The 71,592-nt window shown below is 46.5% G+C and overlaps 1 protein-coding gene across 1 annotated transcript; it reads left to right on the plus strand.

Moving 5' to 3' along the window:
- Window positions 1–7,288: 7,288 nt before the first annotated feature.
- LOC135872960 (ovostatin-like) lies at window positions 7,289–60,066 on the plus strand. Its single transcript, XM_065397418.1, has 35 exons — window positions 7,289–7,353; window positions 7,998–8,181; window positions 8,555–8,711; window positions 9,726–9,778; window positions 11,007–11,027; window positions 13,302–13,470; window positions 15,081–15,165; window positions 17,343–17,454; window positions 18,661–18,775; window positions 19,158–19,267; window positions 23,338–23,496; window positions 24,173–24,400; window positions 24,791–24,848; window positions 25,447–25,595; window positions 27,459–27,608; window positions 30,974–31,144; window positions 33,507–33,648; window positions 36,231–36,327; window positions 36,786–37,014; window positions 38,868–38,994; window positions 40,057–40,178; window positions 41,264–41,315; window positions 42,623–42,706; window positions 44,572–44,748; window positions 45,246–45,327; window positions 45,739–45,895; window positions 46,514–46,588; window positions 47,748–47,913; window positions 51,592–51,812; window positions 52,523–52,738; window positions 57,363–57,487; window positions 57,875–57,965; window positions 58,531–58,599; window positions 59,566–59,668; window positions 60,026–60,066. The coding sequence occupies exons 1-35, from the start codon at window positions 7,289–7,291 to the stop codon at window positions 60,064–60,066; spliced, it is 4,362 nt and encodes a 1,453-aa protein (XP_065253490.1).
- Window positions 60,067–71,592: the final 11,526 nt, after the last annotated feature.

A 71,592-nucleotide genomic window follows, 5' to 3' on the forward strand; every position in this document is an offset into this window, starting at 1 on the left:
GTAGTAGCGTAGGTTTCCATGGTCCACTTTACAGCAAGGCATTCCTTCTCTACCATGACATACCTTTGTTCTCTGGGCAGGAGTTTCCTATGGAGGAACAGGACTGGATGTTCTTCCTCTCCTAGCATTTGAGAAAGTATGGCTCCCAGTCTGACCTTGGAGGCCTCTGTTTGTAGTACAAACTCCTTCTCAAAGTCTGGCATTACTAGTACTGGATTATTACAGAGGGTGATCCTCAGATCTGTAAACACTTCTTCAGCCGCGCTTTAACCATTTAACTATGTCTGGGCCTCAGGCTTTTATCAGGTCTGTCAACGGGTATGCTCTGATAGTAAAGTGGGGACTGAATCACCTGAGTACCCTACTATTCCCAGAAATGCTCTGACCTGTTTCTTCTGGATTGGTCGGGCTAACTTTGTATTGCTTCTAACTTATTCAGTTGGGCTTCACTACACCCCTTCCGACAATGTAACCGAGGAATTTGGCTTTGGCTAGCCCTATTGCACATTTGGAGGGATTTGCAGTGAGACCCACATCCCTCAGGGTATCCAATACACCTTTTCTAGGTGCGTCCCCCAGTCTGGGCTATGTATGACCACATCATCGAGGTAAGCAACCGCATACTTGGCATGTGGACATAACAGCTTATCCATGAGCTGCTGGAAGGTTGCTGGAGCCCCATTTAATCGAAAAGGGAGGACAGTATATTGGTACAATCCTTCTGGTGTAGAAAATACAGGCTTCTCCTTGGCTTCCTTGGCCAGATGGATTTGCCAATAACCTCTGGTCAAGTCGAGGGTGAACAGGAATCGTGCTTTGCCCAACTGGTTGATTACCTCGTGTATCCGAGGTATGGGATAGGCATCGAACTGGGACACCTCATTTAATTTCCAGAAGTCATTGCAGAATCTCATGGTGCCATCTGGATTAGGTACCAGAATGATCGGACTGGACCACTGACTATGGGATTCCTCAATGACTCCTAACTCCAGCATCCTTTTAACTTTGGTCCTAATCTCCTCTTTTCGCCTCTGGGATCCGGTGTGGCTTAATACTCATCTTTACTCCACGGGGTCCGTGATGATATGATGATGGGCTTCAGTGGTTCTGCCTGGATTCTCCGAGAACACATCGTGGTTTCGCTCAATCATATTGGTGACTTCTGCCTGTTGTTCAGGGGCCAATTCAGGGGATATTCTCACTGCCCCTGTGGTTTATTTTCTTGGGGTGGCATCTCTAGGGTGACCACATAAGCTCCTATGTCCTGCCAGGGTTTCAACAGGTTGACATGGTACATCTGCTCCGGCTTCCAGTGATCAGGCTGTCGAATCTTATAGTCGACCTGCCCAACGGCCTCTATTACTTCATATGGCCCCTACCATCTGGCCAGGAGCTTGCTTTCAGCTGTGGGCACCAGCACCATTACCCGAACACCTGTCTGGAACTTCCGAACCTTCGCTCTGCGATTGTAATAGGTCTGTTGGGCCTCTTGTGCTTTCTCCATGTGTTCCTGCACTATGGAGGTGACACGGCTATCCTGTCCCACATCTGCATCACATGTTCAATGATGTTTCTCCCCTGGTTAGGCTGTTCTTCCCAGTCATCCTTGGCAATGTCCAGTATGCCGCGGGGATGGTGCCCGTATAGCAGCTCAAAGGGGGAGAACCCCATGGACGTTTGGGGAACTTTCCTTATGGCAAACATCAGATAAGGTAGCAAAGTATCCCAATTTTTCCCATCCGGCTCACCACTTTCCTTATCATGTTCTTCAGTGTCCTATTAAAGCGTTCGACGAGGCCGGCCGTCTGTGGACGGCAGAATGACATTTGTAGGGCCCATATGTGGAGCATCGCACACAAGTCCTTCATCAGTTTTGACATGAAGGGGAATCCTTGATCCGTTAAGATCTCTTTGGGTATCCCTACCCTAGAGAAAATTTTAATTAATTCCTTTGCTGTTGTCTTGGACATTGTGTTATGTAGGGGTATGGCTTCTGGGTATCGGGTGGTGTATTCAAGAACAATGAGCACACACTGATGGCCTCGGGCTGACTTCTCCAGTGGGCCTATCAGGTCCATGGCTAGCCTCTCAAATGGGACTTCAATAATTGGCAGAGGTTCTAGCGGGGCCCTTAAGGGTGGTCATGGGCCATATAATTGGCATTCTGGGCAGGGGCGCAATATCGTCGGACCTCCATATAAACTCCTGACCAAAAGAACCTTCATAGGATTCAGTTGAGGGTTTAATCTATCCCTAGATGTCCTCCAAACAAATGGCTATGAGTTAGGTCCAACACTGCTCTCTGGTGTCTTTGAGGCACCAGGAGCTGCTCCACTTCTTCCTCTTGCATTTGGAGTACTCTATATAACAGGTCCCTTCTTATCACAAAGTATGGCCCTGGGCCTTTGTGTTTCCCCTCCACTGGAACCCCATTCACCTCAACTACCTCCCTTCTAATATTGTCATACAGCGGATCATTGGCTTGGTCTTGCCCAAAATTTCTAAATGAGGGCCCAATATGCTCAAAATCAAGGGGACCTGTTTCTGTTTCCCCTCCAGGATTGGCCTCAGCAGAACTGGGTCCAGCTTCTGGCTCGTCAACAACCTGAGTTGCCCCCCTGCCAGCTGGACAAGATCGCCTCTCTACAAGCGCAATCCTGTTCCCAACTTTTTGTCTGCCCTCCTTTATCGCCTAGTTTTCTGGGGCTTCCCAGTTGCAGAGAACAAGTCCTGGGCAAATTCAGAGAAAAATGGGAGAGGGCTACCTACTGGGGCCACAGTATCACTCCTGGGGTCACTACCCTCCTCGGACTCACCCACCGGAAGTAGATTCCTGAACCCTGGGAAGTCTCGTCCTATGAGGACCGGATATGGGAGTTAAGGGACCACCCCTTCCGTCACCCTTGTGGTACTCCCCTGAACTTCAATTTGGACAGGGATGGTTGGATAGTAGTTGACAGTGCCATGTACACAGGTTATCCCTGTGTGTTTGGCCTAAGACAGCTGGTCCTGTCCCACTAGTTTCCCTGAGACCAGCGTGACGGCACTCCCGGAATCCACCAATGGAACGGTCTCTATGCCATTCATCTTAACTGGCCACGTGTACCTATGTGGGGTCATCACAACCCCCACAAGGTTGATTAAGCCACATGGGCCCGCATGATCACCCAGATTGATTGCATGGGCTCCTCAGTGTAAGGACATAGGGCTGTGATATGCCCTTGTTCTCCGCAAGCATAACACTTATATCCCGCTTGGGATATCCCCCTATTCTTTGGGCTATCGGGTCTTACCCCACGACCCTCTCTCCCCAGTCCCCTAAATCCCTTTGCAGACTCTGGCCGCTCTTCAGCATCCTTTCTCCCTAACAAAGTTCTGCCTGACCCTTCGGGAGTCTGGTCTTTCAGGGCGGGGACTGATCTCTTGATTCGGCACATTTCTTCCCCAGTAGTCTGAGAAAGTTCCTTGGCCATTAGCTGTCTCTCTACGAGGGCAACTAAATCGTCATAAGAGGAAGGGTCATTTTGGCTAACCCATCCTCATAGGTCTGGTGGTAATCCTCTCATGAACCTGTGCAGCACTATGATTTCTATAATCTTCTCCATGCTGTGGATCTCGGGGCGCAGCCACTTCCGCGTTAGATGGATCAGATCGAACAGTTGTGACCTCGGCACTTTTCTGTCCTGGTACCTCCACTCATGGAACTTCTGGGCCCTTATAGCTGTCGTCACCCCGGATCTCGCCAGGATCTCTGCCTTCAACTGGGGTAATCTGTGGCTGCTTCTACTGCCATGTCATAGTAGGCCTTCTGGCCTTCCCCACACAGGAAAGGGGCAAGGATGCTGGCCCACTGGTCTCAGGGCCAGGCCTCATGTAGGGCCGTTCTCTCAAAGGTGAGAAGGTACGCCTCCACATCATCTTCCACCGTCATCTTTTGCAGGCAACTGCTGGCCCTTAGGGGTCATGTCCCATTAAGACCATGTGTCAGAGCGGTCAGGGCCTTCAGCTGGCTCATGACCTCCTGCAGGGTGGCTCGATCCTGGGCTGCCTGGCTTATCAGCAGCTGATTTGTCATACCGACTCCTGTTGGATGGTCATCTGGACCCTGGTAGCCTCTTGTTGTTATGCTGTGGCCTGCATCAGTGCCCTCACTATGTCATCCATTTTGGGGCGGGGGGTGATTTACCTTGCCCTGGGATGGTTCTCAGCGCCAATGCAATCCCACTCCTGACACCACATGTGGCAAGGCACCCCTTCTGCCTTGCCGGACTTAGCACTCCCTCCTCTGGCAGGGACAGGGCCTGGGGTAAATCAACCCCACTCTGGAGCGTGTCGGTCTTCCCTCTTCAGGATTTGTTTCTCAGAGCCTTCCCGGTAGGTCTTGGGGCAGGCTTGAAGAGTGCTCCTCTGCCAAACAAAGGGAAACAAGTCGACAACGCACCGAAGCAAAAGGGGAATACCTTTCCTTGGCCCCCTCACTGGGGGTGTCCTGTCGCTGGCCCCAGGGTGTCAAGAATTATGTGGACAAGTTGGAGAAAGTCCAGAGAAGAGCAACAAAAATGATTAAAGGTCTAGAAAACACGACCTATGAGCGAAGATTGAAAAAAATTGGTTTGTTTAGTCTAGAAAAGAGAACACTGAGGGGGGACATGATAACAGTTCTCAAGTACAGAAAAGGTTGTTACAAGGAGGGGGAAGAAAAATTATTTTCCTTAACCTCTGAGGACAGGACAAGAAGCAATGGGCTTAAATTGCAGCAAGGGAGGTTTAAGTTGAACATTAGGAAAAACTTCCTAACTGTCAGGGTGGTTAAATGCTGGAATAAATTGTCCAGACAGGTTGTACAATCTCCATCATTGGTGATTTTTAAGAGCAGGTTAGACAAACACCTGTCAGGGATGGTCTAGATAATACTTAGTCCTGCCATGGGTGGACTGGACTAGATAACCTCTCAAGGTCCCTTCCAGTCCTATGATTCTGTGATTATGGGAATGTCTTCACTGCAGAGTTAGCCCGAGCTCTGAGTTTGGTGTTGCACCCCCTACGCCATCCGCACACAAAACCCTCTCACCCAAGTCTACTGTTGCTTTAAACCCAGGCTATCTGACCTATCTGGGGCTATAGGCTAATATTACTCAGGCTAGTAACCTACCTATGCTGTAGTGAGGACACAGGTTAAACCAATCCAGTGCTGATAGTCCTCCAATGCCTTCCTACAATTCCCTCTGTGTGCCCAGAAAGGACAGACAAGTTCTTCCACAATTCACTGGGAAACAGTCATAGAGTGGTTCAGCTCACTGCAGTGCAAAGAACCCTGGGATGTGCCCCTGGCAGTCCTAGTGATGCAGGTGGGTGGGTGAAGAACCACTGAGCACACAGTAATGCTGTAGGGCTTTGCAGTATGACCACCCACACCTGGGTTAATGCTGCACTGAAAACACACCCTAAGAGGGTTACATGAAGGTTAACAAAGAGTAAACACTCAAACATCAATAACCAACACCAAACTGTCAAGAAAACAGAGGAATCAGAAACAATACAGCATTGTATGATGGAACAGGAAGATATAAGGAGCTCAGGCTGTGGACTGAATCTTCCTGTTACTCTGCTGCCAGGAATGTTGAAATTCTGTGTCTGCTGCAAACTGACTCCACAAAGTAATTCTGAGCCTCTGGGTCAGTAAAAACTCCACGCTTCCTGCCATCCCCTTTCCAAAGTTTGACAGGGAAAAGAACTGAACGTCAGCTGCTGCCTCTTGGCCTTGCACTACGTAACAGCAAAAACTCCCAACAGGGGTAATTTCCACAAATATTTCCATAAATATTTTCAGGGAAATGGGGTGTGCTTTTATGCAACATTGGGGCCATTCAACTTCAAAAAAGACTTTGCACTAAAAACACAAACGTGTGTATTTTTGTAATTTTTTAAATGTGAAAATAACCCTTTTGCCAAGAAATTTGTGTAAAGTGAAATTTTGAGGATGAGCTGCTTGATCTGTTTCTGAAACAGAACAATCCTGCATTGGCTGAAGGGAGGCAGACAGGTCTTCTGCAGCTTTATTTATTGGCACTAGAGCTGGTCAGGAATAAAACCAATCCAATGTGGCTCCAAGTGGATGATGTTTAATCCCATTGTTGTGATAACTCTGGAGCACAGGAATCACAAACATCAAACAACTATTTTCCAGTGTTGCCTCTTGTTTTTGTGTGGTGAGGTGGGGAGAGCTGGGCTTTGTGTCCTCTTTCAAAACAAAAGGAGGGGATTCCAGTTAAAGAGCAGGGACCCTATTTTCCTCTTGCAGGATCTGAGTAACTTCCATTGAAATTACTTGTATCCTGACTGGGGAAAAACTGAGATCCAGGAGTGCTAGCAAATACCTAGGGACTTGGTGGAAGCACATTGTTTGAGTAATGGATAAAGCCTTGAAGAATAGACTGCAGCAGACATTCAGCATTGGCTACAACAGGGAGAGCAGTGATGAGCTGCCAAAATCTTAACAACCGGTTCCCTCCTCACCCCACGAGAGGGTCGTGGCCCGCCCCCACCCCCCGGGACTCCTGCCCCATCCAACCCCCCGCATTCCTTGACGCCCCCTTCCCTGCCACCCCCCGGGACCCCTGGGCTAGGTGTGAGTGAGCTAGATCTTTTTCTAGCTCTGGTTTCCCTATTCTTCAGTCTCATCATCATCATATTCAAAAGTCAAGATGGTGGTGAAGCGAGGGAGACGTGCTCTACTCTGTTCACTTTCTATTCCAGGAATGTGCACACAGATTTCAGCAAGGATCAAGCATCAAAATATGTATGTAAAGTTAATCCACTGCAAACAGCTTGTCAACCTGGTAGGTGAATTCCTCCAGAATCAAGGGGGGAAAAAACTCAAGCCTTAAACTAGTTTAACACGCTCGTTCTGCTCTGGGTCATTTCCTGCTTCCCTGTGCCAAGCATCAGTGTTAGAAGCAAGCCAAGTCACTGAAGACATTTTGCATGGATGATTAGAAAATTGCAACAAGTGCTGCAATTTGGAGGACAGGGAGCTGGAGTGGATTGTGATAGGTTCTGGGGATGGTCTTGGAAAAAGTGGGATGGACTAGGATCCCCACCCCTTGCTGGGCTTATAAAGCCATCAGTAACTCAGGTGAGAGAAACGGAGTCGGGGAGGAGTTGAGGAACAGGCTCTTTCATTGTGCAACTCTGAGCAAGGAATGTCCAAGGGCTATTAAAATCTCAGACAACGTGCTGTCCCTTGGGTGATTATATCTCTGCATTTCCCATGTCTCCGTGGACAAAGATGCTGCTGAAATTTTTTCTGAGTGCCCTTGTCAGTCACCTAACAGCTGCATATGCTCCTGAACTGTAAGAAATACCACGTTCTTTACTAATGATATGTGTTTGCTGTGAATCATTCATTTATTGAAGGGTTTGGTGACACAGAAAATACTGCTGCTGCTGCTGCCACCTTTTATATCTGGAGGCCTAGGCTGAATTCTAACTTAGATGGGATGATTTAGCTTGGGTTGGTCCTGCTTTGTGTAGGGGGTTGGACTAGATGACCTCCTGAAGTCTCTTCCAACCCTAATCTTCTATGATTCTATGAAATGGGTTGATTGCTTCTCATCTGAGCACAAAACAGACTTTTTACACCTTGCTAAACTACCACAAAATGTAACATGTCTGAGCGTATATGCGTAGGAAAGGGAACAGTAATAGCAAGGTGTGGTGTGATAGGTATGGGCTTCCAGGATTCATAACATGGGGGGCTGCAGAGCATGATTGAGGGGCATCGGCAGAGCTGTGTGGGAAGCCCAGGAATAGCAAAGCGGATGCGAGGGATTGTTGGCAATTAGCAGAGCTGTCTGGGGTCCTATGTTAGATCTGAACCTATAATGAAAAAGTCCTTTACTTCTCCATAACCATTGTCTGACCTCGCCCAAACAGGTTGTTCCTTCCTATCTGCCCCCTTGTCTCTTGAATGAATTTGTGTTATTTGATTTCCATAGACAGTACATCCTGATGGTGCCATCAGTGCTGCAGAGCAGCTCTCCGGATCAGGCCTGCCTGCAGCTCCACAACCTCAATGAATCGGTGTCTGTGAGTGTCGTCCTGGAGTACAGCGGTTCCAACACCACTATTTTTGAGCAGCCTGTGAGAGGAAATTACTTCTTCCAGTGCATCAGATTCATGGTACAGACTTTAATTTACATTTCAATAAAGAAAAAAAAAGTAATAATGGAAAATGTGTATGATCAAACAAGTGATCTTACAGAATTAGCGATGGGAGAGGAAAGGGTAAAGTAGAGGAGGGAGACTAAGGGAGAAATAAGAGCTGGAAGGAATGAGAAATGGAGGGGAGGAGGAGGCAGGGGAGAGCTGCACTGTGAGAGAAGAGAGGGATATGGGAAGACAGAATCAGTATAGATCTGAGAAAGAGACAGAGCTGGCAGTGGAACTGAGGTGTGGGGTGCATCTATAGTACACTTCATGCTGCAGGTAAACTGCTCCTGGAGAGAATGGTCTAAGCTGAACATTCTCCCCTTATATTTTGCATTCCTCCCAGGCTCCTCGTGCCACCTTTTCCCCCTTGGCTTTCATCACTTTCTCTGCCAAAGGGGCCACAGTCAGGCTGACAGAGCGGAGGTCGGTGGCGATTCAGAATGTGGACAGCGTTGTCTTTGTCCAGACAGACAAACCCATCTACAAGCCGGGACAGACAGGTGAATGTGGATACTGCTTTACTTAATGTCATTTCCTCTGGGAACCAATATCCTGAGCTAGAGTGAGAGAGAGAACTGCTCTGCAAAATGCAAGTCACAGCAGACAATGTTGTAGATTTGGGCTGACTACTCAGCACCTTAAAGTAAAATCAGTGCTAATGTCTGCAGTGGAGCTGAGGAAGCCACCCTCAGACACAGGAGAGCACCTGGTGCGTGACTGTCAAAATCCCAGCTCACTCCCCAGTCTTTATTCACTCTCTTTCCAGTCACTCCCTTTGTCCCTTGCTCTCACTGCTGCTGCCTTGTTATGGCTCCCAGGCACTCGTAGCCACGAATAGATGCTTAGAGCACTGCCCAATGGCTTTCTAGCTATAGTTCCACATCTGTGGCCATGACTGGGCTTTCCAGCTTCAAGTACATGGTGAGCACCCAGTAGGAGAGGCCGTGAGGGAAGGTCCTCACACAGAATTACCTGCTGTGCAGACACTGGGGAATCACTTCTGAATCGGGCAAACTTCTCTAATCAGAGATGACTGCTTCTTAATAACACTTGCACTTTTATGTGCTCAAAGCCCTGTGCAGAGATTAACTAGATTAATGCTGACATACCTCTACGGGGGGAGGTGGGCACATTTTACAGTGGAGAAATGGAGATAAAAAAGGGGATTTGCCTAAAGCCACACAGGGAGTCAGTAACAGAACTCAGGCTATCTGACTACCAACCCACTCCCTTTCCTTTAGTGGGCTAGACAAACCTCTGAAGAAAAGCATTCCCTGCTGTTAGGCCAGTTCAGGGAATTCAGTCCCATGGAAAGTTATACCATGGAAAGTCTCTCAAATGAAAGGATGGAGCCGGAACCCTCTTCACTGTGGGCACAGATCCTAGCTGTGATTTACCTGTTCCTTTTTCAAGAGGGGAGTGCTGGAAAACCAGCTGAAGTGGGGGTATGGACCAAACTGGAGCTCAGAAGATCGAGGAGAGCTAATGTTGATCTCTTGCCCATGTCTTTTCAGTGCTGTTTCGAGTTGTCGCTCTCGATACCCATTTTAGGCCTGTTCAGGAGACGGTGAGTGTGGCCAGAGACCGGAATTATCCAGGCGCCCCACCTGGATGGTAAATTGGTGGGTGTTACCCCATCAGCCCCAGTCCAACCTTTAAATATGCACTTGTTGGACAGAATTGGAGCTGAATTTCTGCAGAAACTGAAGGAGAAATATTAATTTGGCTGCTGCATGTAAGGGCAGGACTTTGTATGTGCAGTGTTAAGGTTCCAGTTCACACAGAGCAGCACTAGCATGTAGACCGCTGTGCACCTGGCACAAGAGCCCTCCTGCTACTGCTGGGCAAGGAGCTTCAAGGAGAGTCTGTGCCAGGTGATCTTTACTGCTCCAACAAGCAATTTCACTTGGCCCACTCCTACTGTTCCCATTTAGCATGTGCCGCCCATGGCGACAGGCTCACTAGCCATCTGCAAGGAGAGAGAATCTAGACACTGCCACCAACAGACTATCTGTCTTGGGGATATTATACTTATTGCAACACGTGGAGGGGTCCTGGCTGGCTTCTTGACTGTGGAGAATAGGCTTCCTGCACCTTATTCTCATCCCTTACCTGTGCAGGAGAGAGCAGGATTTTGCCCTGTTGAAAGGTGCTAGATAATCTGAGAGTGTGGATGGATGAGACAGAGGAGGCCTGATTCTGATCTTAGGTACAGCATTGTAACAGTAACTGTACTCCTGGTTTGCACCAGTACAAGTGAGATCAGAATCTGTTCCAGGCAGGGGCGGCTCCAGGCACCAGCCCACCAAGCACATGCCTGGGGCGGCAAGCCACGGGGGACAGCCTGCCAGTCGCTGTGGGGGCAGCAGTCAGGGAGCCTTCGGCGGCCTGCCTGCGGGAGGTCTGCCAGTCCCACGGCTTTGGCAGCAATTCGGTGGCGGGTACGCCAAAGCCACGGGACTGGCAGACCTCTCACAGGCGCGCCGCCGAAAGCCGCCTGACTGCCGTGCTTGGGGCAGCAAAATACATAGAGCCGCCCCTGGTTCCATGGTGTCTTATGCCCTCATCTCCTCTTCCTTTTTATATGTTATCTTCAGCATTTAGGGCCAAACCTTGTGGTTCTTACTCAGATAAAATTCCTACTGAACTCAGTGAAAATCTTGCTTGAATATTCACTGTAGATTTGGGCCCTTAATATCTAAAATTGTTTTTAAAATTGTTATTCATTCAGTGCTGAAACAACTATTATTGTTTCCTCAAACACTTACAGTCTCTTTCCCTGGTCTCTTTTTCAGTATCCCTTGATCACCATTCAGGTAAGAGACTTGCTTTTTAAAATGTGTCACCTATAAACGTGAAATCCTGAGTGTGTGTGTGAGCTATACTTAACTAGTCACCTTCTGCTCTCAGATCCACTGGTAGAAATGCACCGTATTTCTATGGAATCCAGTGGAGCAAGTCCAGCTTTACAAGCAGAGTTTAGCCCAATAGTAGTTAAAATTGTCCTGTTCATATGGTATTTCTATTTCCTCTCCTTCCTATCAAGAGTTCCAATTGCTTTGGTTTATAATTTGCATAACTTGCCCCTGCTAAAGCAAGGAACAATTGTAGATAATGGATGCAATTACTAGCTGCTTTGGACCATGAAGTGTTTTAGAAATTATATGGCATGTTGTGCTTTTGTTAATAAGTGAGAAAGTTTCAGTTCCCTTCCAAGCATGCATGCCTGCAAGATTTCACTTGTACTGTGAAGTCCAGCCAATACCACTGTATTGGTGCATACAGTGAAATTTTAAACATTACACAGTTTGACATTTTTCACTAACAAGCACAAGGCAATTGCTAGAAAGTCTTTTTTTTTAACCAATGTAGAATGAGAGAGAACAAAAGGCTATGGGAGCCCAAATAACTGTGTGGGGGGTGGGGTTGTAGAGTGTCTCTTCCCTCCTTCCAGTTGGGGAAAACTGGGACAATGGAGGGGCAGGATGTGGGGAAGGGTTTGTGTGTGGGATGAGATAGGGAAGAAAGATCCCCCTTTCTTCACCCTTTCCCACCCCTTCTTCATAACAGCATGGAAAGCTGGAACCTTCTGCAGTATAGGGCACGGTGGGAGAATGTAGGGTTTATCTATTGGTGAAACGGGATAGCAATTCTTCCCTAATTCACAGGGATGTGTTGGTTAACAGGGTGCAAGCAAACAATATGCAGTTTAATACAACCTAATGAAAGTGTATACATCTAGGAACAAAGACTGTAGGACATATATACACAGTGGGGGATTCTATCCTGGTAAGCAGTGATTCTGAAAAAGATTTAGGACTTGTGGTATATAATCAACTGAACATGACCTCCCTGTGCAATGCTGTGGCCAGAAGAGCTAATAAGATCCTTGGATGTATAAACAGGGGAATCTTGAGTAGGAGTAGAGAGGTTATTTTACCTCTGTATTTGGCATTGGTGAGACCATTGCTGGAATACTGTGTCCAGTTCTGGTGCTCACAATTCAAGGAGGATGTTGATAAATTGGGGAGGGTTCAGAGAAGAGCCACAAGAATGACTAAATGAGCTCTCTGAGGCTATCCATCTATTTAGCTTCACAAAGAGAAGGTTAAGGGGTGACTTCATTACAGTCTATAAGTATCTACATGGGAAATAGATATTTAATAATGAGCCCTTCAATCTAGCAGAGAAAAGTATCCAGCGGGTGGAAGTTGAAGCTAGACAAATTCAGACTAGAAATAAGGTGTAAATTTATAATGGTGAGAGTGAGTAATTATTGGAACAATTTACAAAGTCTCGTGGTGGATTGTCCATCACTGACAATTGTTAAATCAAGATTGGATCTTTGTCTAAAAAATATGCTCTAGGAATAATTTTGGGGAAAATGTATGGCCTGTGTTACACAGAAGTCAGGCTAGATGATCACAGTGGTCCCTTCTGGCCTTGAAATCTATAAATCTATGAAATGGGGGGAAGTGTGGGGAAAGTCAGGCTAAATTCAACATGCACCAAATTTGTAAGGTGGAAAGAGCTAGAAGACTTAGGGCTGGTCTACACTACCGCTTAAGTCGATGTAACTTATGTCACTCAGTGGGGTGAAAAAAGACAGCCCCCCACCCCCCCCCAGCGACATAGGTTATATTGACCTAAGTGCTGTCCACACTGGTGCTGTCTCAGCAGGAGATGTTCTCCCACTGACATAGCTTCTGCCTCTCGCAGAAGTGGAGTAATGATGCTGCCAGGAGAGCGCGTTCCTGTTGACATAGAGTATCTTCACCAGGCATGCTACAGCAGTGCATCTGCAGCACTGCAGCTGTGCTGATGTAGCATTGTAGTGTAGACTTGCCCTCTGATATTTACTATAGACAGCATTGATTAGTGTCATATAGGTATGACAACAACTTACTTCATGTCTTTGATTCCTGTTGCAAGTGCTAATAGCAAAACATTAAGTTCTGTGTCAGCAGGAGACAGGCTACCCATTCTGGGAAATGTCAGCTAGATGGAGGCTCAATAACGCACCAGGCTTCCTTTAAGAAAAAGAAACTAGCTGTGTCTGTGCCTATCTTCCTGCTCCCTCTGTCCCCTAGGATCCTCAGGGCAATCGGATCTTCCAGTGGCTGAATGTGACATCTCAGGTGGCCATCGTCCAGCTCACGTTCCAGTTAATCAAAGAGCCAATGCTGGGCAACTACCAAATCAATGTGGAAAAGAAATCGGGATCTAGCACTCGTCACTCATTCTCTGTGGAGGAATATGGTTAACACCTGCTGTTGCTATTATTTGCACTAGGAAAAAATAGTTGGAGTAGGGCCCAATCTGTCATAGTTAGACCCAAATTGCAACACCCCACCCCCAAAAGTGTGCATTGCTATCTATGTGTCTCCTGACCCCATTGTGAATGGACCAAGTCTCTACCCTGTCCTCAGTGGAGTCTAGAGACCTGAGCTGGTGTCCAGACTCACCTCATCTTTGGAGTTTGGGTCTGCAGGTAACTCAAGAACAAGACAAATTTGTTCATGTGTTACCTGCAGACCCAAACTTCAGACTAAACTTCATCCCGAAGCATGGCCCTTCCTAGGGTTTGTCTCTAGGACCGCCTCTGTCTTAGTTCATTCTGGCCCAGAGGGACGTTCTCAACCAAATTAGAGCCACCAGAAATTATCCTGGATTTTCATACAAGGTTTGAGTGCCTGAGCCTGGGATGACTCAACAGAACAGGCCCGCACTCCTTTCTGCACAAGATCTTAGTCTGTGATCCAGTTACACTGCAAATTCCAGGGTGTTCTGTTCTGGCTTCTGGTTCAGCCCACTCCAAAGACAGTCTGTTTGCAGAATTCAGAATCCAGAAATCCATCTAGATCCAGGGTTTGCATTTTGAACAACCCCAAGTCTGGGTTATTAGGAGCTAAGGTTTTTGCATTGGGGATGTCTCTCACAAGAGATACATTTTAACAGCAATGCACCATACTCAACCTGCCAAAGGTACTGACCCCAGTTTGCCAGCTCTTTGGACCAAGACTGCAGCCCTGCACGAATCCCTCTTTTGGACTGTTCATACTGCAATCAGGAAGTGTGACTGCAGCCTGTGTAGACATACCTGAGCTAGCTTTGAGCTAGCTAGCAGTAGGGGCTGCAGCTGCTAGAGTATGGACCCAGGGTCTTGGGTGGGTGTGGCTAACCCAGGCAACTCCCCCACTACCTCTGCACTGCTGAGGCTTCACTGCTATTGCTACTCTGGCTAGCTTTGATCTACATGCGCTGCAATCACATCATGTGACTGCAGCATATGCTTTATGTCTCTAGGTATCTTTCAGTCATTGAACTCCACTTGTCTTCTGTTTCTCCCCTTTTTACCCCTTTTTGTTCCCAGAGACATTCTGACACTAGTTGCCTTTAATAAATGTGCCATTTGAGAACTAGAGAGAAGAAACAAATAGTAAAAAGCCAAAGAACAGAAGTTAAACATCTCCTCTAGGTGCAGGCTGTGAAAAACTCCTCCTAGGCAGGTTATGAAACTTGAGTTACAAACATTAAAGGTTGGCACTAGGAACTAACCTTTATCCTAGCAGCATTCACTAGCTTTCTCAGCACATAGTGAGGAGTCTAAACACTGCTTGTTTTATGGCTTATCCTTCCTTAAGTAGCACCTCAGAGCAAATCCATTACTTGTCTATGTTGGGTTTACTGATAGCTAGTGGAGCATTTTCACCATGATCCCCAAGTGTTAGATCATTTTCTTGGTCCCTTTCACCAACCCAATTCAGAGCACTCTAGTTCCCGCCTGCTGTGTGTTAGTAGTAACTAAACAACTGGGAGGGTCCATTTCTTGCATAGGAACTAATGTGCCTTTTTCCCCCCCACACTAGTGCTACCAAAGTTTGAAGTTATGGTCCATGCACCAAAAAGTGTCTCAGTCCTGAATCCTGATTTGACAGTGAAAGTTTGTGGTGTGTAAGTATCTAATACAGTGCTGCAGAGAGACTGGGGGCAGGGTGAGACCTTCCCAGAGAGACAGACAAGAGGGCAGACTCATCAGCAGACGGGGAGGAGGACAAAGCAATCAGGCCATCAGAAGAGGCTGATCAATATTGATTTTGGGGATAGCGGCCTACATTTATTTGTGTTCCTCTGGCTTGTGGGTGGATGGGAATCTTATTGTTTGCACAGGTGTATGGTGGGTTGTACACAACATTATCCACTTCCTTACGGACCCCCTGGGATGGGCTCACCCCTCCCCAGTGGTTATTTTAGGAGTAGGCTCTGCTAAGCCAGCCAGTAGCATGGAGTTAAAGCCCAGCAAGGGATTCAGCATCCAAGCGGGCTATGGGACCCTGAGCTGACCCTATCCAGTGTAGCTGAGAACAGTTGGGCTCAGTCCTTTAAAGGGGCTGAGTAACTCTTACACAAGGAGATTATTACATCAAATCTAAAGGTGAAATCCTGGCCCAATTGTCATCAAGGGGAGTTGATTTGCTTTCCTCTGCCTCAGAGGGTCAGCTTCATCCCAGGACATCAGTGGACTCACCCCAGAGAGAAATTGGGCCCCAAACGTTGGTAGCAGTGATTTTTAAAATACGAAGTTTAAAAAGTAGGGGTAGGCTTAAGATTGCATTTAAACTTCCCCAAAGCTCAGGGAGTTGCTCAAATCCTGGGTTTGGCTCAGACCTGTCTCTATTGCAAAACTGATGCAACTGTCATCAAAGTATTTCAGAGTGGATAGCCCAAAGGCCTGGACAACAGTATACCCACTTTCTGTACCTTTAGGGAAATAGATTAGAGCACAGGGAGCTTTAGAGTTCGTCTGTGGGAAATTGTACTGCACTGCAGAAGAGAATCAAGTGTCTGTGAAACAACGTTTACTAATGTGGGGGATGCTAAACTAGCTTAGGGGGGACCCACAGGGCACAGATCAACATGGCCAAAGAAAGATCCTGGACCCCCAGTCCATGTCCCCCACACTCTGCAACATGCTGCTGAGTCTGCAAGTCAAATGGCAAGTAGTTCTTTGACAGCCAACCAACTTCCTTTCCTGCTCCTGTTGTGGTCCTGGCTATGTAGAGCCTGGCAAAATATCTCAGTCTGAACCTTTTCCCAGTAAAACATGCCAATTCAAAGACACCAAAACATTGTGTGTATTCATGTCAGTTTAAATTCACTCAAAGATATGAAAAAATTAAAACATTTTGTTTTGACATTTTGGAAATGAAACATTTCTATTTTTGATTAAAAACAATGTTTTGTTTAGAAATTTCCTTTTTTAAATTTTTTTTAAATCTTAGCAAATTCTTGAAATTGAAACAATTTTTGTTGACTTTTTAATTGCCAAAAAAATGTGAAAATTTTCATTGTCCATTCTACCTAATACAGATCCCCCCCGATTTTTTGGAATGGCTAGCAAACCGAAAAATCCCTTATTCACTCAGCTCTACTCACATGAATGTGGCCACAGGCTAATGCAGCAGCTCCAGTGTCTCTGCTCTGCTGGTGCAGCACTCACCTCAGCCTCTGGTGGCATCAAGTTGAGGCATCTAGTGAGTGGGGTCCTGAGGAAGGGCAGGAGCTGCTGGTGGATTACAGAGAAAAGAGGGGAGTTGGCAATAAACAGAGAAAGCGAAGAAAATGTTAAATACAGTGAAAAGGAAAAAAGGCAAGATGAAAAGGAGAAATGAGACAGAAAACAAGCAGAACAAAGGCATGAAGATGGCAGATGCATGGGGACATGGAGGGGAAGGGCCTCATCATAGAAAGGTTGGGGATTGCTGCTCTAAGAGCAACGTGGAGGCCCCTTCATGGGACACAGATTGCCCTGTTTAAGGAAATGACAGGATGTTTCATTAGGACAAATGAGTATGGGGCAATGGAGATACTAAGAAATAAACTAAGCTGCAATGTCCTCAGACAGTGAGAGGTGTCACCAGGGTACAGAGGTTGGCATGAAAATCCACACCATTGCTGCTCACAGGTAATTAACCTTTCTGCAGTATTCAGAAATCTAGACAGAAAGCACGCAAAATTACTCCCGTCTCTGGGTTCCCAGGCGTGGTGCGCATCCTGGGTCTGTAGCTGTACGTTAGCTCAGGTCAGTCTCTTGAGCCTCTAATTCACTGTGGTGTTTTCTCCTCCACTAGGTACACCTATGGCCAGCCTGTCGAGGGGAGAGTCCAGCTCAGTGTGTGCAGGGATTTCAGTTTGTATGGAAACTGCAAGAGAGACCCACTTTGTCAGTCTGTTACCAAAGACGTATGATACACAATAGCTATTTAGAAAAGATTCCCTTCCTTCCCGTCTCTCCTTTCACCCCTTCATTCCTTCCTTCTAATGCAGGGAGCACAGGACTGAGACTCAGGAGACCTGGGTTCTCGTCCCTGCTCTGCCATTGGCCTGCTGGGTGACCTTGAGCAAGTCACTTCACTGCTCTGTGCCTCAGTTTCCCCATCCGTAAGGTGGGGATAATGATACTGGTCTCCTTTGTAAGTTGCTTTGAGATCTATGGGAAAAAGTGATAGAGAAGAGCTTTATATTATTGTTGTTATTATCTTTGCCTCCTCTCCCCAATCCTCTCTTGATCTTTGAACATAAATTGTATTTTAACTAGTTTTGACCCTTTCCCCCCCTATATTGTGAGTGGGGTTTGAGTCCTTTGGGTGGGTGGATAGCTTTGGGATAGAATCACAGAGCATTTCCCCAATATATTTGGGGCTGATGCGGGTCCTTGGCTACATGGAACTCACTGGCTAAATATCTATCTGATCTAAAGTGCCAGTGTCTATAGGGCTCCAGGCACCATAGGAACTAGCCACAATCTAGATAAAGGTACTTCCAGAATCAGAGAGGAAATATCCTTCATTGAAATAATATTGGGGATGGTTGTGTACACCAGTTAAACACATTAGAATCTGTCTCATGGGGAGAAGGGATGTTGACCAAGACACTGGGTTCTCTCCAGCTCTTGGAAAAGTACCATAAGATTCCTCTCTTCAGGAAGAATGAGAACTGCTCCCAACCTCTCCCTGAAAAGAGAGGACCTTTAAAACAGCACGGTCTGCCATCCTGCATTGCTGTCCTGCAGTGTTAGCACTCAGTGCCTTCCTCAATACAGGGCAGAATGGCAGGGAGCTTGTTTAAAGTCTAGAAGGCAGACTCTAACAGTGCAGTGTTTCCAGGCATTGGGCATAGCCCCAGAGAGTCAGCAATGGATAGGAGCCCAAGTCTTAGCAAGGAATCTGTACCCAGGTTCCGCTGACCCAGAGACAAGAGACCTACCAGCTAAGCCAGGCACAAGTATATCATAATGGTCTTTTGTATGAATATTCTACTGTTATCTTTGCTCAAGGGAGTAAGCCAACACCCTCTTTGCCTCCTTTGGCAAGAAGATCCCCAGTTCTCCTGACCCTGCACAGAACTGGGCTCTTTCCCTGCTCACTGACTGTTTCCTTTCCTTCTCAGATGGGGAAGGATGGCTGCATCTCCCAGGTCTTCAGCTCCAAGATCTTTGAGCTTAATCGCTCTGGGTACCAGATGAACCTTGATGTGAAAGCAATCGTGACAGAGAAAGGAACAGGTAACACCTTCCAATCAGTCAGAGACTGGGGTACAGTGATGGAAAAGGGTGTTGGAGAGAGAGACTGCTCTGTGGGTCAAAGCTTTGGCTGCTCAGCACAAGGTTCAATTCCCAATAGGGTGACCAGATGTCCCGATTTTATAGGGACCGTCCCGATTTTTGGGTCTTTTTCTTATATAGGCTCCTATTACCCCCTCACCTCCATCCCGATTTTTCACATTTGCTGTCTGGTCACCCTAATTCCCAGAGAAGATCCATTTTATAAACACAGTGACAAACTATTTCCAAGGCAAACACTTAGTTGGTTAATTTGTCTCTATTTAAACAATGTTAAATTCAAGACTAATTAATGTCTCATCTTCATCCTGGGTCTGTCTTGCAGGTGTGCAGCTCACAGGCTCTGCCTACATTTCCATAACCCAGGTGCTGGGCAGTGTGCGGTTTGAGAACATGGATCAATCCTACAAAAGGGGAATTCCTTACTTTGGACAGGTAGGCCAGCAGCGAGGGACCCTCCAGGACAAACTACTGTATCCTGGGTGATAGAAGGGGTCTGCGAGGTAGGGGAGTTGTGTATTGGGGTCCAGCAATGTGACCAAAAGTCTTTCACCAAAGGAGGTTTTCTTCCCCAAAGCTTCATTCTTTCTACTTAGACTGCACAGTTTAGAACAAAAGAATTATTTTCTTAAACAACATTTGTCCATCCTTGGCTACAACTCAGTTCTTCAGCTAATCGATACGGACCTCTGATTACCAATGAGTTTACTGCCTTTGTTCTGAGGTCTTGTCTATAATGAGGGGAAATGTTTTGTGTTTAAAAAAATGTTAACTAACATGATTTTAACTAATTAACATGATTTTAACTGCAAGTTAAATGTGATTTAAGTTTTCCCCCCACCCCACAGGTTTGGCTATGACCAGTTAACTGGAGCTAATTGAAGCTGTTTTTTTTTTGTTTTTTAATGTTGGAAAACAACAGTTTTTGTTTTAATTCACTGAAAAATGCAATTTTTTTGACAAACAAAGTTCACTTAGCAATTTTTTTATCTCAAAATGTTTCATTTTGTTATGGTGGGGAAAATGCCCCATTTTTAAAATTCTGTTTTCTTCAACTAGAAGAAGAAAGGGGGAAATTAAAGTAAGATAAAGTTGGAAAAATAATTATTTTCTCTTTTTAAATTTTTTTTCACGGGCAAAAGGTCAGTGTATGTTTACAGAGCGATGTATGCCCGAGCTTGAGCCTGGGCTCAAGTCAAACCCCTCTTGTGTCCACACCAACTGTGCAAACCTAGGGCTCTGACCATGGTCACAGGAACTGCAGTGCTGAAAGGTCTGAGCCCATGTTAAGCTGGGACCTAAGGTCTGAGCCCTATTGCTTTCCTGTGGGCATGCAGCCCCCACTTGACTCAGATTCCGGAAGTCCTCCGGATGTATCCCAGAGTTCCAGGTGGCAGAGGAGCAGCACTGCAGGCAGCCAGGCTGCCATTACTGCCTGTCCGAGTGCGCTCCCCCTTCCTTCTCCGGTTCCTCCTCGCTGCTTGCGGCACTTGCCCCAAGCAGGGAGCAGAAGTGACAAGGGGAAGCGGCTTCCAGCTGCCGGGATGTTGGGAGTCATCTGTCCCTGAGTTGGGAGCCCTGCCACTCCCCGTCCTTGCAGGGCAGCATTTGGTCCTCACTTTGCTCTCTGGCCCTTGCTCCTAGGCCCCCCTGGGGCTGCTTGTACTGGGCAGAGTGCACTGTGAAGGTGGCAAGTGGTAGACAGCCCCAAAGCTTCCCCACAGCCAGAGGTGGATTAAGATATATTGGGGCCCTGGGTAAAAAGAACATTGGGGGGCCCCCCATATCCCCTCCTGCCATGAGGCCCTGCCCCCTCTCCCTCCCCTTCTCCCAAGGCTCCACCCCCTGGTCTGGCCACAGGCCAGGCCATGGTAAGAGCTGCCCAGGGAGCCTGCACTGCTGTGGGGAGCCTTGAGCACTCTGGTGGAGGGTCTGGGGTTCCCCACAGCTGCCCAGGCTCCCTGGGTGGCTTTTACCACAGCCTAGGACAGTGGTCCCCAAACTGTGGGGTGCACTGCCTAAGGGGGGCACAGAGGAATATTCGGGTGGGAGGTGCAGTAGGGCCCAGGTTAGCCTCCACAGGGAGTCGGGAGGGAGTGCCACCCATCCCTGCTCTGCCCCCAGGTCTGCTCCGGACCCACTCCAGCCCTGCCCCCAACTCCAGCTGTGGCTCTGCTCCTGGCCACACCCCAGCCGCACCCCTGGCCCTGCTCCCAGCCCTGGCCCTACTCCTGGCCCCCAAACACAGCCTCCGCCCCCACCACGACCCCCGGCTCCTTTTCCCAGCTCTGGCCCTGGCTCCCAGTGTGGTGCAGACCAGGTAAGGGGGGGCACAACTGAAAGTTTGGGGACCCTGGTCTAGGGTGACCATATGTCCCGTTTTGGCCCTGGATGTCCTAACTTGTTAGGCAAAACTCGGCATTTGTCCCATTTGCTCTTGTTAACTGATCACCAGCTGGCAAGAGTAAATGGTACAAATCCTCAGTTTTGCCAAAAAGGGACTCGGGGGGGGGGGGGGGGGGGGAGTTGGGGCTCAGGCCAGCCCTGCGCAGGGGAGGAGGGGGCTTCGGCATGTGGCTCAGGATGGCTCCAGGTGTGGGAGAGGGGGCTCAGCCAGCTCCACATGGGGGGTTGGGGGGGAATATACTCATTCACTCTCTACACAGGCTCCGTCCGTCTTCCAGCCTGGCGGGGATGGGGCCTCAGGGGGAAGAGGAGGAGCAGGGCAGAGGGAGGGGGGGAAGGATCAGGGGGTGGGACCATAGTGCCAGTGCTCCTGTGTGGCCCCCAAATTAGCCAGGGCCCCTGGACTTGGGCCCCTTTGGCCCATACGGTAATCCGCCACTGGCCACAGCCGCCCATGGTGGCAGCTCTGGCTACCTCCTCGCTGTGGGGAAGTTGTGGGGCTGGTTCACACTTGCCACCCTGACAGTGCACACAGCCTGGACACCCCTGCCCACTCTGCCTCAGTGTGGACACCATTTTAACCCTAGCTTAAGAATTTTTTGACTGAAGTGTAGATGCTCAAGCCTAGGATTCCCTGAAATAGGTCAGCTGACTTGAGCCCAACTAACCCTAGGTTTACATTGCAGTGTAAACATACCTTCAGAGAGAGAGTGTGTGAAAGTATTACTTTTAAAAGTGAAAGTGTTACTTTCTCTGCAGGTGTTACCTTTCACGTTTAGAAGTTCAAGTACTACTCCTTCTTACTTTTTAGTACTCCCCCTCCCCCACGTGCACACTCTTTTCCAGTGGAAAAATAAGGAAAGGGAAAAAAGAGAGGGAACTCCACCCCACCCACCAACCGAATTAAAGCAACCAACCAAACAAAATGAAACAAAAGAAAGACACCCCCAAAGCAAACACCAATCCCATTCCTAAAACAAAACAAAATTGAAAGAAGGTAGGCATTTTCAAAATTTTCATTTTAAAAGTATGGGAAAGTACCAAAATTACAGGCATGTTTTCAACTGATTGTTTTTCTAATTTTTGAAAAATGAAAGTTTCATCAAAATAATGTTTGTGGTTAAAAAAAAAATTAGTTTGACAAAATCCAATTTTTCAGTGAAAACCCTTTTTGTTAAAAAGTTTTGACCAGCTCTACTGTTAATACATTTTTAAACACAACTGTCTTTGTCTACAGCAAGGGAAAACTTGAGTTTATCATCAGTTAATGTTTTCTAATGCAATGCTTTTTCCCAGTAAAGACAAAAGTTTGATTGGGTCTTTGGTTCCCAGCTCTGCTTCATTACTTTACTCTCCAGGGATTCTGAACAGGGAGTTAGCTTGTTACCTGCTAGTAATTTAGGTTGGATCCCAGCACCCTGGCAATAGATTATAATGAAATGCCATTTTTTTTGACCATACCATCTCGTTCTGGGTTTCCTGGCTCCCACTGGATGGCATTACTCCCTGCAAAAGCACCACACTATTATTATTCTTGAACACACGCACGCATGCACACAGACTCAAAACACAGTTCAATTACTAGGCTTCTGGAATCTAGCTAATGGAATAGGGGGTTATGTAACTCTACATTTCCCAAACAGCTCACAGTCTAATGTATGAATAGCAAGGATGTGGGATTAGAACCAGGGAATATCGTGGCTGGAAGCTGGAGTGGGTTCAAAAACCAGAGATGAAAGAAGAAGGTGTCCAGCAAGTGAGAAGGAGTCCTTGAGCCACGAAGAAGAAGGTGGATGAGAAGTGTGTGCCCTTAAACTAGGAATGAGTAGTGGGGAGCGAGCAGGCAGGGGATGAGGGGGGGAACTGTGTGTGTCCTTGCACTTGTAAGTGAAGCGGTGCACCTGAGGAAGTCCCACACATGCTAAGATGGCTGCCATGATGTTGTGACAGCCATTTTAACTCTTGGATATTTGTTTCTGGGGGTAGGGTAGGATGGAAAACAAACACAGGCCAAACAGACATGTCCATACTCAAATGGATTAGGAACTTAACATTGGTCTTCTACCTCTCTGAGACCCTCACATTCCCTTTTCCTTTAGGTCAAACTGGTAAATGAGGATGACTCACCCATCGCAAATGAGGTTGTCCAGCTGCTCCTCAATCACAAGAATGTGGGCAACTACACCACAGATGGGAATGGCACTGTTCAGTTTTCAATTGACACTTCTGAAATGTTCAATCCTCAATTTACCCTGAGAGTGAGTACCTGAAGAGCTAATGGGGAAAGGTTGTATTCCCATGAGAGGCACTGTGTTGGGGAGAGGGATGGCTGCTCTTCACCCATTGCCTAGAACCCGTGTCCAAAGCGGATGGGATGACGATAGTATTCTAGTGATGGACTGTGCTTTCTCTGGCTCCTTTCATGCCCCAATGATCACAAAGTGCCTTATAAAGTAGTGAGCTAAATATCTCAGTTATTGCAATGATTATAAAAGTAAATACAGCAGCTTTTGTGTGCTCTACAATATCGCAAGCATTAGCTGAGTTTGGTAAGAGAGGACATGCTGGCCAGGAGCAGTGAGGCAAACTGTTGGGATTTGAAGAAAAAAGGGAATTGATTGATTTAGCCTTTTTTACCTTTTTCTTTTCTCTTTTTCTTTTTCTTTGTATCTTGTCTACAAAATGATTGTGACTTTCACAGACTGGTTTTTCTTCTGCTCCTTTTGGCACTTCTCTGCTTTTGCTGTCACCTCTCTCCAGGTTGCTAGAGATGGTCTGCTGTCACTTACACTACCTGGGCAGTTAGCTTTAGATAAAATGCCTTATCAATGGCTTGTGAATTTCAGTCTCTTATTTGTGGCAGTGACTTGCTGTTTCCACTGCCTCCCCAGTGAAACATTAGTTTATTTTCTCTCTTTCCCCCTTTCTTGTCAGGCGATCTATAAAACCAACGACAACTGCAATGTAGTTGGTTGGTTGATACCTTACTATCCTGAGGCCTATTACTCTGTCCAGCGCTTCTACTCCCGGACTAACAGCTTTGTGAAGATCAAGTTGGAGCCGGAGGAGTTGAGCTGTGGCCAGCAGAGGTCAATCACAGTGCACTATGTCCTGAACAAATACGGGGACGGGAAGATCACCAGTGTGAAATTCTACTATGTGGTAAGTGTCAGGTGGCTTCTGTGAGTCCCTAAAAGAACTTGGTTTGGGATCTGCCCAGCAAAACCCCAAGTACTGATATCTCAAATAATTGATCTACTGGGTTGTGGATAGCAGAGATGCTATCTAGGCTAAACTCTTCCTTGATTCACATTGCTGCACAACCTGGCAAACAGGACTATGAAAGCAGGGATAGGACTGGGGTGGTTTGGCAGGACTGTGTCTGTGTGTGGAAAATCTAACCTATCTACCCCTGGACATGCTATACCTGACTTCATATTGAGCCAAACAGTTAAAACAATCCTAATTGCATGCTTTCCGTTATCGGATTGGGTTGTTCTCCTCCCTCCCTCCCCCACTGTCTCCTGTCTCATGGCATCTTTCTGTGCACAGGTGATGGCGAAGGGCAAGATTGTCCTCAGTGGCAAACAGCATGTCAGCACCAGTGGTGGTAAGTATAGTTTTTGATGCAAAGTTAATGAGAATTAGGGAACGAGGCAGAGGTTCTGGGATCTGTGCAGCAGGCAGGACTAGCACAGCACCTCTCCCCACACGTGTGTGCATGGTGGAGTCAGGCTGGTAATCACCACCTGGAAGACCCCTGTTGAATTAAGGATGGCTGCCCAACCCATCAAACTCTCCACAGAGGCAGTGGGGGGAAGCAGCCTATGTCACCCCTGGGGAAGTAATGGCCTATGGAGATCCTCCCAGAAGAAAACTGGAGCAAATGGATTTCCTGAGGAGAAGCAGAGGGTGGCTAAGGGAATAAGGAAATAGCACATATCTTGTGAGATGTCTGCCACTGGGATGTTGGATCTGAATTCTGATCTGAAATCTGACTGGATTTTGGATACGCCTTCAAACCCTAATTTTAACTTTGGTGGCATTTGGATCTGAATCCAAACCCACGACCACATCAGTCCATCTCCACAGTATTTCCTCTCTATACCATCTCAATCCCCTTCCCATTTTACACACATGCCAGCTAGGATGGCAGCTTCTAGAACAGTTTCTCTGTGATTCTCTTTTGATTTGTCCCTTTCTCTCAGCATCTCTAAAAGGCACTTTCTCCATCCCACTCACTGTCAGTGAGAAGCTGGCTCCTGCTGCCCGGATGCTGGTCTACACCGTGCACCCTGCCAGGGAGCTAGTAGCCGACAGTGCCAGATTCCAGATTGAGAAATGCTTCAAGAACAAGGTGAGTGAACATAAGATGTTTCTATGGTTGTATAGCTTTTTTCCTATGGGAGAACTATATTCCCCCCCCCCCCCACCCACCCACCCACCCACACACCCACACACCCACACACACACACACACACACACACACACACACACACACACACACACACACACACACACACACCTCTAAATCTTTGCTCCAATCTTACCTTCTCATTCCCCATGCTGTTTCTGATCTTCTCTTACTGTGCCATTCATCTCCTTTTCCTCTCAGCCTCATGCCTTTGCTATACTGCCCCACCCTGCTTACACCTGGCTCTCATTTCCTGCCCCCCAAGTGCCCATTCTCTTTCAAAATCCACTTCTTCCAGGAATCCTTCCTAAACTGATCGGCACCTCTCTGTCCTCAACTCTTACCCCATGTCTTGTTTATCCAATAGTCAATTCTTCAAGGTAGGGAACATATGTTACTCTTTTGGCCAAATCCCATGGTACTCAATATATTTTAATGCCATGATATATTTCTATGTAGTTATAGCTGGGTGAATATTTGTCAGCAAATAGTAAATTTGCCAAAAAAATGCATTTTTCCGAGCACTGACATTATTTGTGAACTCAGGTTGAATATGGTGAATAGTTTTGACTAAAAACAAAAATTTCAGAAGCATGGTACGTATGTTTTTAATTGGTTTCATTTGGAAATGTTTTGAGTTTGATATTTAAAACATTTCATTTGACTCCCTCAGATTGTTTTTGGTTTTTTGTTTCAGTGAGGGAAAAAACCAAATCTGTTGTTGTTGAAAACTAATCAATTTTTTTCACTGTTCGGTTCAGCCACCAAACCAAAAAATCAGTGATTCCCTCAGCTCTGCCTATTGCTGAGAGAGTAAGAGTAGAATCACACTGACTGTTCCATGAACACATATGTAGGTTTGGAGCGGAGAGTTAACATTTTCAAATGCTCCTAAATCACTTAGGAGCTGTTGAAACTTTATTCATGATCTAAATATTTGTCACCTGGGAATTTATTGGGGAGTAAAGTTTTAAAATGGCTGTGATAATTCTAATTATAGATCAGTTTGGATGTTGTTATAAACTTTCACAGCTCATCTGATTTTTCTTTTTTCAGGATTTCACTTTAAAGGAAAGGCAGTGTAGTGCAGTAATATTTGCACATTAGGGCCAAATTCTGTTCTATCTTATATTGACTCTGATGTGAGTTACACTTAATTCATCCCAGTGTAACTGAGAGAACAATTTGGCTAATAAGATTTTGTTTGCAATTCTAATTATAGTGTGATTTTTAATACAGGAAATTTCCTGCTGGACTACATTATCCAAAGTCCATAAACTGAAGCTGGGTATGTCTATTCTTAGAGGAAAAGCAGTGGTTTGTTTGCAGCAGACACAAGGTGTTTATTGCAGATACATAAATAAATCCCATGGGAATAGAATATAGCACAGTAAGTGCTTACATTAGAGGAGGCAAAGATATGTTTACTTTATTCCTCTAGCTGCTCTGGCTTTCCAGGGCTCTTGAAGGGGCAGTGGTCTTGTCCTGAAGACATAAAAAAGAAAGAGAGAAAGTGGCAAGAGGTAGAAGTTGGGATACACTGGATGGCAGGCCCTGTGTGGATTGCCAGAGATGGAGAAAAGAACACACAGGAGCCTTTGCAGGGCCTTCATGGTCACATCTGGTCCTAGGACAGGGACTCCTAGGAGATTCTGTCTGATGATGAGGCCTTCATCCTGCAGGGAGAAGAATGAGGTTGTGGCAATGGGTAGAGGCCCGTCCATCTTGCCACAGGACCTATACGCACACACAGCAGTCCCTTGAAGGGCAGGATTTAACCCATCTGGCACCTCTGCTCAATTCCAGGTCCGGCTGCAGTTCTCCAAGAAGCAGGGGCTCCCAGCCTCTAATGTCAGCCTCCACCTTGAAGCTTCAGCCAACTCCCACTGTGCTCTGCGGGCTGTGGATGAGAGCGTGCTGCTCTTGAGGCCTGAGCGAGAGCTGTCTGCTGAGACTGTAAGCCCTCAAGTCCTCTACCCAGCACTGTCCAGGATAATGTGCTGCTTTCTTTCAAATTCACTCGGCTTCTATCTCTCCTCACTCTTCTCCCATCCCCTGCAGCTCTGCTGCCTTCCTCCCCATGCCTGGTCTTTCCAGTTCTGTGGTTTGATTCCTTACTTCTCTCCCCTATAAAAACACTCCATAAGAGGCAAAAGACCCCACCATCCCCTAGTGGGCAGAGCCTCCTGCTCCCACCCTCCTCCACCAGCCACTCTGGGAAACATATTAAAGAATATTTAGGTAAGTTATATTCAAGACGGCAGGGCCTGATGAAATTCATCCTAGGGTATTGAAGGAACTAACTGAAGCAATCTTAGAACCATTAGCAATTATCTTTGAGAACTCATGGAGGACAGGGAAGGACCCAGAGGACTGGAGAAGGGCAAATATAGTACTTATCTTTAAAAAGGGGAACAAAGAGGATCTGGGAAATTATACTTTGATACTTGGAAAGATACTGGAACAAATTATTAAACAATTGGTTTGTAAGCATCTAGAGGATAATAGGTTTATCAGGAATAGCCAGCACGGATTTGCTAAGAACCAATCAGCCAGATCAACCTAATTTACTTCTTTGACAAGGTTCATGGCCTACTGGATTGGGGGGAAGCAGTAAAAGTAAACTATATCACATCTACTAAAACTTTTGACAAGTCCTACATGACATTCTCATAAGCAAACTAAGGAAATGTGATCTAGATGAAATTACTATAAGGTGGGTGCACAACTGGTTGAAAGAAATCTAAAGGAGTAGTTATCAATGATTTGCTGTCAAACTGGGAGGGAGTATGCAGAGGGGTCCCACAGAGGTTATCCCTGGGTCAAGTATTATTCAATATTTTCATTAATGACTTGGATAATGGAGTGTCTTAAGCTCATAAAATTTGCAGATGACACCAAACTGGGAGAGGTTGCAAGCACTTTGGAGGACAGGATTAGAATTCAAAACAATATTGACAAATTAGAGAAGCGGCTTGAAATCAGGAAGATGAAATTCAGTAAAGACAAGTACAATGCGCTTCAGTTAAGAAGGAAATATCAAATGCACAACTACAAAATGGCGAACAACCAGCTAGGTGGTCGTACTGCGGAAAAGGATCTGGGGTTATTGTTGATCACAAATTGAATATCAGTCAATACTGTGATGCAGCTGCAAAAAAGGCTAATATCATTCTGGGGTGTGTTAACAGGAGTGTCGTACATAAGATACGGGAGGTAAATGTCTCACTCTACTCAGCAATGGTGAGTCCTCAGCTGGAATATTGTGTCCAATTCTGGAGAGCACAAACATGATACAAGGTTTAGAAAACCTGACCGATGAGGAAAGGTTAAATAAACTTGGCATGTTTAGCGTTGAGAAAAGAAGACTGAGAGGGGACCTGATAAGTCTTCCGATATGTTAAGGGGGCTGTTATAGAGAGGATGGGGATCAATTGTTCTCCATGTCCAATGAAGGTAAGTCAAGAAGTAATGGACTCAACATGCAGCAAGGGAGATTTAGGTTAGATATAAAGAAAAATAAATCTAACCATAAGGGTAGTTAAGCTCTGGAACAGGCTTCCAAGGGAGGTTGTGGAATCCCCATTACTGGAAATTTTTAAGAACAAGTTGAACAAACACCTGCCAGGGATGGTCTACGTTTACATAGTCGTGCCCCAGCATAAGAAATGGACTAGATGACCTCTTGAGGTCTGCTCCAGCCCAACATTTCTATGATTCTACAATTCTATGTCAGATTGTCTCTGCCTCGACCTGCCCTCCCAGTGCATTTCACCTCCCTCCTGCTAAGCTGCAGCCCAAGCAGCAGAAGGTGGAGGCAGATCACACTATGACACTGATCTTCACTAGTTTTGAAGTGGGGGCCATTTTGGCAAAAAACCTTCAATGTGAGAGCCACATCAACTACTATATTAACACATTACTTTCTACTCCTTGATGATGTAATACTACAGAGCCACTCGTGTAACTAAAACAAAGTCTGCTTATACAATAAAATGATACTCCTTTTATAAAATAATAACCAGGAAAATATATGGAATTAAAAAGGCACCTATGCAAGTAAACTTATTAAGAGCAGAATAATGCAAAACATACTTTAAAAACTGGATGAGCGAAAGTGTGCCTGTTCCTCCTTGACTTTGTTCATGCAGTATTTTTAATATGTCATCACAATCCTAGTAAGGCAGTCCAAATGTTCATTAGTCAATTTGTTCCTCTGTTTTCTTTTCAGCCCTCTGGCTGCGGGTGTGGGCTCTGGGGTGGGGCAGGGGATGAGGGGTTTGGGGTGTGGGAGGAGGCCCAGGGGTGAGGGCTGCGGGGTGGGGCCGGGGATGGGGGGTTCAGGGTGTGGGGGTGTGTGTCTCAGGGCTGGGTCAGAGTGTTGGGATGTGGGGGCAGGAGGGATGAGGACTCTGGGGTGGGGCTGGGGATGTGGAATTTGGGGTGCTGACAGGCTGCCCCGGGGCTGGGGCCAGAGGACTCCCCCCAGCCCTCTCCCTGCTGGCAGCAGCTAGCTCTGGGGAAGGGACCTCTCTCTCCCTGCCGACAGGCAGCACAGAGCTCTGGGGGAAGCGGCCCCTCTCTCCCCTCCAGCAGCAGTGAGCTCCGGGGCCGGGAGAGAGGCCCACAGCAGCCTTGCAAGCCCCAACTTGCTCCCCTCCCCAGTTCCCACCCACCTTCTACCTCTCTCCTCTCCAGGTCCCTGCTGCATGGCCCTTTAGAGCTGCTGTGCAGCTATTTATAGCCTGATGCACAGCCGTGCAGCTTAGAGGGAACTTAGCGAACCGCATTTAGCGTTGATGGGAGCCGCCACTGGCTCGCGGGCCTTGCAATGAAGAATACTGCACTATGGGCAGGAGTGAGGTTCCCAGTAGCAGGGAGAAAGTAAGAGCCAATCAAGGCTTGCTCTAGGCAAGAGTCTCGGCCTCCCCACCATCAGGAACCCTCTTGCCATAACAACTATTAATCACCCCCTTCTGAACTTTAGGAAGCAGCCAGGTAGGAAGGTCTGTAACATGTTAGGATTAGGCTGTGCTCTAAGGGTTAACAAAGAATCTTTCTGGAGGCTGCAATGGAGGATCATGAGCCAGTAGTGTGACAATCCTAATACAGGCCAATATTGCCTGAGGGCATGTGCTCCTTCCTGGACACCACACATTAAAACAGAGCAAGGTAGACTGAAGAGAGTTCAAGAGAGGATGAGGCAAAGGTTGAGAGACCCAGACTGGTATCCCACCCCTAGCAGCAGACATTAGCTGCTGCATGTCCCTGTACAGATCTCTCCCCACACACAGGTTCTGTGTTTGTTTCCCCTCTCACAGGTGTACAACCTACTTCCCTTGCAAGAGTTATATGGTTATTACTTCAGCGGGCTGAACCTGGAAGATGACAGCAAAGAGCCATGTGTCCCGGCTGACAACATCTTTCACAATGGCTTGTATTACATCCCTGTGTCCTCTGACTTCGGCCCAGATGTCTATCAATATTTCAAGGCAAGCATGCTGAAATTTCTTTACATTAGCCCACAATGGACTGTCACCTGGTTAGCAGTGGAAGAAGAGAGCAGGGAAGGGTGGGGGCGAAGGTGAAATTTAAGTGCCCTCCCTGGTTTTCTCCCTTGCAAATCATGAAATGCAACAGGCACCTGGTGTCAGTTGTATAACCTCTTCTGCTGACACGTCCACGTGCACTTAGTCTTATTGGCAGGGAAAGCAGTTTGAGTGCTGAAGTAGAGCTGGTCAGGAGTTTTTCGATGAAACTTTTTTTCATTAGAAAATGCCAATTTTTAAAACTGAACCTTTTCAGTGGAAAGGGTTGGCTTTGTCAAAACTGTTGTTGGTAAGGTTTATCAGATCCAGGATGGAATTTCTGGTCAAAACTAGAAAGAGAGGCCCACCTCAGAGTAGCCAATAGTCCAGTGGTTACAGCACTCATCTGGAGTGTGGAAGATGCAGCTTGAAGTCCATGTTCTGCCTGATTCAGAGAAGGATCTGGAACCTACATCTGCGTATACTCACTGAGTGCTCCGACCACCAGGCAGATGGCCATTTAGAGGAAGAGTTTCTCCTGTTGAAGCTGTTTCACTTAGTCTAAGTGATTAAATATTCATTGCACCAGAAAGAGAGAGAGACTGACACTGATTCAGAGTCCTGACTCAAGCCCAGGTTTCCCACGTCCTAGGTGAGGACGCTAACCCCTAAGCTGTTGGGGATTCTGGAATGCAGTTCTCTTTCTCTCTCGGTTATTTTCACAAAAAAAACTTTGAAAGATGTTAGTTTTGTCCCATTGTGGAATGGGAAGAATTCTGAAACCTTGAAATGTTTTTCCCCCAGCTCTATTATGAAGTGTGTAGTCTAGGGCAGGGGATAGAGCCAGAGTCAATTCTGCACTGTGGTGCAATCTTATTTCCTGCTGTCATATATTCAGCCTCCCCCTCCAGCAGTTGAGCCTCACAACATGAGGGCTGTCCTGCAGTAACAGAGGGGTGGGACTAGGTGACTCAATTTCTTTTCTAGCTGTAGACTCTCAGACTCTTTATCTGAGAGGCAGTGGACAGGCCTCCCAAGGGAAGAGATGGAAACCCAATTGCACTTCTAATACACAGTATGGAAGAGTCCTGCACTGGCCCTCAGGTAAAGAACTAGATGGGCCGTGATAGGTCTCTTGCATCTCTAGTTGCTCTGTGAAAGGGGCCTCACTTCAGCTCCATTAATGTAGTTTCTGACTGTACAGCCGGTGTCGCTAGGGTGACAAGATGATAACTCCAAAATATCGGGACAGCCACAGGGGGCACGCCTTTTCAATTGTTACACTCAGCCGGCACATCTGGGTCTTCGGCGGCACTTCGGCGGCGGGTCCTTCAGTTGCTGACGGTCTTCGGCGGCATTTCGGCAGTGGGTAATCTTGCCGCCGAAGAAAAAAGTACCTGCCACCGGAGTGCCGCCGAAGACCTGGACATGCTGGGTGAGTGAAACAATTGAAAAGGTGCTCCCCCTGCCTGTCACCGCCGCCTAAGCAAAAAAAAAAGAAATAATAATAATAATTAATAAAAAAAAGGCTGCCGCGCCCGAAACAAAATATCGGGACAAATGTCGTCCCGACCGTTCTTCGGTTGGGACGTGGGACAAACTGCTCAATAAGGGGACAGTCCCAATTTTATAGGGACGTCTGGTCACCCTCTGTGTCGCTGTCGTACTTTAGAGATTCAGCACCAAATTCCTCTGTCTTGAGCGTTGTGTGTTTGTAGTGCACACACTGTATGGATTCCTGTGGCATATTCTGCATTTCTAACATGCACGGAACTCCCATTGACATTGGCACAGAAAATGCCATAGAGAGATACACGGGAGAAGAGAGAGAAGCTGGCCCTAGGATGGGGGAGGGGGGGAAATAGTACCACTAAGGGTATGTCTACACTTACCTCCGGGTCCGGCGGCAGGCAATCGATGTTCTGGGATCGATTTATGGCGTCTTGTCTAGACGCGATAAATCAATCCTGGATCGATCCCGGAAGTGCTCGCCGTCGACGCCGGTACTCCAGCTCGGCGAGAGGAGTACGCGGCATCGACGGGGGAGCCTGCCTGCAGCGTCTGGACCCGCGGTAAGTTCGGACTAAGGTACTTCGAATTCAGCTACGTTATTAACGTAGCTGAATTTGCGTACCTTAGTCCGAAGTGGGAGGTTAGTGTGGACCAGGCCTAAGAAGAGCCTGGAGTTTAGATGGGCACTGTTCACTTGTGGTATTATCCACTCTCTTGTAACTAGGAGGCTGTGGATGGGGAAGGAGGGCAGAGTGGAATAAAGCTGTACTAGGAAGCAGAGGTGGTTGATGTACTTTCTGTTTTGATTTTGAAGGAGATGGGCATGAAGGTTTTTACCAACTCTCGGCTGCGGCAGCCCGTGGTGTGTGGAAGTGTCAGACCAAGCCCTGATTTCTTTGGCCGTCCTGGCTTTGGTGGGAGTTTGTCCACAACTATGGCTACTGCGAAATTGTCAGGTAATAGTGAGCGGCAGAAAAAAAAAGATGTTTTTCCTGCATGGATCTGTGAGATTAGGAACATTTGTGGGGAGAAGGGGCACTGTGTGGAGTGGACATACGAGCCTGTGTGCATGTTAGCATTCACAAATACACACATCTTTATCTGAAATCCCAATCCAGCATGGAACCAAAGTATACAGGGTTTCAGGTAATGCCAGTGGAAGCCTGTCACCTCTAAGCCACTGCTTCCAATCCAGCGCGAGAGCAGACAGCCTAGGCACTTTGGGAAATGTAATACAGACGTGTTGGACCGTCTGGCTATTGGTTCCAGTATGAGCAGTTTGTACTGAGAGGCAGCATGGCACTGGGATTAGAGCACAGAGTTGAGAGTCAGGAGATCTGGTGTCACATTATGGGATGCAAGCTACACCAGTAAGACATTGGTCTGCCCTGTACCTCTGGGTGCCTAAACGTGCTCGGCTGCTATGGTTTCCTGTCTGGACACTCCCAGCCAGCAGACAAGCATGCACTGAGTGTCTGTGTGTTGTGCAAACCTGGTTCAGCAGCCCGGACTCCAGCAGCCTGCTTGTTATACTACAGCCAGACTCTGGTATCCACTAGCCTTGGTTACTACTAGCCAAGTGACCCCAGCACAACCTCAGTCCTGAATTTCCTCAAAACCATGTGCTCTGAAGTGTCCAGCCCTCTGCTGGACCACTCAAAGATAAAATAAGGTTCATTTCTTCCTTTAAAGAGACAGTACTAGGAGCTTGCCGCATTAACTGGAGTTAACAATTACTTCAGTTCAGACACGGCACGGGGCTGGTTTAGATTAAAACAAGTTTATTAACAACTGGACATAGGTTAAGTGATGCTAAGTAAAAGAAATAAAGGTTGAGATGGCTACAAGCAAATTAAAGTTAAAACATGCACCTAAAAGTCTAAATCTTGTCTAGCAAGGCACTGTCTTTGTTTAAGACGATTTCATTGACCATCTACTCTTAGTCCAGCTTGGCTGATTGTCTCTCAGTCAGGATCTTCCATAGAAGTACAAGGTGCTGGTTTCCCCTGTCGTCTTAGGTGTAAGATAAAGATGAAGTCTCTTTCTGTCCCTTATATTCCCAAAGAATTGTCTCTGTTCTCAAAGTTAGGAAGGCGTATTCAGTCTCCTGTGTCTCTCTGGGATGCAAGAGCCATGATAATTCTCTGTCTCTCAAGTTCAAGCTCAAGAAAACCCCTGCTGGTTTGCTTGATAGCTTTGTTCATGGCTAATATTTAAGCTGAGGTAAACACACATTCTTTGGTCTAGGGCAGACCTGTTTATCACCTTTACCTAGGCTAGGCTGTTTTCTTACACATCTTCTAGTAACATTATACAGAATCAATTCATAACTTCACATCTAAGGTTAACACATGCATTTTACAATGATATACATGACTAGTGTGCTATTACTTTTCAAGTGATACCTTACAAGATATATTTTGAACAAACATCATTGCAGTAGCGTATGGGGTGTGAATTCAGGGGCACTTAGGGTCACACCTGGGTTTTACTTCCAATTCCGTCATTGATTCCCTGGGTGACCATTGGCAAGTCAAACAGCCTCCTTTGTGTCTGTCAAACTGGGTTTGCAATACCTACTTCATAGGAGCGTTGTAGGGACTGGTTAATGTATGGGCAGATATCTGTAGTCCTCAGTTAGAAGGGGCTACATAAATGCAAAGACTTGCCACTGTTGTCCAAAGATACTCCCATCTCTAAAGCTGGTTGGTAATTTTTCAATGAAACCATTTGTGAAACAGGTTCAGATTCAACAGATCTCCTGACTTGAAAACAATGTTGAAATGAAAAGTTTTGAAATTGTCAAAATGTTTCATTTCATCATTTAAAAAAATCTGTTTTTCCAATTTGAAATTACTTTCTGTTGCAAAATTTAAGATACGTATACTGAAAAAGGATAAAAAAGAAAAAAGGGTCAAAACTGAAATGAGACATTTTGCCATTATTTAAATAAATAATTTCAGTTGGTCCTGAACCAATTTTTTTCCAGTTCACAAATATTTTTGAGATTTCAACTTTTTATCCCAGTTTGAGATTAATCTTTGTCCTGGACTTTGAATATTGACCTGATCCTGAATAAGGGACAGGTACTGTATGATTTAGTATGTGAACATTTTATTCTAACTTTGCCCTTAATAAAAAAGTTAAAAAGAAAAAAAAGTTGATCTCTTGAAAATATCCGAGGATGGGGAAAACTGTTTCCCACTCATCTCTAACCCAGCTCACCACTGGGTGGCCTGTATGAAGTGAGCTGGTGGGTCTCAGTCCAGTTCTGGGTGATATAGGTGGCCACATTCAAAAACTCCCCACTACAACTGGAACTCAATAGACAACAAAGATTGAATTCCCTGCTTAGCCCTACAGGTTTTCTCTCCTGAACAAGTTTGAGGCACATTGGTATGGGGGTGGGGACAGTAATTTGCCAGCTTTGGGGATAAACACTGTGGCAACAGTTTTATCCATATGCAAAGGCCATTCTGCGATTGTACCTTTGCTAAATGCACTGGGTTTAAGCAAGCTCCCCATTCTCCCTTAACAGAGACTGTCTCTGCAGATGATTCTCGAGGCAGAGTCATGACTGAGACTGTTCGGAAATTCTTCCCCGAGACATGGATTTGGGATCTCTTTTCAGTAGGGTGAGTACTGCTTATTCTGTCTTCTCATCTTCTTTTTAAGGGCCCACTATTGCCCTGAAAGGCATCAGGAAGGGCATGGAACACTTCCTATAGCCAGCTTCCTCCCCGCATCCCTGCATGGTGATATTGTTAAAGGCTGTCAGTACATGTTCCCAAATAATGCATCCAGCATGTCAGACTTGGCTAGCGAGAGGAAGGAGTGTCTTGTCGCTTAAGTGGAGTCACGAACTCATGGTCTTATTCCATGTTCTGCCACTGATTGTTCTGTTACCTCAGGCAAGTGGCATGCAGGAGAATTTTCTAGGGGCTTCTCTTCAGGGGATTTGAGTGATGAGTTTTGAGCACTCAGACAACAAGGGGAATTCTCCAAGCAGAACATGGGCAGTGCTCACTCTGCTGTCTCTGAAAAATCTGTCTCTACTGAGTACCGCATACATGCTCTGCCCCATTCCCTCTAGTTCCACTGGCAAGGCCAACATTGTATTCACCATCCCTGACACCATCACCGAATGGAAAGCCAGCGTTTTCTGTTTGGAGAAGGAGTCTGGATTTGGTATCTCTGCACCCACCTCCCTGACAGCCTTCCAGCCTTTCTTTGTTGACCTGACCCTGCCCTACTCCATCATCCGGGGGGAAGACTTCCTCCTTAGAGCCAACGTCTTCAACTACCTGGACAAGTGCATCAAGGTATGTCCTCTTCTTCTCGCTCTGATTAAATGTGTCCCCCATAACCTCGAAGATACCACATCTTTTCCAGGACTCCTACTTGTGTGGCTAAAACAAGCAGCAATGTGGTAAATTTGTTAAGACCTATCTGTATTATGGCAAATCAGCCTGGTTGCGCCAATCCTTCTGGGCCACTACAGAGCAGACAGAGCTTGCTGAATTGTGTCCTGGAAGTAAGATAAAAGCAAACCTCCGTGGGGAGTTGAAAAGACCAGAAATATGGGTGTGTACATAGCATAGACTCTAACTCATAGACTCTAAGGTCAGAAGGGACCATTATGATCGTCTAGTCTGACCTCCTGCACAACACAGGCCACAGAATCTCACCCACCCACTCCTGTAATAAACTCCTAACCTATGTCTGAGCTATTGAAGTCCTCAGAACACGGTTTAAAGACTTCAATGTGCAGAGAATCCTCCAGCAAGTGACCCTTGCCCCACACTGCAGAGGAAGGCGAAAAACCCCCAGGGACTCTGCCAATCTGCCCTGGAGGAAAATTTCTTCCCGACCCCAAATATGGCAATCCGCTAAACCCTGAGCATGTGGGCAAGCATCATTCATGCTTCAGGGTTCTTTACAACTCTGTTGACTTTAGTGGGGCTACAGAGGCTGTAAGTCAAGACAGAACCTGGACCTGGGCCTCCCAAAGTGTAAGCACAAGGGGTTGGGGGTGGGGAGTTGAGCCTGGTCAGATTCTGACTCCTGTCTAGGGTGCAGGGTACAGAGACCATCAGAATCAGTGCTTGTATCAGTGGAGTGTTTGCCTAGGCAGAGGCTCTATACAGCTTCTGAAAGCTGGGATAAATAGCCTGCACTTCTTGTGCACCAGTCAGCAGCATGAGGCAGAGCTTTCTGCCCTTCAGGACAGAAGGTGTAAGAGACGTGTTCTTTCTAGTTACCCATAGGGGGATTCTGCCTACCTCACTACCCTCAGGCAGAACACATCCAATAACAGTGGGGTGCACCCACACTCCTCAATAGCTTACACACAACTTAAAGGGGACCTGCGAAAAATATTTGTACCCGCTTTTGCTTTTTTGCATTGTATCCAAAAAGCTAGATTTCCCGCCCCCCTGGTTTTCATTTTTTTTTTTTTTGCTTGATTTTAATATTAAATCATCAGCTCTCATTTTATCCTCTTTTTGGTGGAGGTCTCCTAGGATAACTGGAGAACTACAGTGGGAACTTTCTTAGCCCTTAATTAAAGAGGTGTGTTTGAATCATCAGAAAAAGACTTTTCTCCTTACTGTTTTTTAAGAGTCTGTGTTAAATAGATGTTAACAAACAAAAAGCCACCAGAGTTTTAAACAGTTTGAATCCTTTTTCTTCTCCATCTCTTGTGATGTCATAATCCCTTTCCAGTTTTCCTAGTAGTCCTGCAACAAAACACAGAAATCTAGAAATCAGAAAAATGTTGGGAAGAAAAAGTAACAACCCTTGGTGGCCTTCAATATACCCCATAAAGCAGCAAAAAGCCCGGGCAATGGTTTCCTATGCAGATCTCCTGGAAGGCGTTAGCACCTTTTGTACTGAGTGAGAGCATGGGTGCTGGTCAGTATATTAGGTTATCTGCTTCGATGGTATATTTCATGTCCCTATTGATGTCTACTAGAGACAGGCAGAAGATAGCTCTGTTAAGGTGTCCTCTGAAGAGTGGCCCGTCCAATACCACAGCATCCCCTGTTCTGGTTCTGCCCCATAGTGTTGGCATTGGATACCCACTGGAGATAGGCAGAAGGGAGTTCCTGTAATGCTGACCCTGTTTGTGTCAGACATAGCCTGCACCACATCAGTATTTCTCTCCTGCTCTCAGGTTGGTATTTTGCTAGCCAATTCCCAGGATTACCAGGCTCAGCTCCTTTCCCCAAAGGGAGATGATGGATGCGTGTGTGCCAATGAGAGGAAAACCTATGTCTGGAATATTATCTCAAAAAAACTCGGTAAGTTTCTGCACAACTTTCTGTCCTGTGACTGATGCTAGTCTATTCATGTGTCACCAAAAAGCCCATCCCTAACCAGTCCATCTTCTGAGTCCATAGAGCTTGGAGCTGCATTGCCCCAACTTTGCTTGCTTGGGAGGTGCTCTATAGAGAGCTGCATTGCCCTGGCCCTTTCCATGTATAGAGCTCAGAGCTCCATTACCCCATGGCTGCTCATCAATGGTGACTAAACAGTCATAGAATCATAGAATATCAAGGTTGGAAGAGACCTCAGGAGGTCATCTAGTCCAACCCCCTGCTCAAAGCAGGACCAACACCAACTAAATCATCCCAGCCAGGGCTTTGTCAAGCCTGACCTTAAAAACCTCTAAGGAAGGAGATTCCACCACCTCCCTAGGTAACCCGTTCCAGTGCTTCACCACCCTCCCAGTGAAAAAGTTTTTCCTAATATCCAACCTAAACCTCCCCCACTGCAACTTGAGACCATTACTCCTTGTTCTGTCATCTGCCACCACTGAGGACAGCCTAGCTCCATCCTCTTTGGAACCCCCATTCAGGTAGTTGAAAGCAGCTATCAAATCCTCCCTCATTCTTCTCTTCTGCAGACTAAATAACCCCAGTTTCCTCAGCCTCTCCTCATAAGTCATATGCTCCAGCCCCCTAATCATTTTTGTTGCCCTCCACTGGACTCTTTCCAATTTTTCCACATCCTTCTTGTAGTGTGGGGCCCAAAACTGGACACAGTACTCCAATGAGGCCTCACCAATGCCGAATAGAGGGGAACGATCACGTCCCTTGATCTGCTGGCAATGCTCCTACTTATACAGTCCAAAACGCTGTTAGCCTTCTTGGCAACAAGGGCACACGGTTGACTCATATCCAGTTTCTCATCCACTGTAACCCCTAGGTCCTTTTCTGCAGAACTGCTGCCTGGCCACTTGGTCCACCAGCTGACCCGCAAAGTTCCATACTGCAGTTTTGTCACATGTAGAAATCTGCTAACATCAGCCATCACGCTGGGCAATGGAAGTAACTTTTTCTCTTTATCGGGTGTTATTCCAGGTGATGTGATGTTTAGTGTTACTGCTGAGACCAAGAAGAATGGTGGGAAGTGTGGGAACAGAACATCTGGGAGGCCGGAGATAGGGTGGAAGGACACCCTGATTAGAACCCTGTTGGTTGAGGTACAGTGGAAAGCTCTGGCTCTCTGTCTGAACATCCCTCCCTCCCGTGAAGAGTGCAGCAAGTATGTGTGAAAGCAAGTCAAAGTATTTGAGGTGCTCTAAAGCGCACCAGGCTTGGATCCAGTGCCAGCCAGCTGGGATAGGGCTGGGTGTTCAGTTTAGGAGCGATGCCACTGCCATCAAGAGTGTTGTTGGGAGGATGAGTGTTTGGTGAATATGATGGAGGTCAGAGTGTGTGAGCCAGCCCACCCTGAAACCCCTCCCTCCTTCTAACTGCAGTGCTGGAGAGTTTGTCCTGCCTGCAGCATTAGCCAGCCTGGGGTCAGACAGACCATGCTGATGTAGCCACTTTGTAGAACAGGATTCCTTCTCCAAGCCCAAAATACCCTGTGCATGGATTCACTGTGTTTGCATCCTACACTTAGGCAGAGCCATAACTGGGACCAGCGTACGTATGATCCACAGGATGCAAATCCACCAGGAGAGTTGAAATGAAACTCCCACAGGCCTCTCAGAACTCTGCTTAGCATTTCCTAGCCATAAACTGCATCTGACTCAATCCAGCTAGCAAGCAATGGTATTTGTAGGGCACCTAGCACCATGTTTAAGCACTAGCCCTGCATCTATGACAGCTGTCCCCTGGCTGGCAGGAATATTACCATCCTGTATATCATCTTAAACTGGGACATTCAGGGACTGCCAATAAAACCTTTGCACCCCACCATCCTTTATATCAAACTATATTACTCACAAGTGACAAAGCCCTTACTGAGTTATGCTGGGGGAAGTAAAGAGAGGGGAGGACTGAAGCAGATGGAAGAGAAATACAGTAGGTTTCCCCCATCCCCTTGTGTAATAGAGGGAAGAAGAATGGGAAAGACTCCACAGACCCAAAACCAATTGTCTAGAGCTCCCCTGAAGTAGCAGCCACATCATGGATGTGTCTGGTCCCTAGAGTCTGGGTATAATACCCTGATTACTTGATAGTGCAGACATGGGGATGGCTTTTCATTGGACCATTTTCTTCTGTAACATTCATTCTGATGTGCTGTATGTGTCTCCTCTCTCTCCCCTCCACTGACCAGCCTGAAGGCATCGAAAAGGAGGTGACCCAGAGCTCCCTCATCTGCACAAAGGGTAAGGGCATCTCTCCAAATTCTGTACCTGTTGACTGGGACCAAAGCTCTTTCCCTCAGCACTAATTAATAATTTTGTAAATCCCTGACCCATCCCCCTTTCACGGAGGCACTGTACAGCTGGCACCTAGATGTGTGAGGAAGGATGGTCCAGGAGTTAGAGTGCTAGTCTGGCAGTGGAATGATGAGAGTTCAATTCCCTGCTGTGCCACTAACCACCCTAAGTGATCTGGCCAAGGTCACACAGGCATGTCTACACTGCATACTAAGCCCAGGTTCTGACTCAGGTTTGGGCCCAAGCCCCCCTTCTGTTCACATGCAAATCAGCCTGACTTGGGTACAGCAAGCACTCATTACCTGGCTCCTAGAACCCTGCTCAGGGGTGGGTCAGAGCCTGAGTCCTGCTGTGACTTGGGTCCAAGCCCTGTCATTTGCAGTGTGGCACAGGTCAAGCTGCAGATCCTGGTCAGAGTATGCAGGATGAATGTGTTAGCACAGCACTGAGACCCGGGTCTGCCAGTTGCAATCCTCGGTTTACAATGCAAGGTTGATGTTCAAGCACAGTCCCACAGACCCGGGTTTAGTGTGCAGTGTAAACGTGTCTCTGTGTCTCAGTTCATTTAGTGGCATAATAGCACTTGCTAATAGTGCAGGGGGCCATATAACTACCAAAGATACATAGTTCACTGGGACATTTCAAGCATGTCCTGGGCCCCCTGAAGGCATATTTGATTAATGTCTTCCCCCAGAGTTTAATTTTTCAGTTTCCTTCTCCCAGTGAGGATGGAAGATAGGGCTGGGAGTGGAGAGACAGACAGGAAACAGGGGAGCCTTAGAATGAATTTGCCATGGAGAGTGGTAAGTAGCCAAGTTGCTGTGAAGGCCGTGGAAGACCACTTGCTAATGGAGGGAGCAAAAAAGAGGAGTCTAACCCTCACCAACCCCCCACATCAAGTGTCTTGCTGAAGATGCTCCTTCAACCTGGGTTCCTGGCCACCACAAGTGCCATCACATCCTGTGAGCACTGGCCTCGCCTATATACGTTGACTTCTGTGGACTGTGGTAACTTACAACACCTGAGGATTTGCCCCATTTTGTCTGGCTTTCACTGTATTAGTTTTACTTTGTCTCCTTCACTCTTGACTATTGTTATGCTCTTGGGGGCAACAGCAACAGTTTCCATATACTGTTCTCCATTGTGGGTGTCTTCTGATGTTCATTCATTTTAACTTTTACAAGAAGTGCTTAGTTGCTATAATCAAATTCCTGATATAAATGATCAAAATTAATCTAATATTTTCCCCGCAGATGCTGCAGCCACGGAACCAGTGTCTCTGAAGCTGCCTGAAAACCTGGTGGAAGGATCAGCCAGAGCCTCTTGTTCTGTCACTGGTAAATCTATTAAGTTTTGTATTGAGATTCTTACATCTCAGGAAAGGCAAACTTCTGAGCAACAAGGCTTATTCCTGCCTCTTTGAAAGTAACCAGCCAGCTTTGCAGTGGTAGAAGACATCCTCTTTGCCAGAGAGGAGAAACCCAGGTTCTGGATGTTGGTGATACTCCTTTCTTTTGGTATAAAGGGGTTATTGGCACTTGTTTGGGTTGATTCAATTGTTTGCCACTCATGCCAAATGCACCCATCCGAAACTCATGCCAATAAAACCTTTGCACCCCACCATCCTATATATTAAGCTATATTACTCACAAGAGACAAAGCCCTTACTGAGTTATGCTGGTCCTCCCAAAATCATGCTAATAAATGCATTATGCCACCGCACCCCATCATTTGCTCTGTATGTGCCATGCTTTCTAGAAATACTATTTTAGCAATGTTGTAGCAAAGGGTGTTTTAAAAGCTTTATTAAAATACTTTTGTATCTCTCTGTGAGTTCAGTTATCCAGGCCTTGGAAAGAGAAAAAATAGAAATTAATACAATTTTAGAAACCTCTAAATATTTCACCCAAATATCATTTTGAAATAAATAATTGCATTGCAGTTCTAAGGCCTGATATCTTGGGATGTACGAAGCCTTAGAAACAATTGATGGGTGTCCCATAGAGCAGTGGTTCTCAAAGCCGGTCCGCCGCTTGTTCCGGGAAAGCCCCTGGCGGGCCGGGCCGGTTTGTTTACCTGCCACGTCCGCAGGTTCGGCCCATCGCGGTTCCCACTGGCCGCGGTTTGCTGCTCCAGGCCAATGGGAGCTGCGGGAAGGGCGGCCAGCACATCCCTCGGCCCGCGCTGCTTCCCGCAGCCCCCATTGGCCTGGAACGGCGAACCGCGGCCAGTGGGAGCCGCAATCGGCCAAACCTGCGGACGCGGCAGGTAAACAAACCGGCCCGGCCCACCACAGGCTTTCCCTGAACAAGCAGCAGACCGGCTTTGAGAACCACTGCCATAGAGGAACTAAAAATCCTTCCACTGAAGTGTTATGAAGCAGTGTTCCCAAAGTTTTTCATAGTGGGGGCAATATTTTAGTACAGAGAATGCCTGTTTTTGGAACACGTTTTTCCATCACCTGATTCATGATCACCCAGATACGCTTCTCCATTTCATGCCATCCCTGTGGCAAGTACAGCAATTTCTTACATGGAGAGGTAACATTTGGAAAGTATTTGATGTATTTCAACTCTCTCTTAATGCATTTTAACAGCTGGAAATAAAGAGAAAATGCTGGTAGCATGTGACCAGCCAGCTCTTTATGGACAATCAGCAAGGGCTGTGGAGACCACAGTTTGGAAACTTCCGCTCTGAAGTGCCCATTTCTAGCCCTGTTGGGTTGGGAGTTCTGAAACCTGTCCAGGGCTCTTTTGCCCAGGCTGTACTGACAAGTATAACTTTCTTGGGATAAGGAAGAAACCTTTCCTGGTTGGGTATTTTTTTGTTCTTAAATAAAAACGAGCTGCTTGAAGCTTTGCAGGCATTTGCCATGTTCAATATATTTCTGGTGCAGATTAGCTGGCAAAGTGCAGGTGTGGAGGGCAAAGGGGCATGAGGTGTGGGGGTTTCTTGTTTGGGGTTTTTCGCTGTCTTCTACTTTAGACCAGAACAAATCTGTCCTCCTGTGCTCGGGATTCAAGGACTACTGAGAAAAGCAGTGGTAGAATCTCTGCAACTAGGGGTTAATTCTAGAATCTCTGTCAGGATCTTGAGGGTCCCTGACTATTGTACTGATATTATTGTTCTGTAGTACATATTAGCTTTGCAGATTCTGATGTTGGCTCTGTGTGAAACTCACTCCCTATGTCTCTATTCCCAGGTGATATCCTGGGCACAGCCATGCAGAACCTGCAGCAGCTCCTCCAGATGCCCTTCGGCTGCGGGGAGCAGAACATGGTCCTGTTTGCCCCCAACATCTACGTCCTGGACTATTTGAATAAGACAGGGCAGCTGAGTGAGGAGATCAAATCCAAGGCCATCGGATACTTAGTCAGTGGTGAGGGGCCTCTCCTTAACTTGTGACACCCTCCTGCCTCCATTGATAGCATGCACTACAAAGTTACCCTGGTAGCTCCACATTTTTCATTTAACTAAGCACACTGAACCATGTAGCTGCCTTGTAATACCCTGCTGACCTGCTTGCTCCTGCAAATCAATTGGTAGTTCTGCTTGAAATTGCTCCTTACATCATCCTGCCTCTTCTATCCCCTCCCCACCCACCTTTTCACCTTGTTTGAGGTTCACTCCATGTATGTCTTGTCTTCCTGCCCCTTCCAAATGTCTGTTTTTTGTTGTCAATCCTTAATGCGCTCTCCTTGCTCCTTTCCCCCAGGCTTTGATGCCAAGTCAATGTTCTTCTGCTCCCCTCAGTCCCTCAGGTTCATCCCCATTTGATTCCTCTAATTCGGGTTCTGGATTTATTTGATGACAAATTAAAATGGGATTTTGTTGGTTTTAATCAGGAAACATTTCCTCCTCCTTGTGTGTTTTCAGGGTACCAGAAGCAGCTGTCATACAAACACCCGGATGGATCCTACAGTGTCTTTGGGACCAGAGATAAGGAAGGAAATACATGGTGAGAGCTGGGAAGCTGGCTGAGGTCTGGGCTGGTAATGAATCCATGAGCTGCAGATGAAAGACACACACTAAATAAATCAAACACACATGTAAAGAGCATGGACTAGAACTCTAGTTCTAATGCTCTAAGAACAAACATCTCTACCAGTGATGCTAAAGGAGAACTCTCTTAGCTGCTACTGGCAGTAGGTCCCTTTTTCTTCTCTGTAGACTCACCCACTTGAGGTGACATGATCATACACATGGACACAAAGCCAGCATTTTACAGACAGATTAAAGAAACAGTTCTATCCCATCATCTGTCGCTCATTCCCCTCCTGGCCTGTGTGTAGGAGGGGAAGGTACCTGCATTGAGTTTTGATGCTTTAGACTCCAAGTGACTGCTCATATCTGTGCTGTTCTCCTTCAGGCTCACCGCCTTCGTATACAAGTCATACGCACAAGCCAAGCGCTATATCTTTATTGATGACCATGTCCAGTCCCAAACTCTGATCTGGCTCTCAAGCAAACAGAAGTCAAGTGGTTGCTTCCAAAGTGTTGGGAAACTCTTCAACAATGCCTTGAAGGTGACACATTTCTGCTCCCTGCTGAACTTCCTGTCCTGCCACTGGAAAAGCACTTTCTTACCTCTGCTAAATCGCATCCTTAATCCCCAATTCCCCCCTTCCACTGGGATAACTCTTCAGATATAGACAATTAATAATGTCAAAGTTTAATAGATTTAATTTTCCAAAGCATATCTCTGATCTCACAAATCTGTTTTCTTTCCCCAATTTCCCAGCGCCTACACTTTATCTCAGCCACTACAGAAGAACAAAGTTGAAGAAGTTCTTTGCTTGCTGCATTTAGGGGCTCCTCTCCCACATCCTCTTAGGCAAGCAGCTGCCCCTATGAGAGGTTGCTAGGCTTATTCTTCTCCCTTAAGAACTGCTTCCACAGCTGGCCAGGCTCTTCATTGTAAAGAACTCGGCCAGCAATAGAAGCAGAGCCAATCCGATGTGACCAGCAAACACTGGTGATCAGTTTGAGAACTGCTATCCTGAACTCTCTGTCCAGGCATAACAGGGTACTAACACAATATGGGAACCACTCTGGTGTGGTAGGTCAGTGAAACAGTCCAGGGGGAGGAGAAGGCGGTTCCCTCCCCCCCTGGAATGACTAGTTCTGTCGTGTGTTTTATTCAGGGAGGAGTCGATGACGAGCTTTCACTGACAGCCTACATCACCACAGCTTTGCTTGAGGCTGGACACCCCAGCTCGGTAAGGATTCCTTCACTATTGTTATCCTGCCTTAATTGGTTTCAGTCAGTTGGCTTGGCCCCAGAATCTGTTACAAATTTGCCTGGGTACTGGAAGTAATGACCCACAGGGACATGTCTGCATGGAATGTGTATGCATTCATTGCTGTTAATAAAGAAAAGGGGCTACATGCTAGCCCCAGTCTTCAAGCAGAAATTCCACTGCAGTCAATAGGGTCTTGGGCAGTATATGGCTCAGTGTAACTTCTGATTAAATGAAATGCTAGACGTGCCTGCAAACTTGTCAGGCTCTTGTGCTTGTGTTATATCTCAGCCTTAAACATGAGTCACTCAGGACCAGGAGAAAGTTCAGGGCAGACCCTTGAAACATCCAAATGTGCCTGTTAACTCGTGTATCTCTGACTATGTGCAGAGGTGGAGTAAGCTCCAGTTCAGTTCTGATGAATGATACACATGCTGCAACCAGTTAAAAATGTAAAAGTCCATTAAAATGAGGGACAAGTTGTCTTGCTTTACAGTGGTTGGCGTCAGGGAGAGCAGAGGTTGGGCCTTAGACCCTAAAATGTCAGACTTCCTGACTTGTATTTTCCATACATTTTCTTAGCAGATGTTCTGTTTCTGTCTGAGGAGCTTGCTTCCTCCTGGCCTATATTCTGCAGCAGTGAAGACATGGAGTCAAATTGTGATCTCAGTGACCTTGGGGTAACTTCATTTACTTCAGTGTAAATCCAGGACAACACCATATATGTCAATGGATTGACACTGGAGGCACTGAGAGCAGAATCTGGCCCATAATGTTGAGTTTGTCCATGACTACAGAATGTGATATTACCAATGGAAGTTTAATAACTTATTGTAGAGCTAAGAAGAAGCAGTGGACTGGAAGGGGGACAGAATGAGCTCTCATTTATACTCAAATTTCAACTTCAGTAACGAAACCAAAGGCACTCCTGTGTTATGATGTTTCCCTAGTCTGAAAATCCTTGTTTTAGGGATGTCATGCTGCCCCTTCTGCAGTCCTTTTGGACCTAGAATATTCCATGTTCACTGCAGTGATGGTGGCCAGATAAAGTGAGCCTGGAATGTTCTGGAACAGAAATATTTGTCTGTGTGAAGATGTACGTCCCACACACACACAGATCTAATTTATTTCTTTATAGCACCCCGTGGTCCGAAATGGCCTGTTTTGCTTGGAGGCTGCATCTGGAGAGGAAATCAGCAAAGTTTACATCCAGGCACTCCTGGCCTATATCTTCTGCCTGGTCGGCAATGAGGGGAAATGTGACTTCTTCTTGAAGCAGCTGGACAAATCAGCTAAGAAAGTCGGTGAGTGTCACCTAGTTTTTCTGGGATATTAGCACTGATGGCAGATGGGCCTACCTAGATGATACTGCCACCTTTAATTCTTGTGTTCAAATATAGAAACCATGGTAACTTTATTTGTCATGGAGTTTCACTCATTAGAAATACATAGGGAGATAGGTAGGCCAGTTGAAATGGAGATGCTGAGCAGATCTGTGATTTTGTTTTTAACACACAACCCAGATTAACCCTCCTCTCCACATACCGATGGAGCCCTTGACTGTCATGTCCACCTCCCTACCTCAACCAGGCCTCCCAAGCTCCCCTCCTCCTGTGCAAATAGGTGCATGCAGATGTCCAATATTATGTAATACTTTGACACCAAACTTTTTGGTTATCAATTATGAGAATTTACTGGGCCTGATTCTGACCTCCCTTTCACTGGTGCAAATCAAGGGTAGCTGGAAGGAGAGAACTGGGACTAGTGTCTCTCTCTTGCTTTAGTTCTAGCCTTTTCTCTCAATCTATCTGTCTTATCTTTTTATGTGACTATTCTGTAGCAAGGGTGACAGCTTGTGGCACACAAATATAATTGCATTCTAATCCCAATATCCCCAAGGCCAGATGGATGAGTAACTGCTCCTGCAGAACAGTCTGCTGGAATATTGTGTTCAGTTCTGGTCCTCCTAGTCTCAAAAAGGATCTAGCAGAAATACAGGGGTTCAGAGATAGAAGACAAAACCGACCAGAAGAATGGGATGATTTCCATTAGAAAATAGATTGAAAAGAGTATTTAAAGCAGAGACAGAAAGAGAAGAAATAAAAGAACGATATGGATAAGGTAGATTGTGTGCTCCTGTTCCGCCTTTTTCATACCTGACTAAGGGAACATTCAATGACATTGAAAGGCAGCAAATTGAAAACTTATAAAAGGAAATACTTATTAATATAACCCATAATTAGTACATGGAACTCATTGCTACTAGAGCCCATTGAGGCTTAGAACTTATCAAGATTCATTAAAAAATCAGAATTGTATATGGACCATGAGAATATCCACAGTTACATTAGGTAGGATTAAAAACAAACAAAGTTGTTTGGATTAAATTGTCATATTTCAGGGTTTAAGACTACCCATACCCAAGGAGGGTTAGGAAGAAACTTCTTCATGGGTAGGTTATTTCGTAACTACTGTGACAAAGTTCCTCCTCTACCTTGGTGGGTCCTGCACTTATTGGCAGATTTGCTCGCTTCACAGATTCACCCTGTGGGTCAGGAAACAGTCCAGAGACCTTCCCCTCTGGTAGAAGCTATAGTCCAGGTCAATTCCTCCTGTGTTTGATCAGGAGTTGGGAGGTATGGGGGAAACCCGGGCCCGCCCTCTACTCCGGGTTCCAGCCCAGAGCCCTGTGGACTGCAGCTGTTTAGAGCCTCCTGGTACAGTTGCACGACACCTACAACTCCCTGGGCTACTTCCCCATAGCCTCCTCCCAACATCTTCTTTGTCCTCACCACCGGACCTTCCTCCTGATGTCTGATAATGCTTGTACTTCTCCGTCCTCCAGCAGTACGCCTACTCACTCTCAGCTTCTTGCACACCTCTTGCTCACAGTTCCTCTCACACACTTCCTCTCCTCTGGCTCCCCCTGGCTTGACTGGAGTGAGCCCTTTTATAGTATCAGAGGGGCCTTAATTAGAGTCAGGTGCTTAACTGCCTCACCTGACTCTTAGCAGGTTAATTGGAGTCAGGTGGTCTATTAGCCTGGAGCAGCCCCTGCTCTGGTCACTCAGGGAACAGAAAACTACTTATCCAGTGGCCAGTATATCTCCCTTCTGCTACTCTGCTGTTCCCAACTGGTCTGGGTCTATCACACTACCCACTCTACAATTTCTGGTACCTTCCTCTGAAGGTGGCTGGTTCTAGCCACAGTATGACATAGCCGTTCCTCTGTTCTCCATGACCAGAGCTTCAGTGAAACATCAGGAGACTTAACCAACTATCAGATAATGGAGAGTTTCAACAAAATTTGTTTTGGATAGTTGAGGTTTGACTGCACCGAGCAATCTCCCTCAGAGTCCCAAATCCAGCCGCCTTTGACTTCCTGCTCACCTCAGGGAAGGAAGATGCTGTGATCAGGAAGTGGAGCTGGCAAGATTTAGTACCTGGTGCACCAGACCTAGCCTTTGCAGTTCTCCAAGTCCTAGAGAGAGCCAGGGAGCAGGAATCAGATTTTTCCCTCCTTTACATCTGTAAATCAGGAGGAACTGGATTTATTGGAACTGGCAAAGGTACAGAAAACGACAACAAAAATGAGGGGTATGGAATAACTTCCATATGAGGTGAGATTAAAGAGGTGAGAAGAGACCACGTAGGGGAGCTATGATAGAGAGCTATAAAATCATGACTGGTGTGGAGAAAGTGAATAGGGAAGTGTTATTTACTCCTTCTCATAACACAAGAACTAAGGGTCACCCAAAGAAATTAATAGGCAGCAGGTTTAAAACAAACAGAAGGAAGTATTTATTCACACAACACACAGTCAACCTGTGGAACATATTGCCAGGGGATGTTGTGGAGGCCAAAAGTATAACTGGGTAGGAAAAAGGAGGAGGAGAGGTTCATTGATGGCTATTAGCCAATATGGGCTGGGACCCAACCCTATACTCTGAGTGTCCCTAAACCTCTGACTGCTAGAAGCTGGAACTGGATGACAAGGGATGATGGATCACTCAATAATTGCTTTGCTCTGTTCATTTCCCCCTAAAGCATCTGGCACTGGACACTGTCAGAAGACAGGATACTGGGCTAGATGGACCATTGGTCTGACCCAGTATGGCCATTCTTATGTTCCTATGTCCAGTGGAGTTTCTCTGGAGTTACACCAGTGTACATAAGCAGATAGAATCATAGAATATCAGGGTTGGAAGGGACCTCAGGAGGTCATCTAGTCCATCCCCCCTGCTGAAAGCAGGACCTAATCCCCAACTAAATCATCCAGATCTGGCCAGAGGACTGAGACCTAAACATTTATATCCCCTATTGGAGTGCAGAGCACTGAGTTTGTTCTCCATGGTCCTCCCAACCTTCTGGAGAAAGAAATGCTATGTCTACACTATACACCACTGCTGGTGCTGTGTAGTGTGTGTGCAGCTGCATGCCACAGTGAAAAGCAGCTGCATCTACACTGTACTGTGTAGTTACATGTGTCAGTGAAAGTTTCTGGTGGTGGTGGGGTGGGGGGGATGCCGCTCCCTGCAGCCGGATCCTTTCACTATGATGAGGAAAAGCTCCAGAAATGGGTAGCTGGTAGAGCCTTTCTTTGCTGCCTTGACCCTGCCAGAACCTTTTCACACTGCCTGTGTCTTTCCCTGAAGTGGGGAAATGCTCCAGCCGCAGGGAGGCACTGGAACACTACATTGGGAGAGGCACAGCTTGGGCAAGTAGAAAGCTGTGTAGGGTAAGTACTTGGGTACATACCCACAGCTTTCAAGCATGTCTGTACTCTACTCACCTAAGCAGCACCTCTCTGCCTGCTCTACTATTTATATCTATGCTAGGGGGACTATCTGTCTCTGTACTGTGCATGCCACCAAAAGATGACATACTCAAAGAGACTGGGATCGGGTCTTCTGCATGGTAGCACAGACTACTAATTACTAAGCTGCTGTTCTGGTTCTTCACAATCTCCTTTCTGTTCTCAGGTGGCTCAGTGCACTGGGAACGGGAGGTAAAGCCCCCTGCAGAAACGTTCCCCTCTTTCTATTCCCGTGCCCCCTCTGCTGAGGTTGAGATGACCAGCTATGTGCTTCTGGCAGTGCTCCACAAACCCAAACGGGCTCAAAAGGACCTAACATTCGCCTCACAGATTGTGCAGTGGATCATCAGACAGCAGAATTCCAATGGGGGTTTCTCTTCCACCCAGGTACAGCAACTACCTTCTGCCCTCTAATCACGCCCAGGAAATCACAGGCAGCTGCTCACATAAGACAGCTGCATTAGAGATTGAGAGAGAGAGCCAATAGGACTGTGACTAAAAAGATCCATTGGCCACTTTCTCCCACAGATAGTCCAGGCCCTATTCCAAAAGCTGGAATAGCAGCTATGAAGGGATTGCGGGCTTCCCCACACCCTGCCAGCTGCCACCCCTAGCCTCAACTTCTACGTACAAAGTGCCAGTGCACTCAAGCTCTTTGCAGAATGATGTGTGTGTAAATGTCACCTGCTGGGGGAGCAGAACATTAGAGTTGAGTTCTGCTGTCCAGAAGACAATCTGGTCCTAAATGTGCCAAGGTGAAAGTCACATGGCAGCAATTGAATAGTAACAGGTACAGTTAGATCTTCACATGAATAGGAGCTCAGAGAATTCCTTTAGTCCCTGGTTCTAGCCTATTATTGATGTGTGTATGATTTGCTATCAGACACACCTGGTGCACTGAAGCGTTCTGGAGGTGTGCCCTAATGCTCTACAGGACTGTTTCCAAGATGAACTGGGATGTGTTTGGGCTCATCTGCACTGAAATCTTGTGAGCCGTGAAATGACTGTGGTCTGTATTGGAACCATGTGTTTAATAACCCCATGCAGTATCCCAACACAGTGTGTCTGTAATTGACAATTATTCTACACTTTTTCAGGACACAGTTATTGCTCTTCAAGCGCTGGCTGATTATGGTGCAGCAACCTACTCTGAGAATGGCCAAAACACAGTTAAAATCAGCTCCAGCAAGCCTTTTGAGAAGGTCTTTGAGGTGAATAGCCAGAACAGGCTACTGTTGCAGCAGAGTTCCCTGCCTGATGTCCCAGGGAATTATATCCTGGAAGTGAATGGCAACGGATGTGTCTTTGTGCAGGTAAGTGCTCACCCTACCCTTCAGCGTGTGGCTTCTTCAGCACATAATACAGCCTTTCTTCTTTTGTGTCCCTCTCTTCTGTCCAGTCTCTCTCTCTCTCTCTCCCCCTTCCTTCCTACCTCCCCTGTTATTTCTTTTCTTAAGACTCTTTGGACAAATATATCAACTTCTTTAAGTCCAGTTCAGAAAGAAAGAAAGAATTGGTCCTTGGTGTTTTTTCTCTGTATCACACGTGATTAGTTTTTCTTAGGTGATGACTGGTAACTGGACATGTGTTACACACAAACATCCTCCTCTTTATTTGTAAAACTTGAGTTCCAGTTGAAGGAGTATAATTTGTCTATCTGTCAGTCATAGGGCTTTATACTACTGCCCATCTTTGTATTATCCAACTGCTTCCATGTCAAATCAATAGCAATCTTCCTATTTGGGGTAAAAATCTGCCTGGGATGTTTTAGTTTGAGTGGTTGGATAGGTAAACTTGTTAGATGTTTTCAGAGTTTTTTTTTTTTTTTTTTGCAGGCATTTGTTTGGTAGATGTTTGATAGATGAGCAGGGCCGGCTCTAGGTTTTTTGCCGCCCCAAGCAAAAAAAATGTTGGCTGCCCCCCTGTCCCAGCCCTGGGCTCCTCACCGCACCCCCCTGCTGCCCAAACCCTGGGCTTTCCCCCACCACCCGCACCCCCCTGCCGCCCCAGCCCTGGGCTCTCATCCCCCCACCCGCACCCCCCTGCCGTCCCAGCCCTGGGCTCCCCCTACCCCCCCACTATTGCCCCCCCCACACACCTCCTGCCGCCCCAGCCCTGGGCTCTCCCCCGCCCCCCCCACCTGCACCCTCCTTCCGCCGCAGCCCTGGGTCACTGGTAACTCGCTCCCAGGGCAGGTCATTCAGCAGGAATTTTAGATGTGCACAGAACACAGACAGGACTGGTTCCCGTATGGTTACAGAACTGCAGTAAAGTGAAACAATTTTCAGCTTGTGTGATTGGAGGATATCTGGATGCATATTATAAGACTGTCCTCCATAAATGAGGAAAAGTTGAGGTGCCTTTATTATTCTTTTGTTCCACTCTTTCTTTCTATGGGGAATTTGCCAATGCAATATCACTGTCTTCCTTTTAAACAAACAAACAAACAAAAAGGCAATGGCTGTTGAAAATAGCAATTCCAGTCCTAATAACCACTGGGAAGCATTTCTTGCTTAATTTTATCCTACTTTTTCTACAGCAAGTTACAGTGGATCAGTATATTTGATTTGGGAGAAATGAAGTAACAGCTGCCCAAACTGAGCTTGAGCACTCCTGAATTTTGAGGTGTTCAAATCTGGAAGGCAGGTGCTGGGGGGAGGGGGCTGTGGCTCCGCAGGGGAGCACGGCAGCATGTGTGCAGCAGCGTGTCTGGCGCTGCGTGGAGCCAGACATGCTGGTCTGAGTGGCACGGTAATGGGGCTGGGAGGTTGGAGAAGGGGTAGGGGGTTCCGGGGGGGCAGTCAAGGGACAGGGAGCAGGGGGGGGTTGGATGGGGTGGAGGTTCGGGGGGGCAGTCAGGGGCAGGGAGAAGGGGGTGTAGATGGGTCAGGGGTTCGGGGGGCACTCAGGGGACAGGCAGCAGTTGGATAGGCATGGGAGTCCCAGGGGTTTGTCAGGGACAGGTAGGGGGTGGGGTACTAGGGGGGAACTTGGGGGGGGTCTCAGGAGGGGGCAGTTGGGGACAAGGAGAGGGGAGGCTTAGATAGGGGGTGGGGTCCTGGAAGGGGGCAATCAGGGGACAAGGACCAGTGGGGCTTAGCTAGGGGGTGGGGTCCTGGGGGGCAGTTGGGGCAGGGGTCCCGGGAGGGGGTGATCAGGGGACAGGGAGCAGGGGGGTTGGATGGGTTGGGGTTTCTGTGGGGGGCAGTCGAAGGGAGTGGATGGTGGCAGGGTGGGGCTACCCTCCCTCCCCGTGGAATGTCCTATTTTTTGAATGTTAAAATATGGTATCCCTACCTTCCCAGTGTAGCTCTCCATTCAAAGCAGGCTGTAGCAGGAGGTCTCAGCTTCCTCACTCCCTCCCCCCCTCTTTCCTGTTGGTAGTGGCCAAGGGAATGCTGGGAAATGTAGTTCTTTCCCTGCTCCAGGGCTGGCTCTATAGGCAGGGAGCTAACCAAGGAACTACAGCTCCCAGGGCCCCCTGTTGGTTCTCAGCTCCCATGCTGGATCCCTGCTGCCCCTGCAAATGGGCTGCCCCAAGCACGTGCTTGCTTTGCTGGTGCCTAGAGCCGCCCCTGTAGATGAGCACCATCAGTGTTGTGAGTCTCACTGTTGCTATGGTGGAAAGATTTTTTTTTCCCAAAGAGGAAGGTTTTGCAGGATTTCCTAAAGATGGTCAGGCTCTGTATTCACCTGATCTCCTCTGGCAGTCTATCCCAGAGCCAGTTCCCTTCTACTGACCATGTCTTGTCCCTAGCTCTCATATGCTTCACTCTGGGCTTTTTGATTTGCATCCTCCCAGAGGAGCCCATCTCCCTGGCAGAAAACACATCAGAATTCAGTCCTTAAGCTGTGGTCTTCGGACTGCAACACAGGAATGGGAGGGAGAAGACGTGGGTCCTCTTTCGGTCTCTTCCACTGACTCACAGAGTGACCTTGAGTAAATCACTGCACCAAGGATGGTCCACAGGAAAAGCTCTAGTGAAGCAGTGCAGCATTGAATGGGTGGGGAAAATGTCATATGATGCAGCCAGAACTGGGAACACAAGCATTATGAGGTCAAAAAACCCAAAGAGCTGCTATAGTTTATAATGGCTAACTCTGAGAGGCCAAAACTCTGTGCACCTCTCTTTAGAAACATTTCATCCATTAAAATAGCAGCTGCCAAGAGGTTAACAATAGAAGCCATTTGGAATAGCACTGCCCCTCTTGTTCCTGCTGAGTGGCTGCACCTTGAATCTTAACCCATATAGTGTGCTAGTCATGGTGAAAGGATCCTCCTAGACAAACATCAAACTAAAGGTGAACAAACTTTGAACCCTACTTTGCCATCTCCAGACAACACAATCAATGAGAGGAAGAATGGTGATGTGATCGATGCACTGGACTCAGGGGATCTGGGTTGAATTCCTGGCTTTGGCAAAGCTGCCTGTGTGACTTTGGGCAAATCACTTAATCTCTATGTGCCTTAGTTCCCATCTGTAAAATGGGTATTGTTACAACCTGGTGCAGTACCCTCCATATAGAATCATAGACTATTAGGGTTGGAAGGGACCTCAGGAGATCATCTAGTCCAACCCCCTGCTCAAAGCAGGACCAAGCCCCAGACAGATTTTTGCCCCAGATCCCTAAATGGCCCCCTCAAGGATTGAACTCACAACCCTGGGTTTAGCACGCCAATGCTCAAACCACTGAGCTATCCCTCCCCCCAGTCTGTTGTGAGTGGGCCCAATCATTGTTGTGAGAGGGCCCAATCCAAGTCAATTGGATCTGGGTAGAGTCTAGTCACTGTTTCTAGCTCTGAGACTCCCCAGCACACTCAGAGGCTCAGATCTGTTGGGATATGGGGTGCTGCCATCCAGCTGCCCTGGATCCTGAAACCTCTCAAGCCTCCCAGTTGCTTACTCATTCTCCATCAGAGTCCCAACTAGGCTAAGGGTCTCTGGGCTTCTACTGGGTCTCTGGCAGGAAAGTAAGGAACACAGACTTAGCAAAGATGTTTCTTAACCATCGTGGCTTTACTTTCAAAGCATTCAAGAATTACAGATCTTTGAAAATAACAGAAGCCCTGAGATGCACTGTCCCGAGTCTGATCTCATCCCTTCTGTAAGTCCCTGGTTTGTCAGACTCTGCTTAGCCTGAAACTCTCTCTTGCCCTCTCTCTTTCAAGCCCTTCTTACATGTTGCAGTGGATGGGCCCCTGCACAGAGCAGAATCTTGCTCTTAAATAGAGCCATGACTCTGAGCCATGTGCTCGAACTGAGATGCTCCAGATCCCCCAGTTATGCTTGCCCCCTACCCTTGTGGGCCCAGTGTAGAGACCATTGTTCTATGGGGTTGGACCAATAGTTCAGTCATTCAGAATCAGTAGCCCCAGATGACTCTGATGATGGTCCTTCAGAAAGGAGCTAGGGCAGCTGTCTGTAATGCAGTGCAACAGGCTACCCTTGCACAAGTCCAGACTAGTGTTCAACACATAGTGTACAATAGAATTCATAATCTGATCCAGACATATCCTACTCGGTCACAGTGATAGCATTTCCCTACTTCACAGAGTTTATAAGATGCAGATACATTGGTGATGAGAACCCTATAAATCCCTAGGCAGATCAAAAGGCTAATGGGGATTAACATGTTTTTCCCCCCACACTTCTGTCTGGCCACTTGGTGGCACACTTATTCCTTACATTGTTCAGCTGGATGGAACCTCAGTTGTGGGGAAGGGAAGGTTTTTAATGTTACTGATGGAGAGCTTGGCAGTTTGGTGGTTTGCTGAAGTAGTTCTCCAGTCACTAAATGTTACCGTTGGGGAATTGGTGCATTCAGTCAGGATTTCTCCAGGCATGGAGCAAAAAAGGGGTTGCTAGGCACCACAACAGGTGGGTCAATAGCTCAGACTGATTTCTAATTTTCATTACCATTTTTCACATGTTCCAGATAACCCTGAGATACAACATCCTTCTTCCCAATAAGACTTCTGGGTTCTCTCTCTCAGTGCAGACGGCAAATGCTTCCTGCGCAGACAGTTTCCGGGCAAAGTTTGACATCATCCTCTCAACCAGGTAACCTCCCTTCAGTTGCCTGAATGACAAGAACTGGCTGGTTAAGACGGGATGGCTTTTGAAAGAACAGATTACAAATATTAAAGTGCTATTAGATGGTCTGTGTAAAATACCTGAGGGTACTAATCGCCTTGGCCTGCTAGACACTTACCCCAAACCCCAGGGATACCCCCTCTTTCCAGACAACTGTCCCTCCCTGGGGATACTTGTCCCCTTCTTGGACATCTATGATTGGTCATTTCCGCACCTCTTCCATGTTAATAAATGATCAGCAATTACATGCAATTCGAAAAGGCCTTTGCAGGCTGTGTGTGCTCTGGAGCCGAAGGTGTCATTGTGTTTCCTCCACATTCATGGTCCAGAGTGACCCAGTTCCTCCCATTTCAGTTATGCCGGGAAACGCAATATCTCCAACATGGCCATTATCGACGTCAAGATGCTCTCTGGCTTCGTACCTGTCATTTCATCCCTGCAGAAGGTAAGGAATGGCAGTGACATGAATAAGCCACCTCAGGGGAAGAGGGGGTTACAGAATATTACAACATGGACTGGATAAAAAAGGGGGCCTGGTTAGCACTGAAAAAACACTTTCCTAGGGATTTTAATGTGTCTGTAGCACTTGAATAGATTGTGTATTCTCAGCCTGGGGGTCACACCCTCCAGGAGTCCTGAGCAGGAGTCAGGGTGTCACAACTACCCTGTTTCCTAGATTGCTAAACTTGACGGAGTTCCCAGATAGAGCCTGATTAAATGGGAGTGAGATTCAGGGGAGGGAGGTGTCCTAATATGGACAAGGTGGAGGATCACTGGATTAGATTAACCAACTGGAATTCCAAACTGACTGTCTCCGGTATAACTGTTTAGGTATGTGCATTTCCTGACAAAGCCACTACACACTTGGGTCTCTATCAAGTGATTATTTTTATTGACCCATGCTATCCATTAGATAACACTTTGGCTCAGTCATTTACTGCAGATTCTGGGGGGTCTTGCTTTCAGTGATTATTAATATTTTAATGTTTCCCACATTTCCTCATCTAAAGCTTCGTGAGGATCAGAAAGTGATGCAGGTAGACACCAAGCAAAACCACGTCCTCTTCTACCTAGAGAGTGTGAGTTCTGGAAAATCAATTCTTTGGTTTGGGTTTAGCAGGTTTTAATTTTGCATAGAAGATACATGCATAACCACTCCACATATGTGTGATAAACTGCATTGATCATGCACCTTTGCCCATTAATCCATCTACCCTGAAACTATTCTAACATTCCAAATCCCTCAGCAGCTTCCAGCAGCCTCCTGTTCTTTTATTCAAAATAAAACACACACAAAATGTTTCCTCCTTTCAGACACTGACTGCTGGGGGCCAGGGAGCAACCTCCCCAGTGTGCACACAGCTCCACTAGGGGGTTTCCTCTAAAGCAGCTGGTGCTGGCCACCAGCACAGACCGGATACTGCACTAGATGGAGCACTAATTTTATCTGGTCTGGAAATGTTGATGTTCCTTCTCCTCCTCACACCTGCCACATAGAGAATTTCCACCTTCCCTCCAATCAAATTGCACTAGCCACAGAAGCAGCTTTTCTAGTCAGAAAAAAATGTCGCGTTTTTAAAGTTGATTCCCTTGAGGCCCTGCAGGACTAGCAATGGGAGTCTTTACACCAGTGGAAAGGGGAGATTCCCAGCTTCTCCATGGGATGCACACCCTCACTTCTATGCTTGGAGGGACTGCAAGACATTAGACTTCAATGTCATGACCATTGGGGATTTAGAAGTTGTTTTTGCTTCCTCTGAGCCCTGTGTATTGGGACTCATGATGACTGAGGATCACAGCAATACAAGAAGGAGAGGAAAATTGGAACCAATAACATTTTAAAAAAATTCTCTAAGACTGTTTCTAAAATGACAGATACAGGCAGGTAAATAATGGATGCCAGGGCTGGAGTGCATCATGCACACAGGAGATATGTGTGTTGGGAACCCACCACAGCTTAGCAGTCCCTGGGGTTGACCCTTTACAGAGGAGTCGGTGTTCTATGAATAAAAGCTGATGCCCATCTCTGTCCCTCACATTCCCAGGTCTCACGGAAGACTATCAGTTTCTCTTTCTCTGTTGAACAAGACCTTCCTGTGTCCAACATCAAACCAGCTTCAGTGCTGATCTACGATTACTATGAAACAGGTAGGAGGGCTTTGTTTAGACCACACACCAAGTGGGGGGAAGTGTCACTGCATTTACTAAAGCTGATGGAGGGCCATTACAATTGGGAGGCTGATGAGGGCCTTGGAACTCAATAGGGGTTTGAGCCAAACCTACTCAAGTCAATGGAGAGACACCTGTTCACTTCAGTGAGCTTTGGCTCAGGCCATATGTGCTGAATGTGGAATAGGTGATGGACTAGAACTGGGAAGATTTCAAAGAGATCCGTTCTGAGCTTCTATGGATTAGGGATACTCTACAGGGAGGGGAGGTTTGTGTGATGGGCATCAGAGATGGAGTGACTTCTTACTGCAATGGGAATGTTCCCATCTCTTCCAGACGAACATGCTGTTGCAGAATACAAGTCACTCTGCAATTAAGCTGCCCCTGAAAGCATCGAATAGCCTGGGAAAGGTAAGTGAGAGCTGGAGACACTGAGCAGATACAAGGAGAAGGTGGTGAGTGGAGAGCAAGAAGAAAGGTGAGGTAAATGGGGAGCTGCACTGCATAGATGCACAGAGGTGGGGTAAAGAGGTTGATAGAAGTTCCTGTAGGTTAGGGTTATCTAGTCTCCACCAGCCTGATCAAAGAGTAGGGAGACAAGGTTGTTTTCATGTAAGAGCCCAATCCTGCCAGATGCCAAGTTCCCAAAATTGATGAGAGTTGGGGGCACTCAGCAGTTCCCAGGAAGAGCTCTGCCCTCTGCAGCATTGGAGCCCAAGTGCATAAAATCAGACTGATGGAAAATGGCTGAAGAGTATTATATAAGCGCTAGCATCTTCCAAAATGCAGTGCTTTTCTAATCAGCCCTTTAAAGCCTGCCTCTTCCAGGTACCCACCTGGCCATTTCACAGGGAGCTGGGACTCATGGAAATCCCATTTCTAGCCAGTGAATCAGTGAAATGCTTTCTGGAGAGAAAGCTGGCTCATACTGACGTCATTCTTGGGGCTGGAGTATTGGTGGTTCAGTGGGAGACATCTCACCTGACATGTGAGGCCCCTGTTCAATTCCTGGAAATGCAGCATTCTTACACCATGTTGGCTGCTACTTGCAGGGCTGGGCTGTTGGAGCTACAGATGTATCCAACAGCTGGATTCCTTGGTCCAGTTTCACAATTCTGCCCTCAGTATAGTTGTGCAGCAGAAGTGAGCTGGGCCCCTAACCCAGAGGTCAAGAGATTAAGAACATAAGAATGGCCATACTGGGTCAGACCAGATGTCCATCTAGACCAGTATCCTGTCTTCCGAAAGTGGCCAATGCCAGGTGCCCCAGAGGGAATGAAGAGAACAGGTAATCATCAGGTGATCCATCCCCTGTCGCCTATTCCCATCTTCTGGCAAACAGAGGTTAGGGACATCATACTGCCCATCCTGGCTAATAGCCACTGATGGACCTATCCGCCATGAACTTATCTAATTCCTTTTTTGAACCCTGTTATAGTCTTGACCTTCACAACATCCTCTGGCAAAGAGTTCCACAGGTTGACTGTGCGTTGTGTGAAAAAATACTTCCTTTTGTTTGTTTTATAACTACTGCCTATTAATTTCATCTGGTGATCCCTAGTTCTTCTGCTATCAGAAGGAGTTAATAACACTTCCTTATTTACTTTCTCTACAACAGTCATGATTTTATAGACCTCTATCATATCCCCCCTTAGTTTTTTTTTTCCAAGCTGAAAAGTCCCAGTCTTATTAATCTCTCCTCATATGGCAGACGCTTCATACCCCTAAGAATTTTTGTTGCCCTTTTCTGAACCTTTTCCAATTCCAAAATATCTTTTTTGAGATGTGGCGACCACATCTGTACACAGTATTCAAGACTGAATTCATGCTTTCCTAGAATCTATGAATTCTGTGTTTGCCTTGTTCTCACTGATGTTTCTGCTTTGCTTTTTCCTCCAGGACTGTGGTGAACGATGAACAAGTGATCATGTTTCCTATTTTCCTCTATGTTCAGTCACAGAAAGGGCCATTTCATTGCACTTCACCCTTCTAATCACAGGGGTCCATGACAACGTGTGTCATTTTTACCTGAACTTAGGCCTGATGCTTCCTTCCCATGAAGCTTTTCTCCAGGTCCATATCCTGAACATGTATTAGTTCTCATCAATAAATCTTTTCATTATTGGAGATGCACACCTGGTCTCTGCTTTGCTTCTTCTTTATAATTTGGTACCAGTGAGGACTTTCCCCACAACTCCAATAGGCTGGACGTTTCTGCTGCAATGATCAGAGGTGCCATTGTTAACTGTGGAGAAATTTCTATAGTCACCAGGTTCAGATTTAATGCCTTATTCAGGCACAGACCCCATCTGAGAGTGATTGATTCAAGCTGTCTGTATGGACCCAGGCACAGATCACTACAAGGTGCCACATTTGGAAGGTTTCCTTTACTGCTACAGGGGCAAGAAACTTTTTTTTTTTTAAATGACAGTTCACATAGTGCAGAAACCGATGGGAAAACCAGAGACATATAGAGCAGAGATCACTGCATCCAAGCTCTATCCGGCGTCCAGGGACCACCCGGAATGGTCACATCAGCAAGAGCCTCTGCTCGGCCTCCACCAAACAGCAAGCAGATTCCGTTCCAGCAGCATTTTACTGCAATAGCCTTTTCCTGCCCATGGCACCATGTCAGGAAGGGAAATGCAGCCACATCTAATATTCGTTGGTAGTTATTGTCATGCAGCACGTTTAGCTATTGGTCTGTCTCTCTCTTCTCTCCTGCTTGGGCCCCATCTCCCTTGGAGCCTATGCAATAGTGTTGCCCCCACCCCCTTGCACTCGCATCACTTCAGTCCTGGAGGGAGATGTGTCCTGCTCCTCCTGTAGGTGCTGCCGCCCTCAATCACGACATCCTGGGATCTGCAGAAGGGGCTGCTGCTCCACCACTGCAGCGCTCCTAGCACAGCAGCCAACGCCTGGGATTTCATGGCCAGTGACACAATTTTGACCCCAGCTGGAGCTGGGTTCCAGCTCTCATGAATTTCAAATCCTGCGCAGGGGAAATCCCTCTGATTGGCTGCCTTCCCCATTTGCCCGCCTCCTGGGGAATAGCAGCCAACCAGGGCCGCTGCAGGTGTCAGACAGAGTTGTCCCCCCTCCCATCAGCCAGAGCTGTTTTTGGGTAGAAGTGGGGGAGGGAGCAATTGACACCATCCTTATCGAAGGGGAGAGGGCAGTACTGAGCAGAAAGAGCAGCTCAGGGTTATCCTACTCCCCTCTACTGTGAGCAATGGGTCAGCCTGCTCCCTGCTTCTCCTCCCTGCAGCACTGGTAAAGGTCAGAGGAGGCGAAGACCCTCTGAGGCTGCAGGAGGCTCCTAGGTGAAATGAGGGTCAATGGAATGATGTGGGCCTGGGGCTGTATCATTGATTGCTAGGATGGGGGCAGGCCAGTGTGGGGCTGGGGGTGTAGCATTGATTGATTAGGAAGTGCTGCAAGACACATCCCTGTCCGGGATCCCAGCTGACTTCACAGTGGGGTCTGGGCTTGGAGCTCTGCTACACAGCCTCATGCTTTGATGGTCACACCCATAGTAATGTCACAGCTATTCTCAGTATGATTCCTTTCTCTTCACTGGACGCTTGTCAAGTTATTGACTTCTGTCCATGGAGACCAAGATCATTTGGAAAAAGGAATGAAAATGTGTTTGGTGAATTTGAAATTGTGACCCTAATAAAAAATGAACCAAGGTGAAAAATTCAGTGGGCTGGAAAATGTCATTTCATTCCTTACTAAGAGTCACAACAAGGAGAAGGCAGTGATGTGACACCTCTATGATATCACTGGGACAAACAGATATCAAGGGATGGTCTGGATGCCTGCAGGAGGCACAATTTACCTTGGCACCAGCTACCCACCAACTTAAACTAGAAATCGCCAACCAAACTGGCAGAGCTTTAGAAACCTCTCTCACCAGGAGAGGCAGGAGATGATCTTCCATGTTATCCCTCCTGGATCCCACGGCTTCATCAGGGATTGCTGTCTACATGAAGGGTTAGGAGAGCTAGTGGTGAGGGGAAGGTTCTCACTGCACAGCTCTCCAGAGCAAACATGGAGCTAGCCCTCTGCTGAAGAACCCCTCACCCTTCTCAGGCACCAGGGAAGGGAAGGGGCTCTAGGTGAGTTCTAGTAGAAATCCAGCAAGGATCTGTCAAGTGTTATATGCATGTCCTTACCCAGGGGCGTCTCTCTCAGTTGCTTTTGTGTCAGCCAGGGAAACATTGTTGGGAGCCAGATCACTACAGGGAACAAAAGGTGCTAACACACCAAGGGGAGTCATTGCCATAGGTGATGGAGTCCACAATGGTATGTATTCACAAACAAATCATGTGAAGGATCATGTCAGTTAGTCATGGCAAACCCTAGTTTTAAACATGAGTAGTCAGGGGAGGCAGGTTTGTATAATTTTTGGTGGTGCCCAGAATGGGTCCAAGTTCCCCCCCCACACACACACACCTGCCTTGTAAGCCGATATATATATTTTAAAATAATGTAAAAATGGACCGGAAACAGTAAGCGTTTAATGGTTTTCCTATATTGCACAATGTGGAGGTGTGGGGGAGATGAGGGCTCTGGCTGGGGGTGCAGGGTCTGGGTTGGGGCTGGGGATGAGGGGTTTGGGGTGTGGGAGTTCCAGCTCAGATGCTAAAAAAGGGGATTTCTCATGACTACAGCCCTCTTTGTTCTGTTCCACCCCCTTTAGTAGCTTTGGCACAAGGCAGGAATCCTTTGTCTCTCTCTCGGTTCACACCCCTCCTTCTAAATGGAAAAGCACCAGGTTAAAGATGGATTCCAGTTCAGGTGACATGATCACATGTCCTGTGAGACTTCATTACCTACCTGCTGGCACACATGTACAGGAAGTCTTACAAGTAAACAGAGCCATTTCCAACCAATTGTCCTGGTTAATGGGAGACATCAAGATTCCAAACCACCATTAATGTCCCGCAGTTTGCATAATTACAATAGGACCTCAGAGGTATATTTCATATTCCTAGTTTCAGATACAAGAATGATACATTCATATAAATAGGATGACCACCCTCAGTTGGGGGAGGGATAGGTCAGTGTTTGAGCACTGGCCTGCTAAACCCAGGGTTGTGAGTTCAATTCTTGAGGGGGGTCACTTAGGGATCTGGGGCAAAAAATCAGTACTTAGTCCCACTAGTGAAGGCAGAGGGCTGGACTCAATGACCTTTCAAAGTCCCTTCCAGTTCTAGGAGATAGGATATCTCCATTAATTTAAGATTATAAGCTTTGTAATGATACCTTACAAGAGACCTTTTGCATAAAGCATATTCCAGTTACATCATATCCACACTTATAAACATATTTTTATAAAAATATGGAGTGCAACATCACAGCCTCCTCCACTGCTGCAGCCTGCTGCCCCTCATCATAGCCAAATGGGGAATGGGGCTGCCCCTTGCCCAGCGTGGGGCAGAAGTGGTGGCTGCAAGTTGGGGGGGCCGATCACATGGTCGGACACTCACCCAAGCCCCAACAGCTGCTCGAGTAAGGTCCAGACTCTGTCTCCCAGAAGCCCCCTTGGCGTTGCCTCCCGATGGGTGCCGAGGGAGGGGATGGCTGCCAGTCATGTGTGCGCCTCCTCCCCTCCTCCCTCCGCAGGTGCAGCAGCCGCCTCAGCCTGCTGCCAGCGCCCCTCTTGTGTTGTAGGCAGCAGCGGCTGGCAGCGAGGGAGTGCAGCATGGAGCGGCAGGCAGCTGCCTGCTTGAGGCACCCGCCCGCTTGAGGCAGGGACGTTCTGGGGCCTGGGGGAGGCGCACGGGTGTGGGAAATGGGGCCTGGAGTAGAGATCTGGCTCTGAACACTGGTGGAGCCGGGTCCCCGGGCCCTGAATATTCCTGGAGCCTGGGCACTACGGGCCCATACAACTCACCGCCCCTGTGATTAGTTGACATAATGCTGAATAAGGGTTGCCTTGATCTACACACTGGTTATCAGAGAGATAAGGTGGGTGAGGTAATATTTTTTATTGGACCAACTTCTGTTGGTGAGAGAGACACGCTTGTGTCTGAAGAAGAGCGCTGTGTAAGCTTGAAAGCTTGTCTCTCTCAGCAACAGGAGTTGGTCCAATAAAAGATATTTCCTCATTCACCTTGTCTCTAATATCCTGGGACCGACAGAGTTACACCAACACTGCATATATGCTGGTTAGTCAGTCATGATCATTATCACCATGTCAACTAACTCAGCTCCTCAAAGTTGTTTTTAAGCATGCAAGATTCCTTAACAGAGACAAGCCCATAGAGCTGTAGTAGTGAGAGTAGTGTTAAAGAGGCGATGTCAGGTACCCTTTCTCACACATATTGTGTCACTGGTTCTGAAATGTCTCATATTAGGTCCCAGCCTGAGTTGATACTTTTTTTCTTTTGATTTTCATAAAAATCTTTTAACCCTTATTTTTAATTAACAAAGGAAGAAAAAATCCTATTTTCCCAATAAAAGATGTGTTTTAAGGCATTTTTCATACTTTAATGGTGGAAAACAAAACAATGTGTAATTTAATACATAATAATTATGAATGTGAACTAAAATTTGTACAAGGCTTATATTTATCATATTTTAATTGAAGAATATGATCGCTAATCACCCTGAACCAATGGTTAACTATATCAGGAGAAATTGCATTACCTAAAACTGGATTGGCTTGGTCATCACATACTGCTTAATATACTGCTTATTATTACCCTGAGCAGTTCCACTGAGGGGGTTCTGCAGGGAATTGTGCTATCTGAGGCTAGCAGAGTCAGTTAGCAACCAGCCAGTTAGAGTAAGGTGGTGTGAGTTGTGCCTCTCTGTTTTAGAGAGCAGTCTGGTTTTTCTTTCTGGTTTGGGGTTCTTGTGTGTTCTGAATTCTAAGAAATAAAGTAGTTTTACATTGCACCTTTCTAGGAAGAGTATTTTTTGCTATTTATCTAATTTCTCTGTTTGTAAGCTGTAGAACATAACACACTTCTTCCCTTGGGAGACTATTCCACACCCTAATACAGGAGAAATCACAGTAGTGCCTACTGGACAAATGAGAACAGAGTCCCAGCATGCTAGGCATTGGACAAACATAGCATAAGAAACAGTCCCTGTCCCAAAGAGTTTACAATCTAAATAGATTGCAATGGCAGAACATGTCAAGTTAATTCCATTTTTGTTTTTCACTGAAGTCCTTTCAATGGGATTCTGTTAGGAGGGGATAAGCTAGACGCACAGACAAAAGAAAGGAGAAAGGATTGGAGCAAATCAGCAAAGGGGAGAGAATGTTCAGAGTGAAAACTGCAGAAAGCAGCCTGATGATGTCATCAGTGTCCATAATTCTGTGCTTGTTCTGCTTTCTACAGCTGCTGGACCAGCTGCAGTCTCTGGCTGACACTTCCATGCAGTTTCTTTTCCAAAGGCCACACAGCTGGGAGAAGGGGCAGGCCATGTGGCTTTTACTACCCACAGTGTGGGTGGTCTCCTCTGCACACTTCTGGGCCTGCTTGTGGGGAGGGACAGCCCCTGCTAGACCCCATTTTACACTCCCTGCTCTCCAAGAGTATGTGGTTACCAGTGTGGTCATTTCTCCAGGTTTTCCCAGGACTGTCCCTTTTTTGAGATAGCTGTCCCAGATTAAATGTTTCGAAAGTCCCAGTTTTTTCCTCCTCAGAGGTGGCAACCCTAGTAACTACTATTGTGTTGGTCCTGTGGCACCTTTAAGACTAACAGAAGTATTGGGAGCATAAGCTTTCGTGGGTAAGAACCTCACTTCTTCAGATGCAAGAAGTGAGGTTCTTACCCACGAAAGCTTATGCTCCCAATACTTCTGTTAGTCTTAAAGGTACCACAGGACCCTCTGTTGCTTTTTACAGATTCAGACTAACATGGCTACCCCTCTGATACTATTGTGTTGGCTTCAGTCCCTGGTTTGCTGATCCCTGCAGTTTCTTTCCCAAAGCCTATGGGACTAAACCAGGGAGTCACCCCCATGGAAGTGACTGAAATTGGGGTTATCCAGTATGTAAGTGAATTGGGGCCTTGAAAAAGTCAGTGGCCATGCTCCCATTACCTCCAGTAGTGCAGAATAAGGTTCATAGTGCACAGTAATGTTACACACCAGAGAGTAAAGAACTGAAACCACAGGGGGAGGTTTAGGAAGGCATATTGTAATAATCTGAGCTGGTACATCATCAGGCCTCTGCATTTCACATAAATGTACTTTCATAAATGTGCTAAGGGCCATAAAATGGTCATTCCTGAATCAGAACTGGGGTCCACAATTGCTCAATACCTCAGTTTACATCTTTTCCAAGAAAGAGCACCAGTGCAGAACCCATTTGCCGCAAGCTGCAGGACTGGTGGGATACTGATTTAGAAAATTTCCTGTTACAGAGTCACCCCACCACTCTCTCCAGAAGAATGAAACCATCCCGAGATGAATGTTAGCACCATATCAGGGTCAGTGATGACTCAGAGGGAAGAGTGCACCTAGCGAGTCACCCACCCCACCCCCTGCAATACCTAGATACTTTTTAGATGCTTCCATGCACATCCAAATAAAGCCCAATGTTGTTTAGATTGTGAAATCTAATGGGAAACACAGCAAAAAGTACAGTACTATGTATGTACTGCAGCGATCATACTTGGGAGCCTGGAACACACAAGGATGAATATTTCATCATTTGTCCACCTCGGAGAAGATATACACCTGGGATCTCAGAGCTGTGGGATTTTGGGAGATAAATCACACAGAGCATTATTAGAGAGACCATGCTTTGAAAATAATAAGTCCTGTGAGGCGTTCAGAAGTTACATGGTGACCGTCAGTATGAACTCCCTGGTGTTTAGTTTTGCCAGATAGGCTGCAGTGCGAGCAGTGAAAGTTTCTTTTTGGAAAATAATGTAACTGTCTGCACATTAGGGATGATCTTAGGTCCCTGCTGGACTCATTTTAATTTATGTATTTTAAAAATGTAGCAATCTGAGATTGTAAGGTCCTGTGGGGCATGTAGAAGATTACTAAAAACTGCATTATTCCTTGATCAGTGTGGGAAAAAAATGAGCTCCACTTTTCTCCCCTTCCCCTTCCCATACACATACAATGAACTGTATACATGCCACAGTTTCCACATCATGCTTTTTCCTGTGAAAATAGACGGATCTTACCACGTGACCTGAAGTTAAGAGATTGGGTCTATAGGAACAGCAGGGAAGCCAATTCCATATATTGGGTCCTCTGCTGGGAATGCCCTTTCATAGTGCTCTGTACTGCCATGTCAATGAGCCATGTACAATTTTTGGTTCTAATGTCCAGCTACTGGTATGAACGAGGGCTGCTGTATTGTTCATGAACCAAGGCCCCATTGATTAAATACTGCTGTGCAGAACATATGGATTTAATTTCCACTCTAATTAGCTATTCCCATTTGGCTGTTAGGTAATGGACATTGTAGCAAGCAGTCCTTGTGTTGTTGAAGTTAGTATTCTGTAATGATATGCAATCACTTGAGTTCAATTCCCCATCTCTATGTCCTGTTCCTTATGTAGCGAAGGTACATGTGCCCCCAGCCCAAATCTAAAAGCCACCCCAGTAGATCACCAAGGCTCTGGTCATATTTGAAGAGAAGTTTCTTCCATCCTTCTCAACTAGACATAGTTGAGATTCAGTTTAACCAACTGAATGGAATGAGGCCTGGTTTCAAGAGACATAGTTATGCTCATGTTTGCTCTTCATTCCTCCTCCAGACCATATAAAGAATAGGGCCAATGAGAAAATGGAAACAATACATTTTTGAAAATGTTTGTTTCAATTTTTTGTTAAGATTCTGTAAGAGGATTGAGTCAGCTAGATGTGCTGCTTGTGAAGACATCATTATTTTATATGAATTTCCGTTGTTTGTAAAAAATATTCCTTAAAGAATTTCAAACCTCTTTGAACTGTTCATGGTAACTCATTTGGAATATGTCCTTTGAGCTTCCTATCTGGTCCCCTCAATTACATATTATTGCTTCTGTTACCTGATTGGCTGACCTAGCATGTGTAAAATGACTTCACTTCCATTTCAATGAATTTTGTTTAATTCACTCATGCCAAATCTACAAATGAGAAGAGCTGGCCCAGGAGCTCACTGGAACATTAATGTTGTTTTCAGTAAGTCTTGGAACACAGGAAAAGTTCTAGAAGACTGGCCCTTGTCATCATTTTGTGTGGTGCTAGGTGTACTTAGAGCACACCTACCAGATGAGGCCCCACAGGCAAGGTAGGCAAGGAAATGTCTATCCCAAACTGGTTTGTGGATTGCACTGGGGCTTAGGCATGAGACAGGCACGTAGGTGCCTAAACTGGGGAAGGAAATCCAGAAAAGAGCAGCAAAAATTATTAAAGGTCTAGAAAACATGACTTAGGAGGGAAGATTGAAAAAAATGGTTCTGTGTAGTCTGGAAAAGAGCCGACTGAGGGGGGACATGATAAAAATTTTCAAGTACATAAAAGGTTGTTACAAGGAGTAGGGAGAAAAATTGTTCTTCTTAACCTCTGAGGATAGCACAAGAAGCAATGGGCTTAAATTGCAGCAAGGGTGGTTTAGATTGGACATTAAGAAAAATTTCCTAACTGTCAGTGTGGTTAAGCACTGGAATAAATTGCCTATGGAGGTTGTGGAATCTCCGTCACTGGAGATTTTAAAGAGCAGGTAAGACAAACACCTGTCAGGGATGGTCTAGATAATCTGGCCATGAGTCCAGGGGACTGGACTAGAAGACCTCACAAGGTCCCTTCCAGTCCTACAATTCTATGATTCTATGCCCAGAGGCAGGAATTTAGGCACATAAGGGACTTTTATGGTGACAATTAAATCACTTCTAGAATTAGGCAGCCACTGAACTGGTGTTCTGAGGGTCTCAGTGGGGCCTAAATTTTGAACTTGGGCACCTAGCTCCCATTTTTGGTGCCAAGTCCTTTTGTGGAGCTGAGCTACGGTTAACACGTTCTCTTTTTTATTTTTGCAAACCCTGTTTCAGTTATATAATCAATCTCTCTCTCTCTCTCTCTCTCTCTCTCTCTCTCTCTCTCTCTCTCTCTCTCCAAATACTGGAATTGTGTTCCTAAACACAGAAACAAACAAGGAAGGTCATTCAAAAAGAAACTGAGGGCATGGAGGAGCTAAGTACAAAAAAGCAGAAAAAAGGGCTAGGGGGCTTATAACTGACCCAGCATTTGAATATAAATTGACCAAATGTTGCAAATTATAGGTGGTGCTGGTAGCACAGCCTGTTATTAAAGTTATTTGATACTTGCCATTATAAGACCTTGTTGTCAGTTGCCCATAACTTTGCCAAACTTTAACCATTTGGTCTGAAATTCTCCATTCTTGTTTTCTGTCTCGGGCTGATTTTAACTTCCTATAGCCCCTCAGATTTTCTTATCTTCTGCAGACTGACTCCCTGATAATGCCCAACACTGTTTTTATCATTTCTCTTTATTTCAATGATGGAGCCCTGCACAGTATCATTGGAGAGCCACAAGTCCCAGCAGTACCTCTGCGCTGATGTGAAGAGATGATGAAATATTAATAACCACTGCTCTTCCAGTCTCCACAATATGGGTTTCATTCTGTGAGTGTTAGTTCTGATGTATTCCTGTGAGTGTCAGGAAAATGAAACCCAAAAGTTTGGACTAGGACTTCCCTTTCACTGGGCTGAAAACTGCATTTTGTGCGGTTCAGACAAAAGCTTCCCTTAGTTTGTTGTTTTGTAGCATTGAATCATCTAAGAACATTTCAGCTGCTCCCTTTGGTATTATCACTCATTAGTTCTAGACTTTGAGATGCCACAGGGACCATGTCCCAAAGGTCTCAGAAATGTGTTTATATGCTCAGCACATGATGTAAACCTTATGGGGGGGGGTC

This window comes from Emys orbicularis, chromosome 1, assembly GCF_028017835.1.
Source record: "Emys orbicularis isolate rEmyOrb1 chromosome 1, rEmyOrb1.hap1, whole genome shotgun sequence".
NCBI classification, from domain to species: Eukaryota; Metazoa; Chordata; order Testudines; family Emydidae; genus Emys; species Emys orbicularis.

What these genes read in the sequence shown, in the direction of transcription:
- LOC135872960 (XM_065397418.1), top strand. Translation starts at nt 7,289, where the DNA reads ATGCTGCTGAAATTTTTTCTGAGTGCCCTTGTCAGTCACCTAACAGCT. An exon ending in TATTATCTCAAAAAAACTCG is followed by an intron (nt 38,995 to 40,056) that starts GTAAGTTTCTGC and finishes GTGTTATTCCAG; the next exon opens with GTGATGTGATGTTTAGTGTT. An exon ending in ACGGATGTGTCTTTGTGCAG is followed by an intron (nt 52,739 to 57,362) that starts GTAAGTGCTCAC and finishes CACATGTTCCAG; the next exon opens with ATAACCCTGAGATACAACAT.